General features: G+C 34.9%; 2 protein-coding genes and 1 pseudogene across 5 annotated transcripts; 2 read left to right on the forward strand and 1 right to left on the reverse strand.

The window, feature by feature from the left end:
- Positions 1-38,506: 38,506 nt before the first annotated feature.
- LOC143561197 (plant intracellular Ras-group-related LRR protein 4-like) lies at positions 38,507-41,995 on the forward strand. 4 transcript variants are annotated; one of them, XM_077049320.1, is made up of 6 exons: positions 38,507-38,626; positions 38,753-38,844; positions 38,949-39,564; positions 39,657-40,570; positions 40,671-40,810; positions 40,905-41,991. In XM_077049320.1, the coding sequence occupies exons 3-5, from the start codon at positions 38,973-38,975 to the stop codon at positions 40,803-40,805; spliced, it is 1,641 nt and encodes a 546-aa protein (XP_076905435.1). In that variant the 5' UTR covers positions 38,507-38,626; positions 38,753-38,844; positions 38,949-38,972; the 3' UTR covers positions 40,806-40,810; positions 40,905-41,991. The 4 variants fall into 4 exon arrangements, with proteins under 4 accessions (XP_076905435.1, XP_076905437.1, XP_076905436.1 ...); XM_077049322.1 differs by lacking the exon at positions 38,507-38,626 and having other exon boundaries at positions 38,705-38,844; positions 41,015-41,995; XM_077049321.1 differs by lacking the exon at positions 38,507-38,626 and having other exon boundaries at positions 38,705-38,844; positions 40,914-41,992.
- A 1,889-nt stretch (positions 41,996-43,884) lies between these two features.
- LOC143561198 (uncharacterized) lies at positions 43,885-47,828 on the forward strand. Its single transcript, XM_077049323.1, has 5 exons — positions 43,885-44,020; positions 46,085-46,145; positions 46,231-46,366; positions 46,456-46,762; positions 46,840-47,828. Exons 1-5 carry the CDS (start codon positions 43,885-43,887, stop codon positions 47,394-47,396), a joined length of 1,197 nt encoding a protein of 398 aa, XP_076905438.1. The 3' UTR covers positions 47,397-47,828.
- Positions 47,829-68,794: 20,966 nt separating this feature from the next.
- Positions 68,795-69,471, reverse strand: LOC143561193 (RING-H2 finger protein ATL80 pseudogene; annotated as a pseudogene).
- Positions 69,472-72,089: the final 2,618 nt, after the last annotated feature.

Genomic DNA, 72,089 nt, shown 5'->3' on the forward strand with positions numbered 1-72,089 from the left:
TATGACATAATGCATATATGCATTACGATATTTCCAATAATATTTCATATTCATATAAGAAATGATATAGAGTCATTGTTTGACATCCTTTAACGTGCTAAAATGATTAAATTTGTCCATGGTAAAATGTCTCAACATTTCTTAGATCTTCGATGGATTTATAACATATAATTACACATATACTCGAACTATAAGTCGAGCAATAATCACACCATGTCAAGGTCTTTGATAAATAATTTTCTCTTTAAAAGCTCATAAGTTTCTCTCGATGATGTGTACATCATCGGTGTATGTTTTTAGTAAACTTTTAGAGTGAAATTTTAATAAAAAGCATGGCTATTTATATCCAACTTATCTCTCTCTTTATCAAAATATCTCTTGATTTGTATCAAGCTCAATCTGATTAATCCATACTTAATAAGCATAAATCCATGCATTTACCAATCCATCATAGACTTCTTTTCAACTTGACAAATTATGCATACGCATTCACTTTTCCAAGATTTTTGTTGCATAAACTTGCTCATTAACACTTCATTTTGTATCACATATCAAATATCAAAAATCCATATTGTACAATTTCTTTGTTTATTGAGATATTGTACTCATCATGTACATTTTATTCTATGTGTATGCTTATTGATGCACAAGAATTCCATAGTTAAGATGCATCAATTAACCTTTCAAATATTCAACTACCTTAAAAAACTCTTCAGGAGTCCCATTTATGCTCAACATATTCAATAACCGCAACATATTCAAATATGACTCTATACACAAAAATCATTGTGTTCTCGAGAACTTACTTTACAAGATTTGTTAATTCAAATCCTTCAAAAAATTTTCTTGTAAACTTTTCAGTATCAACTGAATCACAATATTTATTGGACGCATATCAATTCTCTCTTTATATTACCAGACATTTTAGTTATCGGAAAGTCATTGCTTCCACCATTGGAAAATGTGTCTCCTCATATTTAATCATGGGTCTTTGCAAAATCCTTGTGCCATCAGTTTTGCCTTATATCACTTGATGAATTTTCATAACTCATATACAAGACCCGTTTGTATCTAACACATTTTACAACTTTAGTTGTATGGACTGTTGGTCTAACAAACTTTCCGTTTTTTAGAGAATTCAACTCTTGCTTGTTTGCGTCTTTCCACTTTGGCCAATCATTTTTTATAGGAAGATTTAGAATCTTGATCCTCATCATCATTTCAAGCGCTAATTATATATATAAATGAAAGTATAACGACGTCGACTTTATTTCGATTCCATATATCTTTATAGACATGATACAATAATTTATTGAGAGCTCTTTGTTTTCAGGTACCTAAGGTTCTTTAAGAACCATCATGTCAAATCTCATTCAAGAGACCTTTTACTGCACCTCGACTTGACCATCTTTATTACTTGCTCTAATTTTCGAGGAAATTTTACCTTTGGAACCGATTAATCTACCACGCTACAAGCGTGCATTAGAATTATTATCAATATGCGTTTGTCATTCCGGGACTTTTATTAATTGGAGCATTAGCAGTTCGTATAGGTGTCTTAGCTAGACACTCTCTTTTGGTCAGTGAATCGTCTGGTAATTGATTCATTAATCTTAATTATACATGAATTATCCTTTAAACTTTTAGTTCATAGAGGATCAATGATAATTTATTTCAACTAAATTCATTTTCCAACTGCTTTATTTCTCCCCCTAATGTTGGGAATGTTGATTCACTGAAGTGAAAACTAATGAGCTATAAACAAATTAACGGCTCTAAGTATATAATCATAGATATCGACATAAATTCCCAACTTCCTTTGTAACCTCATCTTTGTGTCTTGTGGTTACTGACCAAAAACTTGGTTACTAGATGAGAAATACTTTGTTACTGACCAAAAACCAATTACAATGGGGAGGAAGTATCATGACTTGTTGGCTTAATGTGAATTAGTATTTAAGACATGTAAAATCATATGTACTCAAATACAAACCTGAATTGTTGCTCTTATGATCACTTGCTTTGAAATTAATTCTAGACGTTCAATAATTGTCTTAACAAAGGCAACTTATGTGTGAACATAATCTATATGAAGTTCAACAATTATTCCAATAGTTATTAATAACTTGGGAATTGAATTCATTATTATAACCAATAATAAATATGTCAATCTGGAAAATGTGCTTGCTATCTTATTAGCTAAGCCATAAATCACGCAAACTTGAAGTTGCAAATTTGATAACCATTTAGACGATGCATCGATTTTCAAAACACTAAATGGTATCATGTTAGGATATGTGTATCATTTTCTCAATTCCATAACATCTAGGGTTTCTCACCCTCCTTCAGTTGGTAAATAAATAATTCCCCTTAAAAACAATATTACATGTATAATTATTAGGAAGAATCTTTTGTTCTTCAATAAATTTCACATCATTGACTTGGTATGGTCTAACCGGTCATGCCCTTAGATAATCATGATCCATAAACTTCATGTTTATGATCATATATGCATTATGCTTCTTTAATGCAAATATTTAAATATGAGAGAACATTGTATTATCATTCCAAGAGATGTGATTTCACTTTTGTATGTCCGCATTTTGTTCTCATATATGATCAATCCATTTGCCACTTGTAGTGGTTGATCTCATCATTAACATGACCATCACTGTAATTCGGATGGTCGATCTCATTGTTAATATAACCATCATTACAATTTTCAATTATGTTCATGATCGCAACGATCAATACATAGTCACATCACTTCAAGGAATGATATAAACCCAAACCATTTTCATGGTTTATTCATAATTTTCTCGAACAAGAATACAATATCACTTCAAACTTTCATTAGTGTTAATAATATAGTCACTTTAGGAGCATGTCTGAGGTTTGACAAATAAAAAATTGTCTTATTCGGTTTTTACTCATAATTAATCTTCCCTTCATATAATATCTAGAGAAGTAATTACATGAATGAGTCATGTGTGTTTTGTCATGCTAATATTTAATAACCTTCACTAATGAGGGAAGACTCAAACTTCATGTTTCATATTTAATTACATTTACACTTTTCACGATAGTGATAATAAACCACAACTTTGGTCATTCGATTGATCTCTTAAATATTATAGTCTATCTAAAATGATAGCCTACATAATACAAACTATAAAATTAATATGCAATATAGAGTGGTATAACATGTCATTATAATATAACGAATTATAATAAAACTTTATAGAATTTTTTTTCAATCACTTAATAGAAAATACATATATAGTTTCAGTAGTGAGCTAATGAACTAATGTACTTTTCTTCTTTTGTATGACTTTATAATTACTATTCAAAAGGTTCAAATTGAACATAACACAATTACATTGACGTGAATATGAAATAGTATCACGTGGATTTGCAAAACTGAGAACCTTGAAAAAATTTAGGTTCGTGTATATCAAACAATATAACTATTGATATAACATTTACAAATATATTTAATGTTTGCGCATCAGGTTCTAAATTAACTAAAAATAATTGAAGAATTTACTTAACAATACAAACTCACGCGTTTTAATGAAATCATAAATGAAACATTTAATTTGGAACATTACACTGTAATAATGCTTATAATCTTTAACTAGAGAAAGAATAATAATAGACGAATCTGGATTTTTTTTTCATAATGTTGTTCCATAGTATTAGTGGAAAATCATATTTATACCAAAGCATAAAATTATACCAAGAATTAGGTATACACAAAAACTTCCTTTTATTTATTTCCAAAATAATGATATCGCTTTAATAACTATGAAATTATGAACTACAATTTCTAGTTTATTGTCACCGTTTAATAATATAAAACTATATATGATAATTGATTTTCTTTCCTTCGATAAATAATCCTACGTCATACTACTTTTTAGGTGTATGTTTTTTGTTTTCAAAAGAACTTCTGTTAGCGTTATAATTTATAAGATTCATTAATAGTTCGCTTGTTATCGATGGAAAATAAACTATTTTTCTTTTAATGAACAACTGATAACAATAAAATAAATTATAACAAAGTTATGATCATAAAAGGAAATAATTACTCAATGAACAGAAAGTAAGAATCTTGAAAAATTTTAAGTTTTTGTTTTAGCATGTAAATCAAAAACAAAATCCATTGATTAAAAAATCTCGTTTATCATCAAGGCCTCAAGGATTTACAACTTTGCATATACACGAATCAGATGATAAAACTTTTTGATGATAAAACTTTTTGATGAAACCATATTCAAAGGACCAAATAGAGTAATATGTATAATATGTATAACTTGTTGATTTCCTTAGACATTCTTTAAATTCAAAAATCCCAATATTTTATACTTCAATAAACATTGATAAATATTAGAATAATATATATCACGTAAACATGACAAGTTAATAATCGAAAGTGAAAAACAATTTAATAAATCTTTATTTATTATTTGTAAAAGATATAGAAAATAAAAGAGAGAATGATTCAAAACAATAATAATCTTAATATCCGGTTATTAGTTACGGTATACCCTTTAAGCTATCAATGGGACTCAATAACATAGGGTTATTTCACGCAATCTCTTGAATTCTTTCTTATGGTTGAAAAATTTATTGAAAATAAAACACACAATAGAAAACCAATCCGTTTTAAAATTCTAGTAAACCAATCCATTTAGTGATTTTCTTTTTAGGAGGAGCATGGACAAAAAGAATTTACCACATCCTAAATAATTGCAAGGCACCATTAAAATTTAGAATATAATGAACTATCATGCGGCAATTAATACCAATAAAAATATTTAATTCGTTGGCAAAAAGAAATAAATTATAAGTTGCAATCACGTACCTTAAAATCAATCGAACGGGCCGAAGGTAACCAACACCATCAGAGCAGCAACCAACCATTGTAGGATACGTCGAACATACTCTGATGAAACAATTATTGTTAGCTTCGTGCTGATAACGTGTTGTGAAACAAGCCTAATAGCCAAACATGTGAGAAAGAGATGTAGGGAGAAAGATGGAGATTTCATTAATATGTTGTATCTTACATAAGATACAATGATATGTATATATAGGAAAAGTTAACTTGGAGAATAAGCCTAATCTATATTAGGTATTGATAACCATAATAATATATATTTATAACAATATTCAGGGCTTTTCTTTATTATGTTGTTTGGGCCAGTTACCAATTCAATCGAGTTTTAGTATTTTACTTATTTCTATAGCTTCTTTAAATACTATATATATATATATATATATATATATATAAGGTAAGGATTCTAAGAGAACCATTTGAAAATTGAGAACTTTGAGAACCATTTTGGACCACTAAAAACACCTTTGAAAAAAATATTTAAAAAATGATAAAACAAAAATAACAAAAATTTTAAAAAAGTAAAAAAAACTAAAATTCTTATATTTCATTCCGGTTTCATTAACAAAAATAAAAAAAAAACGTCGTATTATACACATATGTATAATTTTATTTAATCTTTAGTTACGTAATATACACATATGTACAGTGTCATTTATATTAAATTATACACATGTGTATAAAAAAATCATGTAAATGTACATATATGTATATATTATACATATGTGTATATAATTTGGCTAAACCGAGTTTTTTTATGAAACCGGGATGTTAAAATAAGAATTTTGGTTTTTTTACTTTTATCATTTTTGTGCTTTTTTTTTTATTTTATAATTTTTTTTATTTTTAGGTTTTTTGTGGTCCAAAATGGTTCTTATAGTTCTCAATTTTAAAAAAGTTCTCTCATGATCCTGATCCTATATATATATATGTATGTATGGGAGGGTTATAATAAAAAGAAGTAGTTTCCTAGGAAGACTAGGAATAAATCATAGTCATTAGAACATGTTAATCAATGGTTGAGATTTAAAATTACCAAAAACTGACATAGTTTCCTATAATTACTCTTTCACCATTATAACCGACATAGTTTCTTATAATTGTTCTTTCACCATATGTTGTAATGCCACTTGTCAGAAATCTATTGGTTCTTACCATTCTTAAGAAACTCTTTCTTTTTATTTGAACCATTTTCTATATATATATATATATATGTTTAAGTTTAAGAGAGAAATGATATTAGTGCGATAAAATAATATGAGTCACTAGTTTTATTTTAAGTTTTAAATATTTAAAAATAAATAAAAAAGTTGTAAATGCAACAATAAATACACCATCTCTCCAATTAATACAACTAATATAACCATAATAAATCTCTCTCTAATTATTATATCTAACCAATTTAACTATAATAATTAAAAAAATAAAATCACTACTTTAGTTTTATTTTTTATTTACACATTCTTCATTTTATTCAACATAAATTCAATTTATTCATATAATATTATTTCTTTATATTAAAAAAAATAATTTTCATTCAAATTATTAGCATATATCAACGTGTTTTTTAACACTAAATATCAAAACATAATATATATTTTTTTCAATTGGTATGCCTATAAAAATTATTGTCATAAATAATAATAAAAAATATCATACAAATGTGTACATCATATATATAAGTGTCCTTATCATATTCTCCGTTTGTAACGTCATTCGGGTCACTTGAAAGTCTTTGTTATTTTATATATATGTAAAACAAAAGGGGGTTTCTCCTGATACTTATTTCCTCTCTTTAGGTTAGGGATGAGCATGAGACAGTATCTGTATCCGTACTCGTACCTGTACCCGATTGTACTCGTACCAAAAATCAATTAAAACACATACCAATACTCGTACCAAATTTTTCGGTATGGTACGAGTACGGGTATTGGTACGGGTATTTCGGTACAGTACCCTTTTTTGTACCACTTGCTTTTTAATTCCAAATCTTCGACGATCTTGAAACCAGTAACGGTATGAATAACAAACAACTTGAGTTAGTCTGGGTATCGGTACTTACACATGTACAGGTACCAAATTGGTCGTTGATTTAATTATAAGATAGTATTGAGGTACCCTAATTCAGTCAGCGGCTTTAAGTGATTCGTTTGTTGGTTTGAGTCTTGGATGTTATATTATTTAATTTTGAAGAAACGTTTGGTATTTGTTCAATAATAACATGGTTAGAGATTTTAGATTATATATTAAATATGAATAATCCTAATTAAACCTTTATATACTCTAAACAGGTACAAAATACCAAATGTACCCGTACCGTACCCGTACATGTACCCGATTGTACATGTACCAAAATTCAACAAAAATGAGTACCAATACCCGTACCGAATAGGCTAAATCGGTACGGGTATAGATACGTGTACGGGTACGATACGAGTACGAGTACGGGTATTTGGGACAAAATGCTCATCCCTACTTTAGGTTATGGTTTTCCTTAATTTCGGGATAAAATTTTCAAAAGTTGTGAATCATGTAACATTCGTTACTTTTCAAACCCGAAACCCATTTATTATTATTAAATTTTTCCTTTTCGTTCTTTTGTCTCATTTTATTATTTAAACGTTCATTAATAAATAAAAATCACATTCATTTAAGTATAAGTATTTCTTTTATTTGTTTTATTATTGATAAGAACTATGAGATTTATGCAAAATCCACCCCTTAACTAAATTTTATCCACTCTTGCACCCACATCTAAAGACCAAGGACCAAATTGCAAAATCATCCAAAACCCGTTCCCTCCTTTCTCCCTTTCCCCATCATCACCGTCGCCCCCCACCCCAATTTGCTTCATGATCCATGGATTAAGGCGTAAATCACGGGATTTGGTCATACATGAACGTCAATCGTTAATTTACGCGTCCAAGCATACTCTAATTATGTTATATTACAGCCTGCAGACACTGATTTATCGCCATCACTAACCGCGGCCCAATTGATCCCGAACCCTATAAATACTTGTCTATAATGCAATTAAATTGGCACACACCGTCCTCATTCCATCGCCGTTCAAACCCCCATTGTTAATTGTGTAATCGTGACCTGCAAGACTTCCATCTGGATCCCGTTTTGGCCGTCGGCTTGTAGCCGGTTCAACCTCAATCCATCTCTGTTATAGGTGTTATGTTCGTGTATTTTGCTCGTTGTAATCAGTATTACATAAACCCTAACATTTAGTAAGCAATAACATATCAGAATAACGGATTGAATGTTTAGGGTTCTTATGAAATTTGGGGGTTTAGGGTTGATCTGTTTATAAATATTTATTCTAACACTTAAACGAAATACCATCTTAGACCAGTTGGCTGCTAGTGTGAGTTTAACTTCTTAAACCGCCCACTGGCGCAGGTTAGAGTCCCGATCGCTTGCTCCATCAAACAATTCAAGAGTGCCAACCCGCCTGAATACTTCGGTATCGACGATGCTACTATTCTCCTCCAATGGTTCGATGAAATGGAGAGCGTGTTCCTCCACTGTGAATGTCCCGAAGATAAGAGAACCACTTACGCCTCTAGCGTACTCAGGAAGAATGCCCTCAATTGGTAGAACGGTGAGAAGCGCACGCTTGGAGCCGAGGTTACCATGGCCTTACCATGGGATGACCTCAAGAAACTCATGCTCGATAAGTTTTGCCGAAACATGAGCTTCGGAAGTTGGAAGAGGAGTTTTGGAATTTGAAACAAGAAAGTGGTAATGACACCATCTGAGCCTTCTCGTCCCCCACATGGTCACTCCCCTTGAACGTTCAATCGACAAGTACATATCGGGTTTGCCTATACAAATACAAGATTATGTCCTAAGTCGTGACCCTCAAACCCTCCATGATGCCATCACCTTAGCCGGTACCCTCACCGAAAACCATGTTAAGGCTGGGACCTTGACAAGGAAAAATTCCAAAAAGCTCAATGATAAGCCCACATCCGAGCCCACCAAGGAACCCAAGCCCGAATCTTCCAAACCCTAGTCTTCTAAGCCCGAATCCTTCAATCACAACAACAACAACTCTCCCATCTACCGCAACAGTAAAAGAAAGTCCAATTTCCAAAACTATGTCTTGGATCAATCGCAAGCCCAACCCACCAAGAAGCCCTACACAGGACCCCGCCCATTATGTGATACGTGTAACTTTCACCATTCGCCTAACCTCAAGTGTCGATAATGCACCCATTGCGACCGATTTGGTTGCCTCTTTACCACATGTCGTGAACGCAACCAACTCATGATGCAACCATTTACCTCACCTCTTACCCAACCCCAAACTTTACCCTATTCTCAACCGTTTAGTCAATCACCCTCAACTATTAGAGCTTGCTACAATTTTGGAGACCCTAACCATTATCGCAATGCATGCCCAAGACTCACACACATGAACCAAATTCATTCCTACCCAACCCAAACCGCTCAATATCAAGCTTACCAAGCCCAAGTAAATCAACTTCAACCAATCCAAGCTCAACCCATCCAAGCAGTTCAAGCCCACCCCATTCAACCAATTCAAGTCAACCAAACCCCAATCAACCAATCAACCTCAAGTGACCAAGCTACTCAAGGGCAAGTGTGTTACATCAACGGTTCCCAAGTCTAAGCCTAACTCTTTATGAAGACATGCTACGCAAAAGACGTTTCTTTTATTTAGTTCTTTTCATTAAAATCTAATGTATTGACTTCATTAAATATCCAGTTCTGTTATGAATGAGAATTTTGGTTATTTATAATGGTATTCAATCTCTCAGTTATTTCTATTATGTCGTTTAGTGCACTATTTATTGTTACACAATTTATTATCTTGATTTAAGGGGTCTATGACCGGTTATTTACCGGGACTATGTGCATGGTGATGTGCATAGTTATCTAATAGTACCGTATTTGTATCATAAACTACCTATGACTGATTTCCTACAAACGTTTTGGAAATTGGGACTATGAACATGTGTTGTAGGAGTCACATGTACAAATTTTCGATATTTTAATACATGACTACCCAAACCCTCCAAACTCACCACATTCTCACGGTACTCTTACCTCATCTCATCGATTTTATAATCTTGATCTCAAACCTTATCTATTGTTATATTCATAAGTCATGTGATTCGTTTGTTGTGTGAACCTATTTATTATCGCGTGAATTTTGTCGTCATCTCAAGTATTTTCTCTACATCGTATGTGTAAGTTACTTATATAATTTAAAAGTTTTCCTCTATCTATTTATTTCATTTTGTCGTTATTACTCTCGATGGTTAACTTCAACAACTTCATCATTTTTTTAGTATTATTTTACTAGTTAATTATGTTCATCAATTTTCATTCAATTTTTAGTTCATTGCTCTTGATCAAATGATATCGATTTAAAAAGTTTTCTTTTACCCTTGTTTTCAAACCCTCACAACGGGACGAACCATGTGCATCATGCGACGATCTAAATAATTATGAGTGCATGCATAATTACCAAAGTCCTCGCATGGAACTCGTGGTGAATACGGTTGTGTGTCATAATTCGAAACCTAGGGTGATTTTGGGTAACGACACAAATATCGATGTGATAAGGGCATATTGGATACGCCGCAGCTTGTGCTCCGCAATCCTCCGCGGGACACCAGTCATATCTGTGGGCTGCCAATCGAAGATGTCCATATTCTTTGTTAATGGTTGCTTCAAAAATGTCCTTACTATCTCAAAGATAGCAGGGCCAATTGTTACTGTTTGGTCCGGAAACTTCTTGTTCAATACCCACTTCTCTGGTTCGGTTCTCTGAACTTTCTTTGATACCTTGTTACGTTTTAAAATTTACGTTGTGAAGCAGTGACGGTTAATGCAGATGATTGCTATGCCAGTGCGAGTCGGAACCCCGACTGCGCCATGAGTTGTTGAAGGATGAGCGTTGAAATCACCAATTGCCTCACACCTTAAGATGATATCATGTTTCGATGTCGCCGGTAAGTCCAAGAATTCAACGTCCTTAGTTCTTAAATGTGTTCCGTCACTAAGTGTTACTGGAAAAGATATTACTCCTCGTGGGTGCATTACTTCACCTCCAAAACCAGACACATGTGCGTGAATTGGTTTCAGCCTCACCTTGTCGTCTTCATCGAGTTGTTCATACATTATGTCCGAAGTACTTCCAGTATCAAAGAAGACATAATGTGAACGATAATGACCTATGAGAGCAGTAATTATCAATGGATTTTTATTACAAGGACCTCCTTTGACCCGTGGAAAAATTACGGGTTCATTCTTCCACTCCTCTTTCCTCCAACTTTGTGTCCGCCTTGAATCATGTGAACATTCAAGTCTTTAACTTGCTTCTTAGGCGGGCCATGGTTATCATGCATAGGGGCTTTACCATGCCTGATGTATATAAAAATAGACATCTTTTTAGCATCAAATAATCTCTAAAAACTGCAACTTCTATCGTATAATATAGTTAAAATAAGTACTTATCATGTTAAAATGTATTTTCAGGTGAATCCAAGCCTCAAACGAATAAACGAATGAAAAGCCAAAGAAAAACCAAAGAAAACAGCAAAACATGGGGCTGTGCTTCAGGAAACATGGGGTTGTGCTTCAAGAAACATGGGGCTGTGCTTTCAGGAAACATGGGCTGTGCTTTTGGAAACACGGGGTCGTGCTTTTGGAAGCATGGGGCCATGCTTACCTTTCAGACACGACAAAAAGAATTAGCACATGTCACTAAAAAGCACGGGGGCGTGCCTCAGGAAGCACGGGGTCGTGCTTACCTTCTAGAAACGACAAAAAGAATTAGCACATGTCACTAAAAAGCACGGGTCCGTGCCTCTCAACCACGGGGCCGTGGCCACGTTGTAAGGCCCCGTTACCGGTAGCCCTACTTTCGTGTTGGATTTACTCATAAACGCAGTTCTAATATCAGAGTAAATAAAAAAAACATTCGCGGAATATAAAAACTTTAATAAAACATTTCATAACAATTCAAAACTTGTCTTAAACAACCAACTTGTCTTTCGAAAACTAAGTAATTAAAACATAACACGCCCTGAGCCTTCCGATGCCAGTCTCTTATTCAACGCCACGTGTCCCCTCAAGCGAGCTGCCTCATCCTACTCACCTGCGTGCATACTAAAAGTCAGCTACGCTGAGTGAGTTCTAGTTAATCATACATTATACAATACACACAAACTTATATTCTTTCATTCATACTTTCACACTTTATTTTGTACTAACTTGCTTTCATATCTTACGTTATAAAGAGCATTACGCCCTACATTCCTCGAGTATTATTAGGGCTCGGTACCCTCCTTCCTCGAGTATTATTAGGGTTCGGTACCCTCCTTCATCGAGTATTATTAGGGCTCGGTACCCTCTTTCCTCGAATATTAGTAGGGTTCGGTTCCCTAGTTCTCGAATATTAGTAGGGTTCGATTCCCTCTTCGTTACCATACAACCATACATCATACCTCGAGTATTATTAGGGCTTGGTACCCTTTTCGTAACCATACAACCATACAACCATCCTTTCATTCTTTTATTAACTTTATCACGTTCATACACATAAGCATACATATCATACTTACCTTATACATAGTGTTACAACCTGACAGTACGTGCAATATCCGAAGACCGTTCACGTACCATCAAGCAATCATTCAGATATTTCACATTATTCACATAAGGCATACACTTATCTCTTAGGATAAGCGTATTAACAAACATATTGAGTATGCACACAGCCCCGAAAACATAACACATAAATGGGGCTAGAAACTCACCTGAACACGGTTACGTTCACCGTTAATTGTTATTCCTTTCTTGAGCTGTGCACGGCTAACTGTATAACAATACATGTATCAATCATCTATCGCTATCTATATTGTGTTTCTAGTTCAGTTATAACCCACAACGAACGGGGGTCCGGGGGCAGCGCCCCTGGCAGCGGGAATCTAGGGGCGGCAGCCCCTAGCAGGGTCCAAGGGGCAGAGCCCCTGGTTGGGGTCGAGCTGCCAGGTCAGCTTGGAAAAATTTTATTTTCATTAACTGTCTTAACGCATTTTTCACTAGGATTTTAATTCATTTCTCAGCGAACTTAACTTTTGGCGAACTTAATATTAAGCGAATTTAACATTAGCGAGCTTGTTGTTCAGCGAAGTTAACATTGGCGAACTTATACCTCAGCGAACTTAACATCCAAGCGAACTTAAGGTTGGCGAACTTGTTGCTAGGCGGACTTAACAACAAGCGAAGTTGGCCAGCGAGCTTATTGTGGCGAAGTTAACATTCAACGAGGTTAGCAGTGAGCGAACTTATATGCTTGAGCGAACATATAAGACAGGCGTACTTGCTTGGCGAACATGCTGGGCGAACTTGCTTGGCGAAGTTAGTTGCAGGCGAAGTTGCCCAGTTGCAACTACGGCTCATCCAAAACTCCCATAACCATCACCGTTTTAACGCGAAATCTTTGGATACGATATTTAACCAACTCGCGATCAACCCTATGGTCGTTTTTGAATAAGATTTGGCCCGAAAATGCATAAAGTTCGGACCTTTAAGCTCGAAACGTTCAATACTAGTTTAAGGGTTCATTTAATCGAGCCGTTTCCATTTCCGGGTTCATTACACTCATATTTACTATCAAGTTTACAACTTTATCTTTCGTTTATACTCGATCTATTCTAGGTTCAAGTTTCAAGACTAAACGTGTATAAAAATGTAAACTTTAAAGGTAAAACGGCTTACCTTTATACGTTCTTCGGTCTCAGTTAGCTTGCTTAAGGGCTCTAGATCTTGTATCTATCTTGAATCGCGTGTGCTTGCTCGGACCTCACCTCTCTTTCTCTCGGCCGAAATATGGTGTAGTGTATGTGTGTGTGTTTTGAATGTATAGAGAATAAGATGGAAATGAATGATGGTTTAGGGTTTAAGGGTGATTTAAGGAGGTATTTATACCCCTTAAGGCTCATGGACCTAAGGCCCATTACCCTTAATCCATCTTAATTAAATCCAAGTCCATGATCTTTTCCATATTAGACGTTAGTTAATATTATTAAACGCACGAAAATTTAACGCAACTTTCTTTATTTATTATTAGAATATTTAGGATGTTACACACGTCACAGAAAAGACAAAACAAATCTGGCACATGTCTTAAAAATGCATGGGGGTGTGCTTATCAAGCACGGGGACGTGCCTCACTATCTAGATTGCCTATAAATAGCGGCTCATGTTGCACTCATTTGGAGTGCCTTGAAGAGAGTTCTATCCGGTTTTCACTTATAAAAACACACACTAACACTCACATAGAAGATTTAGTGAAGAGTTTGAAGGCTTGGAGGTCATCACCATCAACCATCATAATCATCCATCATCATCATCATTAAGAAGGAAGATTCATCTACATTTGGTTAGATTGTTCCAAGTTTAATCATGTATTTGTTATTATCATTCATCTTAATGTTTATCATCATGCTCATTACGAGCTAAACTCCTTTAACCATCTAAAATCTATGAAGAAGATTTGCTTTACTTGATAATTATATAAAATATGTGGTGTAGTCTAGTAAAGTACATGGTTATATTACAATTATCTTTTGATGAGAAATGTTTCACCATCTTAAATCACTAATTCAAAGTTGGTGGTTGTCAATTCTATTGGCAATCGTTCATGATCGATTCATGTTCTTGAAAGATAGAAATACTTTGATACATTATCGAAACACGGATCCTTATATTGTACTTAGAAATGATGAGATATAAGTTATGATGTATTTCTCTAAGTCTTGGTAATCCGAAAATGGCTTTGCTTAGGATATCATGCTAGTTAAAGAAATCATATGTTAATGGAATGTGTAATTATAACCTACATAAATCAACTAAGGGGAGGTTGTGTGACTAAACTACAACCACCAGAAGTTGTTAGAATTGGTATTTGAGAAATCGAAGTCAATCCTAATCTTTCTACTTTACGAAACTACTTGCCAACTTAAATTGACATCATTGAGATGGCATGACATTAGGAAAGGGTGGACTTTAAAATGCTCATGCTATCTCCTTAGTGCCAAAGATGCTCACTTAAGGTTTAAGGAGCTATCTATCATATATTATTATGGCAAGTTTACAACATGTTCAAATATTATTTATCAGTGCTAAAATGTGGATTCTTGATCTTAGATGGTAACCTTCGCATAATTGAATAACTCGTTTAGAATCTCTTTTCTTGGTCACCTATATATTATATATATAAGTATTTATATTTTATAAGAAGTTTGAAGAAAATTAACCCCAAAATGATTAAAACATCCGATTAAAGTAAAACAACGATTCATTATTAGAAACATTTGTGTCCACGTATCGATACTTGGTTCTTACCAATACTATTCTATATATACGATAGGTACACTTGCCTATTTTGTGTGTGTTTAGTCTTTGTAGAAATCAATTTTATAAATTTAAAACACGATCTTGTGCAAAAGCAAATCATCCCATCCCTCTATCATTTAACCGCACACGCACAAGCACATCAATGCCCTTTTCTGACTAAGTGTCCTAATTTTCCAGACTTGACCGTCGCTTCAATTTCACCCTTCAAAGCTATGCACTCATCCATGTTATGACCGATGTCATCATGAAATGAGCAATGTTTCTTACGATTGAGAAATGATCATTTCGTGAGTGGCTGAGGTTTCTTGAACTTCACGTTCTCAGTGGTAAGGATTTCTGAGAGAGTTTTTGACAATGGAGTCCAATTGTTGGTAACTCGCACTGAGACCCTTGCTTTGTTTTTGTTTCCAATCAGAGATCTTGCATCAAATTGTTTTGATGTATCCGCAGAAGGCTGAAGCCTTGACCAAATTGTTCCTTTGGCTTGTCTATTTGGCCGCGGAGTTTGAAATTCCACCTTCGGAGTTTGTTTTTGGCTATCAGAACCCAAAGTCTTCTCAGTTCTTGCGAACAGCTTTGCCGCAGACATTATGTCGTCCCAAGACTAAGGCATTCCATCTCTGCCAGTTAAGGTGCGGATCAACTCATTACTCTTCACATTCTTGTGGAAAGCTCCCCTCAACATGTCTTCACTAATTCCACCGATATTTAGACTCTCGTTATTAAACCGAGTAATGAAGTCTTCGATAGACTCATTTTTTCATCTAACCACGTCTAATATCTCAGAATGACGGGTGTGCTTCCTTTGCTGACTAAAATGCTAGGAGAATTTGGCCACAAAGTCATCCCAACTCTTGATTTGCCCGTCCGGCAGCTTCTCAAACCATTCACGTGCTGCTCCAGTGAATGTCAATGCAAACATGCAAACATGGGGATCTCCTGGGACTTTCATCGTAAGCTAGAGTACGGGCATGGATTTGCTCTTCACGAACCATACGTTCGTACTCAGCTGCAACTTTTTCCTGTTGGATACGTAACCAATCCTCGGGGGAAAGGGTTCCTCCAATTCTGGTAATACGGTGGGGGGGGGGGTGTCTCGCCGACTCAGAATTATCATATCCGTCTTCCAGACCCAATTCCGTGTGAGCCCGGTGAGTTTCCTCCGTGACACGTCTTAAGTCACCTGTGGTGGGGCCTCCAGGTGCTTCGACATCTGTAGTGCGTTAAGCGGTTACAGGAGTTTTCGTCGGCCCTCCGAGAAATTGACTCATATCGTTCGATCCAACAAACAACAAAAAATTTCACAGTTCTAACACAAGCAGGATGGCGCCAATGAAGAAACACTTATCTACTCCCCTTACGGGTCCAAGATCCAATGAATCCCTAGGGTATGGGTCAAGTACAATACTACCAACGATACAAGTTCAATCTCCTAAAGTCCAATGCAGAAGCCTGCAAAACAACCACATGAGCACGTTACGGGAAGGACAAGAGGGGGTCTTCCCGTAACCACCCTCTGGCGTGAGAATAAGTACAATCTCCGGTGAAGATAAAGTACTTGAGTATTGAAAGTAGAGAGTGCAGTGTGAATGTGTTACCTCATGGAGATTGTGGGGTATTTATAGCCGAAGGATGTGGGAATATTATTGGCCCAGCTATCCCATTCTAGAATATGCCTTTGTAACCGCCTAGACACGTGTCCTCATGTAATAGGTTGAGCTGTACGTCCCATGTGCATGATTGTAACAACCTGGACACGTGTCCGTATATGATAGGACGAGATAAACCTGGCCAGGTGTCCTTCTTCTATTGGCTGAAGGGTCACGTGTTTCCCACGAGAGGATCTTGGTAAATTTTCTAGAATGAAGTTGGTTAATCACAACCGTCCTATAACGTTGCCTTCTGGTCATCCTTGCGGGTGTAAACAGTACCATGCGAATGACTTCTGAGGGCGTCTAGATCCTCTCGCACATAATCTCTAGGATAAATAAATATTCTTCCTTTGTCTTGAGTTATGCGGGTGGTTTATATGACCCGCGGGTGGTTTATGAGGGAATCCCCTCTGACCCGCAAGTGGTACTTAAGGGTATTTGGGTCTTTTTGATACCCTACCTCTATATTTCTCAAATAAGATTTATAAACATCAAACAGGTATTTTAACCCGGTATTTTATAAATGAATATTTTATATTAAAGAATTTCGCTAAAACAAACCCGCAACTCTGATATATTTACGAAACATGTACCAACTATTGATCACACGCCTAGGTCCTAAGTCGGGGTGTGACAGAAAGAATACCAGATCATCACCCATTTCATTGACAATTTTTTGTAGCTTTATCAATTGCCTTAATCAATCTCTTCACTTATTCAATAGCAACATCAAAAATCATATCATTGTATTGCAATCTTTTATAAAATATATAAAAGTTTTTTTTTAAATTTCGGACCTAACAGGGTGTCGGGCCGGGACTAGTCGACCACTTGCCCTTCTTGAGAGCCGGTCTTGCATACAGTTCAATTTAATTCGTTTACAACCCTATAAATGTAAATTTACCTATTTTTTAAATGACAAGGAGGAATTTAGACAAAAGAAAGATTACAACGAAAACAAGCTAATAGATCTTAATGCATTATGCATTCACCTAATTAGCATAAAAATTGTTTATTTACATTAAAAAATACAAACCAACAGATCTTAATGAAACATTTGAAATAATTATATAATATGGCAGGCTTGTCATAAGTTTGAACAGATTGGCGCCAGAAATAGAAACGTCTGGGTGTAGAAGTAGAACTGACAGATATAATGGTGAGCACGTATTATACAGCGCAACGTGGGACATGTGTTTCTTACGTTATGCCAATGGATCAGATTTCCCATCTTCTCTTGTTTCTTTTTTCTTTTTCTTAATTACTTACATTTAATATATGACAGAAAAAATGTATGAATATCTACTTTGTAGATATAAATGGATTTTAGCGAAACAACATACACAAAATAGGTACGTGTGTGGGATGAGTAAAAACCAAATCATAATTAAAAATCGAGTTGTTAACCAAAACTAACTTAGATGAACAAAATGAACAGTTATGGTTAAGTAAATCTGATTAACCGACCATTTAGTTATGGTTACTGTTAATGTATTTTTTTTAGCTGACTTAAACCGAAACCGAACTGAACCTTTATGTTTGTGTTTTTCCAAACTTTATACATTTATTTCCATGTTCTATAACCAGGGCCGTCCCTGAAAATACGGAAAAAACTCAGGGCCTATGACATGAAAAACAAAAGGCCCACTCACAATCTTATATAAAGAATATGATAATAATAAACTCCATTTATAGTTTCAAACATTTAAATTTATGCTGAAACTTAACATAGTTTGGAACATCATAACTGAACTTAGAACCAACATATTTCAGCTTTGAAACTTCATAATTAAACTAAGAACACCACAACCTAACCATTTTCAACTAGAACAAAGGAGAAAAATACATTGGACACTTAATCAAACTTAATGGAAATCAACAGTTAACCGATCTATGGTCAATCGATCATTCGATTATGGTTATGGCTAAGCATGGCGTAGCCACCCTATGGTCACCGGGTTCGGCCGAACCCGGTCTTTTTTCGATTTTATATTAACCTATAGTATCGAATCAATGAACGAACCCATCCTTTTCCGGCGAACGAACCCGGTGTCATTGTAAAAAAAAGTACTTGAATCCATTAATTATGAAAATTTTAGTTAAAATCTTTTTAGTAATGAATATTTTTTTATAAAATATATAAAACTTTAAAAATTGCTAACAAACATTATAGATGGGTCATAATAACCCATACATGGATTATAAACAAAGGTCCAAAATATTCATAGATTTGTCCACTAAAACCAACTCAATTAACATTTTTAAACATAATATCTAAGTGAAAATTAAATAAAAAAACAAAAACAACATATATCGCTTCAGTGACAATTAAATTATGTTTCTATCGACCAACTGACCATCGCCTTCTCCAGTTCGCCTCAAGGCTTCAACCATCGTCTTACCCGCCACATTTCAAACAGATGACAACAACGGCCGGTCAACCGACTCTTACTTTGACGAGCCTTCAATCGATCCAGGACTATATATATGATGTTTGCATTTGTTATATTAAAAATGAGTTCCTTTTTTGTCGCGATTAAATATGTTATGATATTATACAAAACATGAAAATGCGTAGGAAACAATTATAATACGTAATATCATTTTTTATTAAATATGACTTTGGGCCCGATCCATTTGGATCCGAAAAGTTTGACCACCGGAAAAAAGCCGATCACCGAAAAATACCGAACTCAAAGAAAATTTTCTAGCTCCGCCACTATGGCTAACCAACTTTGCATACCCTATCTCCAACTTACTCCGATGCTTATTTTGTCTCTTTCACCATCCCACCCATAACACCTCTAACGAGTGTGAAAGGTTAAGGTTTTTTCTCTTTTTGAACATCATATATTTTATTACAATTAGTAAGAAATTAGACAGAGTGAGACAAAATTACAAAACATTTAAAATCGAGCCTCAAATGCAAGAACAAGATTAGAAAAGAGAAAGCCACAAAAACTAAAAACGCGAAACAAAACAAAAAAGGCCAAAACCGAGCGAGATGATAATGAGCTCCCATAAACCATTCCCAAAACCCGTTGCACTAAATCACGTATTGGCCCATTTCAGTTGTCATCTCATGCGTGTCGTTGTCACTTAATTGTTAGCATATGTCACCATGCTAGGGTTCATTTAATAAAACTGATGTCCATGATAACACACATATATGCACTCCCCCCCCCCCCCCCACCTTACATTACTTTTGAAATGACAACATAACTATAGTTATAAGAAGGGAAAATATCATAAAAAACCAATATACTTTCTCTTTTTGCTTATAAAAGTCCCTTAACAAATTTTTGCGTGTTAAAGTCCCTCCACATGCTAATTTTGAACATAAATGTGATATAACTTATAATAACATGTTTTTTTGCTTATGTTGCATACACATAAAATTAAATACGTTAACATGGACGTCAAAAATTGACATGTGAGCAAATTATGTTGATAATTTTTTTTATATTGTTCCTTTTGAGTCTTTTGTAATGTGGTTATTGTTATTTTTATATTTTAATTTTTATACTTTTATAAATATAATTATATGTTTATATTAGAAGATAGTTGGGTATTATTATTGTTGGATGATCAAATAAGAAGATGTATGAGCTAGGGTAGAATAGTTATACCACATTACAAAAGACTCAAAATGAACAATATAAAAAAAATTATCAACATAAATTGCTCACATGCCAATTTTTGACACATAGGCCGTCCATGTTAACGTATTTAGTTTTATGTGTATGCAACATAAGCAAAAACAACATGTTATTATAAGTTATATCACATTTATGTTCAAAATTAGCATGTGGAGGGACTTTAACATGCAAAAATTTGTTAAGGGACTTTTATAAGCAAAAAAGAGAAAGTATGTTGGTTTTTTATGACATTTTCCCTTATAAGAATCACAACTATAACAATCATCACATTTTACCAGAATTTGGATCGTTACGTGGATAATGTATTTGTTCGATTTTTGTCTTCCTGTTATGTTTTATCTCTTGTGTTTTTATCTTTTTCATGTGTTTTAATAGTGTCTTTATGCAAGATTAATCGGTTTTACTATTGGTTTTTATGAATATTATATTAGGTTTGTGGTTCAGGGTCGTTTCATATGTTTTGGGGTGTCGCGTGTTTTTTCTTTGTAATATTCACTAGTTTTTTTACTAGTCAGGGACTTAGGGTTTCGTTTAAATAATAATTTAGCGTTTAAAAAAAGAAAGAAAACCACTTTTACCTTAATTGAAAATCGTAAACATCTTATTGACCACCATTTTTTTAACAATTAGTATTAAATACACATATATTTTATTAGGAGCAAACTCTCTATTTTATGAGAAGAAAATGTTTGCTCTCGTATCACCTATATGGAACCTCCTCTCTCTTGTGTGGTTGTAAAATATGGTTAACTAAAAAGGATTTTAAAATTGTACAAAATTATACCAAATTATCTTTTGATATAATATATCAGTGTTGTAAAACTCGTTAGATGGTCCCTAGGAGGTTGACCCGTTTTTAGGAAGTACTCGGACATGATAAATATAACATAAAATAATTATTGGATATTATATATGTTAAGCAAACATAATTCAGTCAAAATAAGCATAACTCATATAAAAAAAATAATTCAAAAATTCATGTTTTGTTGTTAATTTTATTTTTTATTAAAAAAATAAATAAAATTTGGTGGCCGATTTGACCTTGGAGGCCGAGAAAACCTGAGTACTCTGACTTTTGACCAAGTTGGACCTTGGCGAGTAATGGTGGCCGAGTTGAGAAAGACGGCAACGTTGATGTCCGAGGACCTTGGAATCACCAATTCCAAGGCCTTGGAATCCAGCTTTACAACATGAATATATCTATACATACTATTAAAGCAAGGAGAAATTTCCAAATGTCATCATTCTAGGGTGTCCACTAGGATGCCACATCATTGTCATGTCACCCATTACCTTTTTTAAGCATTCAAACTCATCCACTAACCTTATATTTAAACCATAACATTTCTTAAATTTTTTACCATATTCAACATTTTCTCTCTTTCACCTATTAATATATTCCGGCGAATATCATTCAACATTTGTATCAATTTTTCGGTAAGTTTGTATTTTATAATAAACTTCCTACTGTTAATCTATTTTTTCCGGCAACCTTTTTTTCCGGTTATTGTTTCTGCTAACCTTTTTATGTTTATTCTCATTGTTAACTGATTTTATTAAAATTAGTTTAGGTTGTAAATCATAAACGACCATGAAAGTGATATGTGGATGTTTTACATTTTTCCGGTAAGTATTTCCGGCAAGATTTTCCGTTAAATTTTTTCCGGCTATGTTTTATACCAATAACAATGGTTGTTTTACATTATCTCAGGTTATTTACCCGTTTAATTTGCTGAGGATTTCATTTTAGTTTGTTAATCAAAATCTTATATTCCATTGTTACGTTTTTCCGGTAAGTTTTTTCGGTAACATTTTCCGTATATCAATATTAATATTCTTTTTTAATATTTCAGGTAACATTTTCCGGTGAGTGTCACAGCTTATACAATCTTTTTTCCGGTAACATCTTTAAATTTCGTTTTTTCCGTTAACACTTTTAAAATTTTCCTATTATTAGTTATAATTAAAATAATCCATAATATCAATATTAATATTCTTTTTTATTATTTCAGGTAATTGCCGACTCATATAATTTAATTTCACGGAATGATTATGAGTTTATAGTATGTATAGATTTTAATTTTAATGTTGATGTATATTTTATTTTGTTAATTTTTTTAATATTCATGTATATTCATCTTATTGTATTTACAAAAAATAAAATACCATTGTATATCGGAGATCCGAGATAAGTTTGATCTATATTTTTTTCCGACGTGTTGTAATCTATTCGATATGAATTATCTCATTAATACCATTTATTTTGTTTGACTTTCCTTATTGTTTTAAATAACTTCATTAACATAAATATTGTAATTTAATTATTCCATTAAAACATTTTATATTTTTTGACTTTCCTTAATTTATAAACAAACCGATTTTAAAGTTAATTTGAATTATTTCAAATTAATTATTTTATAGTCAACATGAATATTAATTAATTATTTTTATAATAACAATAAATTAATTAAAATGATTTATTGTTAGTTCAAATATTATATGAATTATCTCATTAATATCATTTATTTTGTTTGACTTTCCTTATTGTTTTAAATAACTTCATTAACATAAATATTGTAATTTAATTATCCCATTAAAACATTTTATATTCTTTGACTTGCATTAATTTATAAACAAACCGATTTTAAAGTATATTTGAATTATTTCAAATTAAATATTTATAGTCAACGTGAATATTAATTAATTATTTTTATAATAAAAATAAATTAATTAAAATGTTATATTGTTAGTTCAAATATTAAAGTTTAAACGTTAATATTAAAGAATAATTAAATAAGAAAATATGTAAATCATTATACGAATTAAGGTAATTCGTTTGAATATTAAATTTAAATACATTAAATTAATTACTTCTTGGTAATTAAGGTAATCCATATATTTTGAATAATAAATTTAAATTCGTTTGAATTAAGGTAATCCATATATTTTTGGTATATAACCATACTTCTTAGTACAAATTACAAATTACAAATTAATTACTTTATAGTCAAAGTGAATATTAATTAATTATTTTTATAATAACAATAAATTTTTTGGTATATAACCATACTTCGTGGTACAAATTACCAATTTCAAGTTGATTACTTTATACTTAACGTTAATATTAATTAATTATTTTTATTATAAAAATAATTTTTTTGGTATATAATCATACTTCGTGGTACAAATTATGTGACAACTGCCCATCCGACCCGACCCAGGTACCCGTTTTCGAATCCGATTCTTTTTATGATTTAAAATTTGATTATTAATCTTTGCAAATTTAACATTAAATAAATTATATATATTTTTATATTACTTACTAATAATAATAATTTCTTTTCGCCGTCCCGCCTCTTTCTCTCTTTCGTCGCCGTCCCGCCTCCTTCTCTTTCTTGTCGCCGTCCCGCCCCTCTGCTTAACCCTTTAGCCTGAACTCCCTTTTCTCTTGACTCTTTGCTTGTCCTTTGGTTCTTCCCGCCTAAGGATGTCTGCGCGGCTCCACGCGCCAGACTCTTTTCAAGGAAGCCTGCGTGAAGACCGGCTGTTCCTGCGATACGCGAGACGAACTCTTCTCGCAGCGCGCTAAGAATTTTAGTTCTTCTAGCAGCACGCTAAGAATTGTAGTTCTTCCCGCGACGCGCTAAGAATTGTAGTTCTTCTCGCAGCGCGCTAAGAATTGTAGTTCTTCCCGCGACGCGCTAAGAATTTTAGTTCTTCTCGCAGCGCGCTAGGAATTGTAGTTCTTCCCGCGACGCACTAAGAATGGTAGTTCTTCCCGCGACGCGCTAAGGTTTGTTCTGTCTGCCTCCGCCCTCGCGCGTGCGCTCGAATTTTCTCGCGCTAGACCTTAAGCCTTTCTTCTGTTTAGGTCAGCCTGTATGCTTTTGAGATATCTTATCTTTTGTTTGAGCACTTTAGGTCAGTTCCGACATCTGTCCGAAAAGCCACTTTCGGCGCAGCATGCGCACCAATCCTATTGGTTGACAGAAAAAGTGACTGACATAATCTTTTGAAATCTTCTTTTGCATGTCTTGAACAGTGTTTTCCCTGTCACCTCCCATGCTTTGACCTGTAACCTGTCAGCTTTTCCCCATCCCTTGCAGTTGCCGGCATATCTTTTTAATATCTTTTGCTTTTGGATTCTTGTACTTTTTATATCTTTTGCTTGATTTGATAAGATCTTTTCCTCCTTTTAAGGGATTGTGTTCCTTAGGGTTTTCCTATAAATAAAACTATTTTCTTGTAACACTACACACACTACACTTAAAATCTCCCTAAATCTCTCTCCCTTTGCTCTCTGCCGAAGATCCTCAGCTCCTCTCTTTGCCTCCGTCTTCCCTTCTGTTCTGCCCAGAATCTCGGTAAATATAAATATATATATATATATTTTGTTTAACTAACAGGAATCGATACTTAAGACATAAAAACCAATCGTTAAACCAATAACCTCTTATTTATAGGTTAACTTGTGCTTGTTTAAAAGTTGGTTCTTGCATTATCTTTCATCGCACCGTTTACAAGTGAGTAATCTCGTACTTAATCCCCTTTTATTTTTAACGTTTTGGGATGTTCATGTGTTCGTACAACTTGAGTCTTAAACTTGTTTATGAACTTTATGTGCGCAAAACCCCATGTGTTATGGACGTTTACTTGGCTGTTTATTTGTATGTGTGACTCATTAACCGCTTTGACGGCCTATTCCGAAGTTTTCATGGATCCATTAGATGAACACGGGAGACCTATCGTTTACGGTTTTCTTGTTTTATTACACATGCACGAATGTTTTCTTGTTTTTGTGCTCAATCGGGAGCACGGATTGAACTATGAGCTATGATCTAAGGCTTGATCACAATCTGATTACACCCTATGTTAAACCCCAGTTAAGCACATGTTGCGCGCAGTGTTTGTAATATCTATTTATATCTATTAAACTTGATTTCTCACCGACACGCAAGTGTTGACGTTTTATTTTAACACATGTTCAGGTTTGCTGTAGCTGCTTTTGGGAATCTCTTGGACGCGTAGGATGTTTTCTTTTTGTTTGGACCTAGATTTAAAATGTAACAAGACAAGTTTTGTTATTTGAATATTTTAAGTTATGATATGATTTATGTTACTTTATGTCGTGTTCTGCGCGTGTGCGCAATGAAATGTATTTATTAAATATTGACACCCAAATAGTGTCACGAGTAATGAAACAATACGTGGCGCCCCGATGTATAATCCGCCATCGGTCGGGGTGCTACAGATTGGTATCAGAGCTCCGTGACTTTAGGATAGGTGGTTAGACGTAACAACCTAGAATACCTAAGAGTCCCTTCTCGCGCATGAGAAATATCTCATGTTTGCGCGCTAATTGTTAATTACTCGATATTTATAAAATATGCTTGCGCATACGCAGCACATGATTTCGTGTTTTATCCGCAATCTTTCGATTTTATTGTTAAATTTCAATTTATCTCTTTACTTACATATTCGTTTGTTGTGGGGATTGAAAATCCGAGAAGTCATGGTGGTACATGAATAGTTGATTTTCAATTACCATTAACTTTACGTTTTAAATTGAAGATTTGAAAAGTCATGGTCATACATGAATTGTCAATCTCCAATATTCATTTACTCGATATTTTAAATTGAAGATTTGAAAAGTCATGGTGATACATGAATTGTCAATCTCCAATATTCATTTACTCGATATTTTAAATTGAGAATTCGGAAAGTCATGGTGATGCATAAATTATCGATTTTCAATTCGAATTTATTACCTGTATTAAGTTTGCATTTAAATTCATATTTTACTTCAAAATTTGATAGCATTTAACTCCGCGAAACAAGCTTTATGACGATATACTTTGCGCTAAAACGATTTCCCATACCAAGATACTAACAAAAAAATTAAAACTTTTATAGAATGCCTCCGCTATCTCGCCGTCATCAGAGGAGAGAAGCCTCGCGCAGACGTAGGCAGCAACGTTCCCAGGAAATGGCCGCCGCGATAGCTCAAGCCTTAAACCAAAACAATCCCAACCCCTCCGGATACAATATTAAATCCTTTAATGCGGGTAACCCTCCGAAATTCACAGGGCTTGAAGGAGCCACCGTAATGCTCCAATGGCTCGAGAAAATCGAGAACACTTTCCTCCATACCCAATGCCCTCCAGACCGACGAACCTTATACGCCTCAAGTGTCCTAGAATCAAGGGCGCTTACTTGGTGGAATGGAGTAGCTCACGCGCGTGGCGCAGAAGCTGCTTCTAGCATGCTCTGGGAGGAATTCAAGGAACTTCTGACTAGAGAATTCTGCCCTCCCAACGAAATAAAGCGCCTTGAGGAGGAATTTTGGAACTTGAAACAGTACAGTGGCGAAGCGCGCGAGTACGCCATGCGCTTCCACGAACTTAGTTTGCTTGTCCCGCACCTAGTTACCCCTTCCCGCCGAGCCATCGAGAAGTTTCTTGGGGGTCTTCCCATGGAAATTCAAGATTCTGTATGGGCCAGGAACCCAGCAACCCTCTCTGACGCCATCGAGTTGGCCGCTGTGCTCAGCGACAACCATGTCAGGGCAGGAACCCTGTTCCTGCGGGGAGCCGAAAAGACCAAACTCACCAAGACTGTCCCAGAACCAACAGAAACCAAGCCAGAACCCTCAAACCGTAACAACCTCAAGCGTAAGCGCAGACCCAATCATCAAACCTACGCGCTTACCAACCCGCTCATTGTCCAGCAACCCGCCTACCAACCTCTAGTACACGCTCCTAACCCACTGCCAACTTACCCAACACCCCCTGTAGTCCATAACTATGCCTTAACCAATCCCGCACTCCCTGCCCCATCAACTAAGAAACCTTACACAGGAAACCAACCCTTTTGCCCAACCTGTAGACTTCACCATCCAACTCAAGTCCCGTGCCGACAATGTAACCGATGTGGCCGTACTGGTCACACTGCTGAGAACTGTAGAGTCCTTCCCGCCAACCCAATCGCGCAAACACCACCAACTTACCCGCTAAACCCACAACCAGCATACCCTAATCCACGACCCAGGTCGTGCTATAACTGCGGTGACCCTAGTCATTTCCGGAACGCATGCCCGAGACTGCAAGTACAAATTACGCAAGCTAATCCGGTTAACCAAATTTCAAACCAAGTGTCGCGTGGCCGAGCTTTTAATATAACCGCGCACCAAGCGCAAGCGAATAATGACGTGGTTAATGGTACATTTTTACTTAACGGACGATATGCATCTATACTTTTTGATACTGGCGCCGATAGAAGTTTTATTTCTCGCGCCTTTGAACAAAAACTCGCGCGACCGCGAGTAAACTTAAACGAAAACTTTTCAGTTGAATTGGCTAATGGTGAAACTATTTTAATAAACTCCGTGATCAAAGATTGCACGCTTAACCTTAATGAACATGATTTTCTAATCGACCTCATTCCCATGCCTCTTGGAAGTTTTGATGTGATTATTGGAATGGACTGGCTCTCGCAAAATCGCGCCGAAGTAATCTGCGCCAAGAAATTGATTCGCATTCCTCGGGAAAATGGTGAAAATCTTCATATCTATGGCGAGAAACCATCTAACGGTCTTAAACTTATGTCATGCTCTGAAGCCCGAAGACTTTTGCGGAAGAAATGTGTCGCATTCTTAGCCCATGTGGTCAAACCCGATGAAGGAAAAAAGAAACTTTCTGAAATCCCCATCGTGCGTGACTTCCCTGAAGTCTTTCCCGATGATCTTTCTGGTTTACCTCCCGCTCGGGAAGTCGAGTTTCGTGTTGATCTTGTCCCTGGTGCTTCCCCCGTAGCCAAATCTCCTTATCGTCTTGCACCCGCTGAAATGCAAGAATTGGCAAGTCAACTTCAAGAGTTGACCGATAAAGGATTCATTCGCCCTAGCTCTTCGCCATGGGGTGCTCCGGTGTTGTTCGTTAAAAAGAAAGACGGTTCGTTTCGCATGTGTATCGATTACCGCGAGCTGAACAAGCTCACCATTAAGAACCGGTATCCCTTACCGCGTATTGATGACCTCTTTGACCAACTCCAATGTGCCTCTTGTTTCTCCAAAATCGATCTCCGTTCGGGCTATCACCAGTTGCGTATCCGCGAAGAGGATATTCCCAAGACTGCTGTTCGAACCCGCTACGGTCATTTTGAATTCTTGGTCATGCCCTTCGGTTTAACCAACGCACCCGCTGTTTTCATGGATCTAATGAACCGGGTGTGTAGGCCTTTCTTGGACCGATTCGTGATCGTGTTTATCGATGACGTTCTGGTATATTCCAAAACCAAGGCCGAGCATGAACAACATCTTCAGTTGGTGTTGCAAAAGCTTCGAACCGAACAACTCTATGCCAAACTCTCCAAGTGTGAGTTTTGGTCGGATGAAGTACAGTTTCTTGGTCATGTTGTAAACAAGATGGGTATTCATGTCGACCCGTCCAAAATTGAAGCAATCAAGAACTGGATTACACCATCCACTCCTACCGAAATCCGTTCCTTTTTGGGCTTAGCTGGTCACTACCGGCGATTCATTGCGAACTTCTCGAAAATCGCCTTGCCTTTAACAGCATTAACGCACAAAGGCAAACCGTATATTTGGGGCTCTAAGCAAGAAGAAGCTTTTCAAACGCTCAAGCAATTGTTGTGCGAAGCTCCTGTTCTAGCGTTACCTGAGGGTACTGACGATTTTGTCGTTTATTGTGATGCCTCCAACCAAGGTCTCGGTTGTGTACTTATGCAACGAGGCAAGGTTATCGCTTATGCGTCAAGGCAACTTAAAATTCATGAAAAGAATTATACGACTCACGACCTCGAACTTGGTGCAGTTGTATTTGCCTTAAAAATCTGGAGACACTACCTCTATGGGACTAAGTGTATCATTTACACCGACCATAAAAGCCTTCAGCACATTTTTGATCAAAAGGAACTTAACATGAGACAACGCCGATGGAACGAACTCATCAGCGATTACGATTGTGAGATCCGATATCACCCTGGAAAGGCTAATGTGGTAGCCGATGCGCTCAGCCGGAAACCCAGCCAACTTAATTGTATCTTGCCGCGCACGCATCTTCACTTCGCGACGATCCAAAGCGATCTTGAATCGCGCATTCGCGACGCGCAGCGCGCATCGATCAGCAAAGGCAACCTACGCGCCGAGCTAGCGTGTGGTGCAGAAGTACATCTAGCCCCTAACCTGAATGGAATCCTCTGTTATCTCAATCGCATCTGGATCCCCAATGATGAGAATCTTCGCTCTGTCATACTGAGTGAAGCGCACAAAACTCGGTATTCTGTTCATCCTGGTGCTGACAAAATGTACAAAGATTTGCGCCTCTCTTATTGGTGGCCTGGTATGAAAAAGGATATTGCTGTGTTCGTAGCTAAATGCCTAACTTGTTCTAAGGTAAAAGCTGAACATCAACGCCCATCTGGTTTGCTCGAACAACCTGAAATTCCTATGTGGAAATGGGAAAGTATAGCAATGGACTTTATCACCAAGTTACCCTTGACCGCAAGCAAACATGATAGCATTTGGGTAATAGTGGATCGATTGACCAAGTCTTCCCACTTTCTACCCATTCGTGAAACCTACCGTGTTGTACAACTTGCGCATCTATATGTCAAGGAAATTGTCTGCCGTCATGGTACTCCTTTGAGCATCATATCCGATCGCGATTGCCGTTTTATATCTCGCTTTTGGAAATCTCTCCAATCTGCGTTAGGAACTCGTTTGGACATGAGTACTGCATATCATCCTCAGACTGACGGACAGTCTGAGCGAACCATCCAAACCCTTGAGGATATGCTTCGATCTTGTGTTCTTGATTTTGGAGGTAATTGGGATTCACACCTACCTCTGATCGAGTTCTCTTATAATAACAGCTATCATTCCAGTATCGGTATGGCCCCATTTGAAGCAATTTACGGTCGAAAGTGCCGTTCACCGATTTGTTGGAACGAAGTGGGTGAAGTTCAAATCACAGGACCCGAACTAGTTCAAGAGACAACCGATAAAATCGCCAAGATCCGTGATCATCTGCTGACTGCCAAAAGCCGACAGAAGAGTTACGCAGATCGCAGGCGGAAGCCTCTCGAATTTCTATTTGGTGATCTTGTTCTCCTCAAAGTGTCGCCCTGGAAGGGTGTTGTCCGCTTTGGGAAGAAAGGTAAGCTTGCACCTCGTTATGTTGGTCCGTTCAAGATTCTTGCGAGGGTGGGAAAAGTTGCCTACAAACTGGACCTGCCGCCCGCGCTCAGCAATGTGCATCCAACTTTCCATGTATCCAATCTCAAGAAATGTTTAGCTGACGAGAACCTCCACATACCACTTGATGAAGTTCAAGTTGATGAGTCTATGCATTTCGTTGAGAAGCCTGTTGAGATTATGGATCGCGAGGTAAAGCAAACCAAGCGCAGTCGCATCCCTATTGTTAAAGTTCGTTGGCAGTCCAAGCGCGGAGCCGAGTTCACTTGGGAAAGGGAAGATCAGTTGAAGATCAAGTACCCGCACCTTTTCTCTGCGCAACCTACTTCGAGATAAATTTCGGGACGAAATTTCTTAAAGTAGGGGAGACTGTGACAACTGCCCATCCGACCCGACCCAGGTACCCGTTTTCGAATCCGATTCTTTTTATGATTTAAAATTTGATTATTAATCTTTGCAAATTTAACATTAAATAAATTATATATATTTTTATATTACTTACTAATAATAATAATTTCTTTTCGCCGTCCCGCCTCTTTCTCTCTTTCGTCGCCGTCCCGCCTCCTTCTCTTTCTTGTCGCCGTCCCGCCCCTCTGCTTAACCCTTTAGCCTGAACTCCCTTTTCTCTTGACTCTTTGCTTGTCCTTTGGTTCTTCCCGCCTAAGGATGTCTGCGCGGCTCCACGCGCCAGACTCTTTTCAAGGAAGCCTGCGTGAAGACCGGCTGTTCCTGCGATACGCGAGACGAACTCTTCTCGCAGCGCGCTAAGAATTTTAGTTCTTCTCGCAGCACGCTAAGAATTGTAGTTCTTCCCGCGACGCGCTAAGAATTGTAGTTCTTCTCGCAGCGCGCTAAGAATTGTAGTTCTTCCCGCAATGCGCTAAGAATTTTAGTTCTTCTCGCAGCGCTCTAGGAATTGTAGTTCTTCCCGCGACGCGCTAAGAATGGTAGTTCTTCCCGCGACGCGCTAAGGTTTGTTCTGTCTGCCTCCGCCCTCGCGCGTGCGCTCGAATTTTCTCGCGCTAGACCTTAAGCCTTTCTTCTGTTTAGGTCAGCCTGTATGCTTTTGAGATATCTTATCTTTTGTTTGAGCACTTTAGGTCAGTTCCGACATCTGTCCGAAAAGCCACTTTCGGCGCAGCATGCGCACCAATCCTATTGGTTGACAGAAAAAGTGACTGACATAATCTTTTGAAATCTTCTTTTGCATGTCTTGAACAGTGTTTTCCCTGTCACCTCCCATGCTTTGACCTGTAACCTGTCAGCTTTTCCCCATCCCTTGCAGTTGCCGGCATATCTTTTTAATATCTTTTGCTTTTGGATTCTTGTACTTTTTATATCTTTTGCTTGATTTGATAAGATCTTTTCCTCCTTTTAAGGGATTGTGTTCCCTAGGGTTTTCCTATAAATAAAACTATTTTCTTGTAACACTACACACACTACACTTAAAATCTCCCTAAATCTCTCTCCCTTTGCTCTCTGCCGAAGATCCTCAGCTCCTCTCTTTGCCTCCGTCTTCCCTTCTGTTCTGCCCAGAATCTCGGTAAATATAAATATATATATATATATATATATTTTGTTTAACTAACAGGAATCGATACTTAAGACATAAAAACCAATCGTTAAACCAATAACCTCTTATTTATAGGTTAACTTGTGCTTGTTTAAAAGTTGGTTCTTGCATTATCTTTCATCGCACCGTTTACAAGTGAGTAATCTCGTACTTAATCCCCTTTTATTTTTAACGTTTTGGGATGTTCATGTGTTCGTACAACTTGAGTCTTAAACTTGTTTATGAACTTTATGTGCGCAAAACCCCATGTGTTATGGACGTTTACTTGGCTGTTTATTTGTATGTGTGACTCATTAACCGCTTTGACGGCCTATTCCGAAGTTTTCATGGATCCATTAGATGAACACGGGAGACCTATCGTTTACGGTTTTCTTGTTTTATTACACATGCACGAATGTTTTCTTGTTTTTGTGCTCAATCGGGAGCACGGATTGAACTATGAGCTATGATCTAAGGCTTGATCACAATCTGATTACACCCTATGTTAAACCCCAGTTAAGCACATGTTGCGCGCAGTGTTTGTATTATCCATTTATATCTATTAAACTTGATTTCTCACCGACACGCAAGTGTTGACGTTTTATTTTAACACATGTTCAGGTTTGCTGTAGCTGCTTTTGGGAATCTCTTGGACGCGTAGGATGTTTTCTTTTTGTTTGGACCTAGATTTAAAATGTAACAAGACAAGTTTTGTTATTTGAATATTTTAAGTTATGATATGATTTATGTTACTTTATGTCGTGTTCTGCGCGTGCGCAATGAAATGTATTTATTAAATATTGACACCCAAATAGTGTCACGAGTAATGAAACAATACATGGCGCCCCGATGTATAATCCGCCATCGGTCGGGGTGTTACATGTTATACCGTTACTTCAAATATAAATTTTAAAACGTTATTATTAAAGTAAATCAGTAAATTTAGATAAGTCGTTTGAAAATAAGTAAATATGTAAATAATTAGTCGAATTATGGTAAGTTGTTTGAAAATATTAAATTTAATTCGAAAAATAAGTATCCATATATTTTTGTTATATGTTGAATAAAATAATTTAAAAACTATTATTCTTATATTTATTTTTGGTATAAGTTAATTTGAAAATTTTTATCATAAATTTAGATAATAATAAATATATAAAAAATTACTTAAAAATATTAATATTAATATTAACGAAAGGTTTCACTTGTCGAGTCCCATTAACACATTTTATATACTTTGACTTTCCATAATTTATAAACAAACCGATTTTAAAGTTAATTTGAATTATTTGAAATTAATTACTTGATAGTCAATGTGAATATCTTAATTCGGTATTCGTAAATTTAAAATTAAACGAGATTGAAGAGTGTTAATTTGGTATTTGAAAATTTTCCTATTTTCAAATTAAACTTAATTTGAATGTTTTTTTTACCATCAAGTAAATAAGTTAATTTTGTATATTTTTTGTACAAGTTATTTTGAAAATAAGTATCCATATTTTACATAATAGGAAACTATATGATTTGTATTTATATTACAATTTTACAATTACAATATATTATAATTTACGGATTTATTTATCATTTCTATTTATATTATAGTTTACATAAATGAGTTATACACTGTTTGAGGCCCGTGTATTACACGGGTAATTGATCAAAATTTTGTACTTTAATCATTATTGTAATACACGGGCCTCAAACAGGTTAACAATTACCCGTGTAATACATTTTGTTAAATATATGATCATTTTGTTTAACTATATTTTACTTAATGATTAAAACAATAAATCCCTAAATATATATTTATTCCTAAATGAGAATAATAAAAACTATTTATTTAAACCATTTTAAAATACGAATTTTTTACCACTTATATTAAATATACAAAAATAGGTTATACAGTTGGACTTTGACTAAACTTTCATAAACCAAATTTTAATAGGTTAACAACTTGAATATTTTTATTAATATGACTTGACTCTAGTTTTGGTAAATGTGTACGTTATTATAATTTTAATAATAATAATTAATAATAATTTAATTTCAAATAATGCACTTACTGTTTAATTAATATTCATGATTTAATACCTTATAATTCATCTAAAATAATCCGTTCTTATAAATATAACATTTACAATTCATTTAAATTCAGAACAAATATGTATATTTTACGTTTTCTATAATTCCCTTTCATGTATTACACGGGTCACTCTTTAATTCAAAAGTGGATTTTTTTAAGATGAAAATTTACTAACTATATATATATATATATATATATATATATATATATATATATATATATATATATATATATATTTTCCAGTCTGACATTTGTTAGAAATAATTCAAATTTGCAGCAACCCAGGCAAGTCTAAAAGACTTACAATACACAGTTGATAATTTATTTCAAATTTCATAGATAGTCATCAACCATTTCAAATCACATTATCTCTAAATGTGTAAAAAAAAATATAGCTACAAAGGAAACAGATTAAATGGACACATATTGAAAGAAACATAAAGCTAAAGAGCACAATCTATTAAAACAATATAAGATTATTATTATATGTATTCAGTGATTATTTAACACAATTTATCTACAAAATAGTTATAAAGAATTGAATGAGAAAGCTTTTTTGTATTTCATGAATGATATATATTAGGAATCAACTATATGCTAACTACACTTAAATGAAACTTAATATATTATTGAATATTGATTAAGACTTCATTTTAAAAATCAATTAATTATTGTATTATGAAAAACTAAATTTAGATTTTTGATTGTCATAACAATTTTTTTTGTAATATAATTTTATAATATACATATAAAAAGAAATGTCTTAAATATTATTAATCTTTTAACCCATTTTACATTGATGTGTAATAAATGTTTTAAATTGATGTGTAAATAAACACGGGTACTATTTTAGAGTAATAAACATTACGGTTATTGGTGTGTAATAAATGTCTTACAGAGAGTTCATTTTTTGAATCAACATTGAGATAGTAGTTTTGTTGAATCGACATTGTAAAATTGTTTTATTGATTTGGAGACTAATTTCCTTTTTTTTTGCTTATTATTGTACTAATGGTATAAGTTATAAAATAATTTAACTTTTATTATCTTTGTTATTCTTTATATGTTTTTATACATGATTCAATAAGTTATAATATCTTATAATTCATGTAAAATTATCATTTGTTTACAAGTACAACATTGAGATAGTAGTTTTGTTGAATCGACATTGTAAAATTGTTTTATTGATTTGGAGACTAATTTCCTTTTTTTTTGCTTATTATTGTACTAATGGTATAAGTTATAAAATAATTTAACTTTTATTATCTTTGTTATTCTTTATATGTTTTTATACATGATTCAATAAGTTATAATATCTTATAATTCATGTAAAATTATCATTTGTTTACAAGTACAACATTTATATTTAATTAAATTTATATGATGTTACATATATATTATGATTTTAAATATGTTCCACCATGTGTAACACGGGTACTAATTCTAGAATTAGCATAACAAATTAACAATTTATAATGAAGTTCTTAAAACTGTTAAGACAAACTTGTATAAAAGAATTATAAAAACTTGTTATAAAAGTTAAATTTTTAGCATAAAATTGTATTACAAAAACTGATCTAATTTTTTTTAATAAAAGACATCCTCAAGTGATGGTGTTCAAGTATTGTGGAATTGTGGTTGATGAAAGGTATAAATTTAAAAGTTGAATTAGAGATTGTGTGACTTGGTCGTTCAAAAAAATAACTACACCCGAAGTAAATACAAGTTTAAGTTGTGGCTATTAACACATAAAAAACAAAGAATATTTACCTATATTATTTAAATAATACGCATTACTAGGAATGAAACCAATATATAATGAGAAAATCGTTAAACTAATCATCTATCTTGTTATATATCTCTGTCATATTAGAAAACAATCACACCTATAGTTATGAAATACGGTAACTACTAACTAATCCTTGGTCGTGTATACATGTTCACTCACGTATCATGCTTTAACCCATCCATACAAGCTAAAATTGTTGACATTTACATACCAACTTATCACTTACACATCACTAACAATCGTATCTTTGTAACAAAACTCATACACACATGAAGTAAATTCACACAGTATGTGTTTTCTTTGCATTTATAATGTGGAACATGTAACATATGTGATACTTGGGTTCGCTGTTTAAGAATTGAAGGTTAGACAAGTATCCATGATTCATAAATTCTCTAAACAAATAAAAAGAGAGACATGTATCAATTTTTTTAAATTTGGTTACAATGATCCAAATATATTGGGTGTATATTCTAGAGATGTTTTGTAGGATCAACCATACAAGTGGTGTTGTACACGATTCTTAACTTATCTAAGCACTTAGAGCAGATATATGCATTTCTATCCACAAAAGGTATAATATGTGAGTGAAACTAATAAATGACAAGAGATTCACGTAAGACAGAGAATGTTAGTCACATATGATGCAAAGAATGTAATCACTTATAACATGCACATACATTATACGAGATTAAATGTTTACACATGATATCATGAATCCATGTATCACATTAAGTATAGACGTGAATTAGTGTAACATGACCATAGAGGCCAGGCCTTACGGACAACTACTCTTAAGCTATCACTACTTTCTCAATTTTATTTGATGTTATTAGCTATCACTGCTTTTTAAAGTTTATTAACATGACAAATATACTAATAGACGGTCGGCAAGAATTATCTGTAACACAAATGTAATGACTCTTCTCTTTTTTAATGGTAAAAAGGTAGAAAAAAAAAATTTAGATTACAATTTGTGGGCATTTTTAATTCCATAATATATATTATATTTATAGTTTGTGAATAAAAAAAGTGTAAACACCCAAAGAGGCTAAGGTATTTCAAATTTTAATGGGCAATTCTAAAGGTTATCTGATATTGAATAGCATAAAAAAAATAATAACTAGTTATAATAAAAACAAAAAAAATAGAGATAATGCAATGGATGGTTTTATATGTCCCACAAGTCCACAACGTAATTATCAGACAATCAATTATTCAAGTATTTTTTTTATAAATATAACAATGTCATAAAATGACAAAAAAAATTGAGAAAGAAAATAAGAAAATTAGTGAGTACAATATATATATATATATATATATAATGGAATTTATTTTACCGCTACAATGACAGAATTTGTTAATACTTAATAGTTGATGGCAACTGATTTTTTAACATGTTAACCTTACAATAACAACAAACACATTATGTTCTTAAAACTATCAAATCTAAAATCATATAACTAAACAATCCACTCTAAAAGTTAAAAGTATTCCAAACACCCCCTAAATCCTAGAGTAACATGAGACCCGAAGGAGAGGAGAGAGAGAATCGAATTTCCAACGTCTTTTGTTATCGACACTTGTTAAATATAAAAGTTGGTTATTAACTTATTATTACATAAGTTTAACATGACTTTTGTTTTTAGAAAAGTGTGAATTTTAATGAATAAAAACATAATTTTTGTGAAAAAGTATACTAATAAAGAGGCCCAAGGTTGATTAAGCTTAAGCCCAGTTTATTTTAACTTACGAGAGTTAGAGTGACAACTCGGCTTGTTTCGAGTTCTTTTCGAAATCAAAAGCTTGACTTGTTTTTTTATTTAAACTAGTTCAAGATGTGACATTAATAGATAGAAGTGTGAAAAAGTTAAAACTTAAAAATATACTAGGCTTGTTATAGCTAGATAAGCATAAACGATCTTCCTATAGAAGGCACGAGGTTAGACTCGATAACTAAACGAGCTTATTTTAAGCTTTTTGTGAATCCTAGCTCGAATAATAATAATGATATTAATAATATTTTAATTTTTACCATCTAATGTTTTAAAACCCATCCAATCCGAACAACCTGGATTGTCGGTCATATATCCTCCGATGTTAAGTTAATATGTGTAATGTTTGTTTAGTTTACTAATCCGAAACAACCTGGATACCGGTCTCTGTTTCTCTCTCTCACTCACTCACCCACCCAGCCGCCGCCTTCAAACCCACGAATAAAATAAATTCATTTTCATTCTTTATCCATCCATCCACTCACTCATCCTATTTATTCAAATCCACCCCTTCTTAATATCATTTCCTTAATCCATTTTCTTTTCTTTTTTAATAAAGCCATAAAAAAGATATTCAGGATCTGTGGGCTGCGCCGGTAGATTATTATTATTAATCCACCCTTTTTCCGTAAATCATTCTCTTGTCTTCTTACCATTTCTTCTACCTTCTTACATTCAAATGCAATTAATATTACTATAATTATAATGTGTTTGTTTTGTAGACGCCAAATTTTGAATTTGTCAACGCCGATGCTTCTAGAACCCAACACCCGCCGCCGGAGATTTCAACTTTGACAACGTTATTGTTTTTTGTGTAAACCCTTCTCCATTTTATTTAAATTGGATATATATATATTTTTTTTGGGTTTTAATTAATTAGTTGAATTTTGGTTCATTTTGATGACTTTTTGATTTTAGGGTTTTGTGAGTAATTAAGAAGAAATGGAATTGGGTGGTAAATCAGTGGATGAAGTGTTGGAGGATATAATGAGGATTCACAGGTCACTTCCTCCACGCCCTGCAATTGATGACGTCGAAGGTGCCAGGATATTAATTCGGAACTTGGAGGCCGAAGAACAAGCGAAAATCGAAGCGATTGTTCGACAAAAGAAGCGGAAGGATGTCCCCGATGAGCTGTTTAATGTGTTGGTGGAGATGCAGAAGTGTTTTGTGAGGTTTCAGAGTGAAGAGCAGAAGAGGGAAGCTGTTAAGTTGTTGGATCTTGAACACACCCATCAAGTGTTTGATGAAATGATTCTGAGAGCTTCGAGTTTTTGCGGGGACAGGAATGGCCAGTCGGGTGGTTCAGGTTCAGGTTTGGCTTCAGCGAGTGTTTCTAGTTATGCTTCCCCAAGCACGGTGAGTGTGGTTTCGAAGCCGGTTTCGAGTTTGTATTTTGAGAAAGAGGCGGTGAAAGCGTCTGAGTTGGTTACTAGAGATGATAGCTATGTGAGCAAGTCGAAATCGGTGTTCAATGGTGATGTTTTAAAGCCCAAAATTGTTGATTCCACATTGAAACCTGTAATAACTTCCGGTGAGTTTCGAATTGGATTCGCTTATTGTCTTGTTATAATTATAATGACTATTATATTGAAGTTTTACTGAATTGATTGTTATAATTTGTAGGTCAAGATGGTTCAAAATTGAATTTTATGAAGCTTGCGAGTTTGATTGAAGTGTCATCGAAGAAAGGAACTAAAGATCTGAATCTTCGGTCCAAATTGATGGACCAGATTGAATGGCTTCCCGATTCAATCGGGAAGTTATCAACTTTAATCACACTAGATCTATCGGAAAACCGACTTGTCACATTACCATCTTCCATTTCAGGCCTTTCATCATTGACAAAACTCGATTTGCATTCCAACAAAATCGTTGAACTCCCGGAGTCTATAGGCGATCTTCTCAGTTTAATCTATCTTGATCTTCGCGCGAACCAGTTGTCAACACTTCCTGCTGGTATAAGCAGATTGGTCCGTCTTCAAGAGCTTGATTTGAGCTCAAACAACCTCTCGGTTCTTCCAGAATCAATCGGTTCACTTGTGAATCTACAAAAACTCAACATTGAAACCAATAATATTGAAGAAATCCCACATATTATTGGTCATTGTGTATCACTGAAAGAGCTTCTTGCAGACTACAACAAACTTAAAGCTTTACCAGAAGCTATTGGAAAACTTGAGTTGCTAGAAACGTTATCGGTTCGGTACAATAACATTAGCAGGCTTCCAACCACCATTTCATCACTGACAAACATAAAGGAACTTGATTTAAGTTTCAATGAACTTGAATCAATGCCTGAAAGCTTATGTTTTGCCACCACTCTTGTCAAAATCAACATCAGCAACAACTTTGCTGACCTTAGATCCCTACCAAGATCCATTGGGAATCTTGAGAATCTTGAAGAACTTGATATGAGCAACAATCAAATACGAGTTCTTCCGGATTCATTCAGAATGTTGTCGAAGTTACAAGTTTTAAAAACCGAAGGGAACCTTTTGGAAATACCTCCTAGAGATGTTCTTGATCAAGGCGCTCGGGTGAGTTCATTTTTATTATTTTGTACAATATGATTAAAAACTTTGTTCCTTAGTATTCAAGCTATAACTAATTTAACTGATTTATGGTTTTCTTTCTCAGGCGGTTGTATTGTTTATGAATGAACTTCACCAAAAGAAGGACGAGAAGGTTCAACCGGTCAAAAAGAAGAAATCTTGGACTCATATTTTCTTTTCCATGTCGAATAAACGCAAGCGGATCACCATGACTAATTGAACAAGGTTCGTTGTCAGTCTTTATCGCGTAAAAAATGAATCTTGGATCTACCCTTTTATTAAATAATAATAATGAGTTATATTAATAATGCTGTGACAGTTATAAAAGATATAGACAGGAAAAGGGATGGAAGGTGATGAATGATGAACATGTGGGATTGTGAACAATTTTAGGCTGTATCTTAAATAACTACTTTGGAACTACTGCAGAAGGATACTGTCATCACATGCTATTGCTTTTACCTAAATTCAGGAGATGCTGAGCTGTCATGGGCTGGAACAGACACCAACTCTTTCTTCAAGTATGCTTCTTCTCATTCCCCTTATAGTCATACTTTAATACCCTATATATTGTTGTTATTATAATAATCATTATCATCTTTATTTATTTATTTATTTATTTTGTATTTCGTGTAACCGGGACTGAAAGTGTATGTTTGGTAAATACCGAAAGTAGATGATAGTTACAATCAATAAGATGAAAATTATGTGTGATTTACACGTTTAAAATGAAAATTCTGTTAGGGGACATATGAAATTAGTTTCTTCAACTTTTGTTGGGTATTGAGTTGCATAGCCATGTGTTGATCACGATGGGTTGGCCCATGTCTGTGTGTTCTCGTGATAACTATCGAACGGGAGGTTATAGATGTTGCCATGTCAACATTATCGGGTTGCTGTAAGCATCAAAACAGTGTCATGTTTAATGAATATGTCCAAAGGAATAATAAAATGACATCTAGATTCAATGCTTCATTGTAAAAGATCATCTTTGTCACTATGATAATATATTAATATGATAGCATCCAATATTCTTGGTACATGGCAAGTTGCTATCCAAAGTTGAATGAGCCAAAAGAACCATTATGGTTTGAGCATCAATGGTTAAAGTCAGACGGGTGTTTGAATGTGCGTTTTGAAAGTAAATATGTAATGCTAAATAATGAAAGCTAGATGATCTTATTTAGCAATAGTCTTGAGTCATGTTGATGCGTAATCAAGGTGAATTTTTTGTTAATCTTGTATCCATTATGCAAGATGATGCACCACAATCGTTGAGAGATTTTAAGGGTGTCACTAGCTACACTAGCTTATAGACGAACACAAGACGAAGAACAAGTTCGAATTTGTGAATTTTCTATTTCTCAAAACCTTTTTCTAAATATAATGAAGACCCTATTTAATTATTTATACTAAAAGAAACACTAATTCAAGGACTAGGAAATTACTTTTAAGATAAAAAATAATGTAATTAAGAAACCAACTACAATCTTATTATTTGCTATTCAAGCTTAAAGATTCTTGAAGGAGTCTTTAGACTTGGAAGTAGTTAATTTGTAATTAAGATTTTGCAACTCTTTTGACAATAAAAACACTTCTCTTTTTAGTTGCTACCGAACAGCTCTTGAATCAAAAGCTTAGATGCGAAAGATAAATTATAAGGTAATGGTTAAATTAATGTCTTCCTTCAATCTTAAAGGTTGAAGGTTCAAATCCTAGAAAATGTATGTATATTTGTTTAATATGGGTAAATTAGGGGGCCGTCAAAAATTGTTAAAGAGAAAAAAAAAAGACTTCATTTAGTTACATGTTTGACTTCGTGGTTTTGAGTGTCAGCTAATACAATCTAATAATACTAAAATGTGAAAACTTCTAATATAATTGCACAAAATTTTCAATTATATTAAAGTCAAATGAAAAGCCTTCACAAATTGATATAACCGCTTCTTAATAAGCTAGAAGCCAGAAGGCTATAATTACCATAGGATAAACAATATGGATACAAATTTGCCAAGGGAAAAATTCAACGGATACAAATTGCAAAGGCACAAACTCTACTGAAGACTTTATCTTTTATATATAGCATTTTCAATTATATTAAAGTTAAATGAAGAAGGCTATAATTAGCACATGATAAACAATATGGATACAAATTGTCAAGGCGTAAATTCAATGGATACAAATTGCCAAGGCACAAAGTCTACTGTAGACTTTAGTTTATCTTTTATATATAGTATAATGATACTTTATTAATAACGAATAAAAAACGTGTAAATTAAATTATTCTCTTTATACAAACATGTGTAAATATAGAACATAATTTGGTCAATAGTGGTTCCAATATATTTTTTCATGAGGGTTAAAAATTTTTGATCGGTTGACTATTGCTATATAACAACTCTTTCCGGTCATTTTGAATTAGGTCGGGTCATATAAGAAAAAGATAATCAAACTAAATTTTATATAATCAAAAGGGTACACTAAAAGTTATTACAAATACATAATTTAAAAACAATATAAGTAAAGTTGTTCTTTACTTGTCGTGCGCCATGCTAGGGTGACGATAAAATTATGCTTGTAGGGGAGGTTTTACAATTACCGATCACGCGTATCACCCATCAGAATACCTGTGATTTTCTATGTTTCCAGCTTCTTTCTTTCTTTGTCATAGTCTAAAAATAAATATGGTCTTTTTTTAATGTACACTGTGACTGGACAATGGACATTAGGCCCAAGTCCTTAAAAGTTAAAATAATGAATATGGGCTTAGGTGTTAAAAGTTTGACAGAAATCGCATTGGGCTTAATTGATGTGTTTAATTGAAATTACTTAATTATATAAAACTTATAGAAAATTATAAATTTCTAATATGTTTTAATAAAAGGGTAGGCCTTAAAATTTTATAAATTTCAAAATTAATATGTTATTTTACGAATACTCTCGGCATATAAAATGAAAGCGTTAGATTTGATTATTCAAAATATGATTCATTAACCGGTAATAATCCATGCTAGCTCATAACTTTTACTTAAATTGCTAAAACCAATCTCAATATCCTAATAAATGTAGATTTGCACACGTTTTAGACTTAACTAGTCGATTGCGGTTTTAGTTTCATCATGTGTGTGAAATTAAGTAAAAATCAGGTGTACATCTTTAATAATTATGTTACGAGTGTCGGAGCAAATTATTATCAACTTAATAGTTAATAGTCTGAATTATTAAAATACGTAAAATTATCAAAACCTTACCCAATTATAATTATTAATATTATGATAATAATAATAATAACAACTAGAATGCCTATTCGCCAATTGAAAGCAGAAAACCCTAGTTTTGGAGTGGGAGATTGGATGGGGATGGATTCGTTGGCCAAGAGACCTGGTGTACTCATCCTCGGTTCCTCCGGCGTCGGCAAACGGACACTCCTCTCTCGTAAGCAATCCATCTTATTCGATGCTTCTTTAATTACACTCATTATTTCATAACCAATTAGGTTAACACTTCAATTTGATTGCTTGCTTGCTTAATTGGTGATTATTTCATTTCAATCTACATGACACTCCATAAGGAATTAATTAGTCATGCCTACCTCATGAGAAGTGCATATTTGGAGAATGGGATATTTAGATCCAGTATATATATATATATATATATATCAATCAGTATTATTTAGGAATTTCAATATTATACAGACTGCTTTCAGAGGCTAACAGGTTCGTTTTTCTCCAAGACGCCTATAGGAAATGATAAACAATATAGAAGATGACCGCCAAAATGAGCGTCATTGTTAAGATTGTATTTGCTCTACTTTTCGTATCGGTAGAAAAGTTCTTACATTAAAAATGTAGGGATTGAGTTATACCCGTAAGGGTTTATATTCTTAGAATCTTATTTGTATAAACTTGTATGATCTACTCTGTTTTAGTGTCTTATCTAATCAATATAGTTAGTTACTTGCATGTTGCGGGAGTGAATTATATATCCTTAAGGGCTATGCAGTCAATACTGGTGGTTAGGGGTGCTCAACAAATCAAATATTCGAATATATTCAAATCGAATTATTCGAATTTTGAAATTTTGAGGCTAGATTAGAATTTGATTCAAATTCGAAATAGTTTTGACAAATTCGATTCGATAATGAAATTCGAATCGATTCGAATTCGGTTAAAAAAATCTATGTTAGTTTCAAAACCAACACAAATTTGAGTTTTTTTGACAACAAACAATATACGCACATAAACTAAATAAATCATTTAGAGTTATCACATCCTAAATATTCAAAATGGTAATGTCCAATTACATTCATTACCTACCAAAGTGATGAACTTTTAATAGTTAATCTCTATAACTCAAAAGATTTATGTTGTTTTTCTTTTTATAAGTATGTGTATATATATAACAAGAATAAAATATATAATTTGAATTCGAATTTCGAATCGAATTTAAAATCATAAATTCGATATCTAAAATCGAATTCGAACCTTAAATATCGAATACGAGTTGAATCGAATTTCAAGTTATTCGAGTCCGATTCAAATACTGAACACCCCTACTGGTGGGATATTGGTTATCAGTATCCATGTGAAATATCGTTCAGTATATCACCGACTACCGATATTATCGGCGATATAGACCGATGTTTGACCAATATATCCCCAGTTTTCTTAAGCTCGGTACCTTTCTTCTTAGCTCTTCCATTCGTGTTTCTTCTTATTGTTGCCATTAGTGTTTTAAGTCTTAGGGGGTGTTTGGGATTCCTTATTTTTACCTTCTTATAACTTATTTAAGTTATGAGTTATAGCTACAATATTGTAACTCATCAACTTATTCCCTCACATATCAAACAATCCCAAACATCTTTTCTAACTTTTCAATAAGTTATAAGTCATAAGTTGGCTAAAATAAGCAATCCCATTCACCCCCTTAATTGTGAATTGTTAGTGTTTAATGTTAGTGTTTTAAGTCTTAATCAGTTTCTACTTGCTACTTTTGTTTTTACAAAAGGTTAATTTATTAATGGTAGGAGAGTATACTGAATTGTTAGTGTTAAATTGCTATATGTATATAAATTCTGCATGTTATTAAAATTACCTATCCCACCGTGATAACCTATATCTCGAATATCAGTCCTTGACTGATATCCTATTTTTTACCATGTTAGCTGCATAGCTTAAAAGCATATATTTTTCTTTGAAAAAAATTGTTTGATTTGCTGTCTCTAGTGCCGGTTAGTATCAATATTGCTACTTTCATGTCATGGCCTATAGGAGTGTGCTCCAGCTCTATGCTTACAAGTTACAAGTTCATATTCTTGTTTTGAATAAATATGTATGGTTTGCTCTGTTTCATTGCGGTATTTAATTGATAGTGCTACTTTCGTGCTGTAAGAGTTAGTTTTATCGTTTCATTTTTAAATATATTTTTTTTGAATAAATGTGTGTGATTTACTCTTTTTTTTAGTTTTTTCTAACTAATTTAGCCATTTGCATGTTGAAGGATTGCTATCTGTAGAATTTGAAGATGAAGCTGACTTGTCTACAGATGTTCTTTCTTATGGGTAACATGATTAATTTCATGTGCGAATGTTTGTTCATATTGAATTTTTTTTTGTTACCAATGTTTGCTTTCATGTTTACTTTCAGGTGGACAATTAACACAAAGTATTACACAGCTGATATCTCCATGTGGATGGCTCACTTATCTGATGAATTTTCCATCACAAGGGCACCAATGCTTGATAAAGTAGCTGCTTTAGTGATGGTTTTTGACTTAAATAATGTTAGCATTGCCTCCTTCTCTACATATAATTTAATATTGAATCTTTAATCATAATCTTAATAATAATATAAACTTATTATTGTATGCAGCTATCATCGTTTTCTGAACTAAAGAAATGGGTCTCATGCAATAATATTGAAAACTTTGACATCTTGTTATGCATCGGGAACAAAGCAGATCTCATGCCAGGTCATTCAGCCCATGTTGAGTACAGAAGGCATCTATTAAACCTTGACGAGTCAGCAGAAATTGGTATTTCTGAAACTGATGGCAGTCATTTACTTGGAGATGAAGACTCATCATCTGATGAGATTAAAAGGTCTTGTATGGAATGGTGTCTGGAGCATAACATAGAGTATGTTGAAGCCTGTGCATCAAATCCTCGGTTTGACAAATGTAAAATTTCTTCAAATTACTATTTCATTCAAGCTTTAATCATTTTGGTTTGACAAATTTGTTAAATTTCGTTGCAGGTTTGTCGGTTGATGGTGATTCACAGGGTGTTGAACGTGTTCTCGGGGCTCTATCTGCTCATATGTGGCCCGGGATGGTGTTGAAATCTGGTGAAGCTGTAAATCAACCTTCATTACCTGAACAAGAATCATCAGATGAAGAAGAACCTAACTATGAATTTGAGTATGAAATATTATCTGGTGGATCTGTAGAGCAATGGGATGATACAGATGTAACATGGGTTTCTGCAACCAACGATAAAACAGAACCAGATATGCAACCATCAACATCACAATCACAAGAAGTGATTGAAGTTGAAGGAGAAAGATCAATACCTGAAGCACACAAAGAACGTGATGAAGGTAAGGATGATGCGGATGAGGATGAGGGTGAGAGTGGTGTGCATTTTGAACTGGAGGATATGGAACAGTTGATGTCTGAGATTGGAAGTATGCGTGACAGTTTGAGATTGATGCCTGATTTTCAAAGAAGGGAAATGGCTGCAAATCTGGCCATGAAAATGGCGGCAATGTTTGGAGATGCTAGTGGCGATGATGAGGAAGAAACAGAACAGTAAATGTTGCAACAGATTGGATGTACTTTTTGTTCATTTTTTATTATGTCAGATGGCCATTACTCATTAGAGAAACTAAGAGAGTTGTAAACTAAATTAAACTCCCTACATGTTGTGCACTGTCACTGCAGCCACCATCGCCACCACTATTTTGTACTAGAGACCGGACTCCAGGAGTTCTATGGTTTTTTTAAGGGTTTTATTTAATATACATGTAAGGGTGATTCAAATAAAATTGTCATGATTAGGGCTGTAAAAGAGCATAGCCGAGTTTAAGCTAGAGCTTGCTCATTTAACTTAAATGACCTGGAGTTCCGTTCGTGAGTAGTTTTTATGGCTCAAGCTTGTTTAAAGATTGATTCGATTCGAACTTTTAGTGAACTTATCTTAACTGGCTTCGCTTGTTACACAGTCATAATTGATGAGAAAGGTAACAAAAAAATCTGGACTATTGTTCATGTTAAATAGGGTTAAGATGAAGAGGTGACAACTTCATAATTAACTTAGTTCTGTTATGCTAAAGAGGAGAAAAAAGAAAGAAAGAAATGATATTAGCCATAATTGTGGAATTTTTATATAGTTTAATATTTTTTAATGTATAACACTTTTCAGTATAAAGTATTTACTTAATTACTTAACTTTAATTTGAATATAATATTGTTATAATTTTTGTAATAATTCTTATTTTAGAAAGTGTTGATTGTACAATTTATACAACGGTACATTTAACTTGTGTTGGTAACATATACATTGGTGTGTTGGCCCAATGTGTATACGATGCCAGAATTTTATGGACATATTTATGTCTAGCATGTCTTCATGATCTCTTACACTTAATATTATAATCCTTTTTAGTTACGTTGTGAGCATGTATAAGCAATAAAACACTAGTTTGGATTGAATTGTTTTATTTTATACAGATTAATCATATATATGAACCAATAACCAAAACCATCGTTATCAATTTTGATATAAAGTGCAAAAAATAATGCTTTTAAAAGTAAAAAGTATATCATAATCCTTGGATTCGGGTAATGATATTTTTCTTGGCTTTTCCCCAAGCAAAGTTGGTTAAAAGTTTGATAATAAAAATAGCTCCTTTTCTGTGGGCATGCTGCATGTTAAAAGGCATTGTTAACATTAAAGTGAAAGCATGTGCCATGTGTTTGTGACCTTATCAAATATTCTAGTGATCACCCAAAGTTCCTTAAAAACAATTTAATGGCAGTCATTTTCATGTAAATATCATCCATCCCACTTGCTTCTCAAGTATGGGACCATAACATTTAATGTCTATGTTAATTGAACCTAATTCTTTGTCGATTCGTTATGACTTATGAGGGGAGGTTTTAAAGATAATTGTTAAGAAACTAAAGACGTATGAAAAGAAAACAACGAATCTTTAAAAAGTAAAATGAATGAACGATAAAATATTAGAAGGTTCATTGATACTTTACTTTACTAATACGAGGACTAAAAGCACATTGTCATAGATGAAATACTATCAAGGTTGAGTTCGACTTGTGAGATTCGAAATTTTTTATTATTATTATTATTATTGTTGTTGTTGTTGTTTTTGGTTTTAACTGAGTTAATAATATGTTCCACAAACAGTTGATCATGTATAAAAACTTGAATGATAGTATGCAGTATTTAACTTGTTTACTTAAAAACCAGTTGACTTGAATTATACTTCATCACCATTGTGTCAAAAAGTAATATTTAACTAACGGTGGAACAAGTCACAATGGTTAAATAAGTTAAAACTTCATAAAGTATTTTTATATTTGCATGCCTTTATACCTTTTATTTAAAAAAAAAACTATTTTGTTATCTTAGTAGTGTTACTTTTGTCATACATTAGTTATTTATATCTTTAATGAAAAAAAACTTATGATAATTAATCTGATCCCACCCATAGTAATCTTTATTATAGAAGACATAATAGCGTTGTTATTTTATGATGTGGTAATTTAATGAGTGTTACACAAAACAGTTCCATAACAACACATCACATGACACCTTCCCTTTTTTTTTTAACAATAATTGAGGTTAATTAGTCACTAAGTTTCGTTATACCTAAGTTTATCATTTATGGCATGCATTATATATTGTTTTGGTAAACAAATTGTTTGATTAGCTCCTAGCGTAAAAGGGTGAAACCCATGCCCACTAATTGGCACATCTCTTGTTAGGTTGCTATCAAATCTTTCAAATATTGAAAGAACTTTAAATGATACACGACTAAGAAATAACTTTTTGTGAGTAAAATATAACCGTTAATGTATGCAATAATAGCAAATACATAAAGCATAAATCATGCATGTAAGAAAAATACTTATCTCTTTATATAAAACTATCCACGAAGAAGGTTAATAAGATTTCAACCCCGAAGCTTTCATTACTTTTTTCGATTTAACGTTTTAATTCTTTTTTGATAGTGTTTTTATTATTAACTTTAGGTTGATTATAAAACTATTAACTTGTTGCAAGTAGGCCGGATTTTATTTACTAGCACATGTTATATAAATTATAAGTAGTAGTAACTTTTATATGTAATTTCTCTAAATATATAATCAAGTCTAAAATATATACATATTCTTGAACCATCCGTATAACTACTAAACTTATCACAAACAGATAAATAAACCGTTTCTTTCTACGCAACCTCTTCCTTTCCTCATATTCATCCGTCACTTCATTGTTGTCTTCTTTTGTCTCTTCTCTCCCCATGACACCGAGTTGCCACACAATCTCTCTCCACTAATATAAACCAACATTGTAAACCATGTTATTTTTATATTTCGTCTCTCAACATCATCGATGGAGTAGAGCAAAACGTAGTGGTGATTGATCGGAGTTGATGGTGGTGGTTACTTCGTAGGAGTGAACAAATAGGAAAAATGATAATGGGGTAGTTTGACTGGAGACCGGCTGATAACTTGACTTTCTGGTAGTGACAATAACTATTAACTATAACACTATCAATAAGAAAAAATAATAAAAGAAAAGTGACCTTATTGACCTGCCAAATCGATTAGCGGTCAAAAGGGGGTCAAAGCCATTACAAGAAAACATATTTAAGTTTTTAATGATTAAAATACCAAGGACTGAGTCTTTAACGATAATAATAATAATAATAATAATAATAATAATAATAAAATGGATAATTCTTCATAGTATATTACTCACAAGGAATATAACTCGAAATCTATTACAACACTCCTACATAACTCTAGACTTGATTATGTATTTTTTATGATAACTTAAACATAGCTAACAGAAAATCTAAATAACCCTAATTTGGTCATTTCTAGACCAGAGGTGGACATAAAACCCGGTTTGACGGTTTCGTATCCGACCCGGAGAAAACCCGATAATAATAACTCTACAAAACCGGTCAAAACTCGATCAAAAACATTATCATACGTGGAACTGGTTCCTATCGTAAGAACCGATACCAATAATTAAAAAAAAAAAAAAAAAAGCGGTTTACCCACCTCTATCCTAGACCTACTAAACATAAACACCCCCTAACTCATGAATTGAACTACTTGACTTTTCGCCTCTAACTCATGAATTGAACTTTTTTCTCGGGCAATAACAATTGTGCCGACGTGGCATATGAAAACAAATTTAGGAATAAAAAAAGCAGCTAAATACAATAACCCTTTTTACTATATATAATACAGTTTTATAATTTTACAAAAAGTAATAATGTGTTTCTAATTAAAAAGATGGAATATAGTATGTTCAAAACGTGACTAACACAAACAAATAATTGAAGTGGAAATGGACAAATTTAAGGAAAACTGAGAATCTAATCTTTTTAGGTTCAAGTTTAAAAGAGATTGCCAGCCAATTTTAAAAAGCTTGCAGTATTATGCATTATATATACTTGAGAATATTAACTTTTTACGAGTGGGTCCATAGCCTTGTCATCTATATGGAAATAAAATCCCTATGAAAATGAATTATGAGATTGTGCACATGTAGGTAAAGACGTTACATGGATTGTGGCCTTTTTGAATTATGATAAACTTTTAGCCTAAGTTTCACTCGATATGTTTCAATTTAAAGAATAATATTATATTATTTTATGAGATATTCATTACGCATATTGATTGTGTATCGTCTTTAGTATTCAAAATCATCATAAATTAGTCAAATTAATCAGACATGGTAGATTGAGAGGTGTTGAGATGGAAGGTGATGGAGATTGGAGGGTCAATGACAAAAATAGCTATTGAAAAACAAAAAAGAAAATTGATTACCTTACGATGTGAGTTGTTAACGTATACATAAAGACTTGTCTGGATCTGGTTCTAATATACCATTTACGAAAAAAAAAATGCATTGTAAACAACCATTTACCTTTGTGTAATCTAAAGTTAAAAAAAGTGGTGGTATTTGAATTATGATACCAAAACCTCCTTGTCAACTATTAGAAGGGTTCTTTTTTAATTCAAAATTAGTTAAGGGATAAAGAAAAAAGAAAATACAAAATATGTAGGAATTTTATTTATAGCATCTATACTAGATATAATATAAGAGCATTCTCATCCAACCTCTCATATTATGTAAGGAAGTGTTTTTATAATATAAAGAGTGATTTAAGGTGTCATAAGTGAATAGTTTTTATATTTTAGAAAACATAGTGATTTTTATGTATATTTGAAAAGCTACTGTTCACCCCCTATATTTTCGTAATATATTTTGAAAGTGGCTGCGAGTGAAAAAAAGATAAATGGTAGTTATAAGGGTATAAAAAAAGTATTATTTAATTGAAAAAGGGAGATAAAATGTAGTGTGTTTTAGTGTAATTTAGAATTTAAGAATAGTGGATTAGATGAGAATGTTCTAATGCATGAGATAAGGGCAAATTAGAACAATTGATTCTAAGAATTTTGTATAGCTTAATGCCTAAGATATATGTACAAAAGATGATAAACTTGTTTTTTACACACAAATATTTACAATTTTTCACCCACAAATTTAACCAACCTATGTTAAAATAAATAATATTTACAAATATATCCCCTCAACTTTAACATATTATATTTTTAATTTTAAATACTATATGGTTATCCGTTATCCACATCTCTATTGTAATTGAATCTTTTTATTTAATATATGAGGAAGCAGAATTGCATATTAATTTTAAATCAACTTCCCCGCGATTTTTAAGCGGATATAACTTTTTAATACGTTAATATTTTGCAAACAAGTTGCACTATAAAAACGAGAATTTTATTTTATTTAACTTAAGTATGGTATTAATATAGTTTTTAAACTAAAAAGAATAATATGTTGCGTATGGGTATTCACAGTCAATTTTAACGGTTTTTATGTTAAACTGGTGAGCTCAACCATTAGTAACAATTAGTAACAATTTTTTGATATCAAAACCAAAACTGAACTGTTGAAAAAAAACCGAATTGTTACTAAAAGTCTGGTTCCGGTTGGGTTTAATACGTTTCAATGTTTTAGACCGACCCATAAATACCCATAATTATTATGTGATTACCAGGGTCTACGTTTAGATGCCCGCTGCATCGCGCGAACACACGTTTAATTCTAACCATATGCATTTTAGGAAGAGTTCTACACTTCTACAGTTGTAAACAAGCATCGATGGGTTTGGATGGTGGTGCCACATGTCACATTATTAGTGGATTGTTAGTTTTTCTTAACTGCATCAAAATAATTTTTTTATTCGAATTGAGGTTGAGGTGCACAAACCGAATTCAAAATTAGTTTGGTTTGGTCAACATTAGTCAAAACCGGTTTATGATCGTTTCCGGTTCGGGTTGAAACGGTTTCTTGATCAGGTTATGACCGGTCTCGCTTCTGCTTTTATCGGTTTCGGTTCGGGTTTTGATCAATTTCGGTTCGGTTAACCGGACGAGAACCGGTTTTGATGGAGAAAACTACAAACCGGTTCTAAACCTACGATTTTAATCGTTTTCAAACCGGTTTCTATGTAATCAGTTTCAAACCGGTTCTAATTTTAGATGATATTGACACATTTTACGCAACTCTAACATACAATAAACTAAACAATTATAGTGAGTTTTATATTTGTGTGTTGAAAGTAAACACAAAAAAAATGTAAAGAAAACATGTTCCGAACCAAAGTAATATTTTTCTTAAAAGAGCCGGTTTTGACCATATGTATCGAAAAAATTGGTTCTTATGCATTGCGCCGATTAACACGACCCGTCCATTTTTTCCATAGAACACAAGTAGCAAATTTTACCCGTTTACTTAAGGGGTCGAATACAAGTTGAACTTGCCTGAAATGTTCAAAGTCATACTAAAAATTGGCATGTTTCAAGTGGAACTTGTTGTGACTCATTACGTAAATTAGAGTAAAAAGACTGTTGGAAATGTTTTATTTACAACAAATAAGTATCTCACTGAAAAACAAACTATCATTCCTCCCATATATCAAACATTTTGAGATTCTTGTATAGAAGATAGAACACAAATAAATCATAATAATAAACAACCAACTTAAAAGAAACAAATTAATACCTTAAACACCCAGCTCATGATCTTACTTCTTACAATGATTTTGTATAAAATTGGTTTAGAACACCCATAATTACAACCATTTTCCTATCATCTATAATAGTCAAGTATACTTTATGGTTTTAACTTACATGATTTATATATAAAAAAAGAGTGTTATGCCTATAATTGACAACACAATGTCTGGCTTCATGAAAACAAATGGATATAAACATATCATCAAGGAAACAAAACTCACCATGAACATTTTTGGCTACCGCAAATTCCAACATTAATTGCAGAAATGGTACTGTTGATATGGCATTCGGTAACCGTAAGCTGAGAATTAATGTTTTCACACGAGGAGATAATTCTCTGGTCGATGACGAGTGCTTCATGGCCGATGTCATTGACGAGTGCGTCCCGCTATACGACTCTGTCTTTAGTTCGGATGACAGCGGAGACGTGTTTTTTGTTCGACGGGTTACTGGTGAAAACAGACAAGTTGCTGGAAGAGGAAGAAAAACCAATGGAGATCGCAGCTGTGCGAGGAGACCGTCCACCATGGTCAGTTCAGGTGGAACCGCTTCCCGAAAAGATTGATACCGGGTTGAAACCTTCACTGCTGGAAGCACCAAAAGTCGAGCTGAAAGATCTCCCAAAGCATTTAAAATATGCTTTTCTTGGTAAGAATAATACATTGCCTGTTATTATAGCTTATAACTTATCGGTTGAACAGGAAAATGCTTTGATGGCGGTGCTGGTTGCGAATAAAGACTCTATTTTAGGGATCAAAACAACTCATTTTTATATCAACTTGCCCCGAAACTCTAGTTGATGCAAGTTTGTGACACTGAATAAGCACAATGAATTTCAGTATTAGTTAACATGTGACAAAAAAATAATACACAATGAATAAGCACAATGAATTTTGTTGGGTGCGGATTTTTATCCTCGAAATTGAGCCTCATTTAGGGATAACGACTTAATCTGCTATTCTGAGGAAGGTACGTTGACTAATTCAATTGTCCTATATTATTCTTGTTTGTTTTGCAGATAAGAACACGTGGTAAATGTGATTATAAGAACATGGACTGCAACGGATATTATCTGGACTTCGTCAAATTCGAACCTGGGCAACTAACGGATTATAGAAGAATTAGTCTAGGGTTTCCGGTTATTTCGGGATAACAGTTGTAGTCTTTTCTTATATAAATGAGCTGATAATATCATTAGAACACACACTCTCACGACTTAGCTAACTAGCAACCACTGTAACACTTAGCTCTCGATATTCTATCAGCTCCACATTTTGTAACCACCATTTTATCATTAATAAGAGCTGACGGTGATAATTTTCACCGTCCGGGGGTTTTTTGTGCCGGATATTATCATAATCACATACTAATCCGACCAAAGATTACGTTCTTAATCTTTGACTGAAGTGATTCGACCAAATATTACGTAGTTAATTTTTGACCGAAGTAAGATTATCATAGTCAAGGGTTTTTTCCCTCGTAATCACATCATTGTGTTCAATCATTTTCCATTAAGCACCCCACCTCACGCACTAATCTGATCAAAAGTTAGTTTGCTAATTTTTTACCGAAACAATTTGGCGCCCACCGTGGGGCAAACGATGCTTTGATCATTATCAACTCTTAAACTAAACCCTACTCTCAATATCCACAACATGTCTACCCAACCGAAAATTGTTTCTTCTTCTGCCGTGGCTTCGGATTTCTCTGTGAGGCCTTCTATGCCTCCTCCTCCTGCTGGTGGTATCCCGAAGAAATCTGACAACATTCAGAAGAGAGCTGCTACTCCAGTGTTTTCGGGATCGAGACCGTCTCCCCAGGATCCCGTTATGGTATCTAATAATGAACTTTTGTCTATTTATTAGCGGTTACATGAACAAATGGATCGCTAGAACAAGACCAACCAGATGCTAGTGAATGAACAGGAAGATATCAAAAAAGCCAAGAAGCCGGCGGAAGAATTCACACCATTTATCCCGAGATCTCTGGATTTCACTCCTCCAGGATCCTCAGGATTGGTGCGTCCAGAGTCAACCACGGCGTACAACCCCGGATCATCACTCTTCCAGCACTCTGGGTCTGCAGGACTGTACTCATCCGGATCCCAAGGATACTTGCATGCATCCTTTGCTGGGCCGTTTCAACATACAGGATCCTCAAGATTGTCGCAGCAGGGAGGATTCTCAGGTCCTTATCAACAGGCGTTATCCTCGGGATTGTCGCAGCAGGGAGGATCCTCAGGTCCTTATCAGCAGGCGTTATCCTCAGGATTGTCGCAACAGGGAGGATTCTCAGGTCCTTATCGGCAGGCGTTATCCTCAGGATTGTCGCAGCAGGGAGGATCCTCAGGTCTTTATCAGCTGGCGTTATCCTTAGGATTGTCACAGCAGGGAAGATCCTCAGCTCCTTATCAGCAGGCGTTATCCTCAGGATTGTCGCAGCAGGGAGGATCCTCAGGTCCTTATTAGCAGGCGTTATCCTCAAGATTTTCGCAGCAGGTAGGATCCTCAGGTCCTTATCAGCAGGTGGTATCCTCAGGATTTCCACAAAAGGCAGGATTCTCAGGAGTGCCTCCATCAGGATCCTTCAACCCTCAACAGCCATTTGCTCAGACTCAGCAATTTGCAGGGTCCTCTGAGATGCACCAAGGAGACTTCATCCCGATGCAGGCTAACACTTCGGCCACTCCATTTCTCACTCCAAGAAATACTATGTTCGGGAATACCAGCTACAACACCCAAACTGTTCCTCAGAATATCAATCAGGGTAACGCTTTCAATACAATTCCTTTTAATGCTAATCAAGGATTTTTGCAGGATGCAGGCATAAGTTCAAGTTTAACCCGAGAATTACAGAAGCTTAAGGACATGATATCAAATGTTCCTGGTGTTACCCGTCCCATAGCTGAAGTTCCCACTGATAGTCACAGAATATCCCGATTTGTGCCATCAATTGGTGACGTACAAATCCCAAAACGGTTTCAAACCCCAAATATGAAACTGTACGATGGTTCAACAGATCCCGAGGAACACGTCGCATAGTATATAGAGCGTATGGAGATCAACCCAATCCCTATGGAAATCAAGGAAGCATGTCTTTGCAAGGGATTTGGGTCTACCTTGACCGGAGCAGCCATGAAATGGCTACTAAGTATTCCTCCTAATACTATCACTTCTTTTTCTCATTTAATTAACTTGTTCAATAACCAGTTTTCTTGAAGTAGAACATTTGAGAAAATGACAGGTGATCTTTACAGGATTACCCAAAATCCTGGGGAATCACTGAGAGATATTATTACCAGGTTTAGCAAGGAGTCACTGAAAATTCCAAATCTAAACCCGGCTTCGGCAGTGAAAGCTCTTAAGTTGGGGTTAGAAAAAGGCTCCTCTTTCTATGATGATCTTGTTATGACTCCATGCAGATCATTAGACGAAGCAAGAAGCAGAGCTCTGAGGTATATCAGGCTAGAAGATGATAAGAAAAACTATAAGATCGGTATCCCGAAGTACGATCAGACGAACCGGAAGGCCAAATCCCCAGGAAAATCATATCAGTCAAAGCCTTACTACAAGCCTGATAACCCCAGGATCAATGCAGTAGATGATGAGGATGATGAAGAATATCCTAAAGTTTCTTAATACTGTTTTTCCGTTGATATTGGTGGATTAATGTGTGCCATGCAGGATTTAGGTGAAAAAGCCAGGTGGCCAAAGAAGACGGAAAGACAAGGAGCCTACAAAGACAAATCGAAGTGGCGTGCCTTCCACCAAGACTTTGGGCACTTGACTGATGATTGCATCGCACTCAGAAGGGAGATTAGCTATCTTCTCAGCAAAGGCCACTTGAAAGAGCTACTTGGCCGGAAGAAGGGAAATGAACAAAATCCTGAGAATATTCCTGAAAAGCCTAATCCTCCACCAACGGATGCAAAAACAATCATGTTCATATCCGGAAGAAACGACATCTGCGGAACCTCTTATTCTGCTGCAAAAAGAAATGCTGATCAGAGGAAGTTAGAAGTGGCTGATAGACCAACAAAGACATTCGTTCTCACTCAAACAAAGACCATGACCTTCGATGAAAGTGATAGAGTCAACATTCAGGATCCTCACCATGATAGTTTGCTAATAACATTATATGTAGCTAACCATTATGTGCGCAGGATCCTCGTAGATGGTGGAAGCTCTGTCAACATTATTCAATTAGATGTGCTTAGACAGATGAATATTCCTGAGGATGAAATTGTTCCCAGTTCCTCAATATTGGTTGGATTCAGCGGAGAGACTAAGAGCACTATTGGGGAAATAAAACTCCCAGTATATGTCGAAGGGGTAAATAAAATACAAAAATTTTGTGTTATTGACTGTTTGTCTTGTTGCAATATTATATTAGGCAGGCCCTGGATATACGACATGAAAGCAGTCCCCTCCACCTATCACCAATATGTGAAACTCCCAAGTCCGTGGGGAGTTATCAAAATCATCAGCGATCAACAAGATGCAAAGAATTTCTACACCTCTTCTATGAAATGTACTGCCAAACCCCAGCTGGCGTAGCAATTACAGAAGCTAGCACGAGACATAATGGAGGCCAGGGAACAAGAAATTAAAGAAGCACTGCCTTATCCAGAGGATCCTGAAGTCAAAGTGCTGATGGGAACAAGCATTCTTGAGGATATTGAGTCAAAATTGCTCGATTTCCTCAAGTAGAGACTATCAACATTTGCATGGAAACATGAAGATATGACAAGTATTTCAAAAGATATTATAACACATAAACTTGGAATTGATAATTCTTTCAGGCCATTCCATCAAAAGAGAATAAAGTTTGCACCTGAGAGAAACACAATTATCCAGGAAGAAGTTGAAAGACTTTTGAAGGAAAATATGATTATGGAAGTCCAATATCCCCGATGGTTAGGAAATGTAGTAGTTGTGCAGAAAAAGAATGGAAAATGGAGAGTTTGTGTGGATTTCACAGACTTGAATAAGGCTTGTCCTAAAGATCCATTCCCTCTGCCACACATAGATTCAATGGTAGACGCTACAGCCGGCCACGAAATGCTGACATTTATGGATGCGTCCTCAGGATTTCAGCAAATCCAAATGGAGCCCTCAGATCAAGAAGACACAGCCTTCATGACTCCCACAGGTATTTATTGTTATATTACTATGCCCTTTGGACTTAGAAATGCAGGTGCAACCTATCAGAGGTTAGTTAACATGATGTTCAGAGAGCAACTGGTGGACACGATGGAGGTCTATATTGATGATATGGTGGTGAAGTCCAAGAAAGCTGAGGATCACCTCCAGGATCTCAAGACTGCATTTGATATTCTCGAAAAATATAACATGAAGCTGAATCCTGCAAAGTGTCATTTCGGAGTGAAAGCTGGCAAATTCTTGGGATATATGGTCACCAAAAGGGGAATAGAGGCGAGTCCAGAGCAGATACAAGCTATCCTGAATCTGAAATCCCCAGCATCAGTCAAAGATGTTCAAAGGCTAACTGGCAGAATAGCGGCACTCAACAGATTCATATCCAAATCCTCAAAAAAGTGCAAAGAATTTTATGATATCCTGACGAAAAACAAAAGGTTCGAGTGGACCAGTAAGCATGAGGAAGCTTTAATGTCCTTAAAAGCTTATCTTTCCTCTGCTCTTTTGCTGGTAAAACACGAAGAATGTGAACCTCTATCTCTATATTTAGTTGTATCAAATAATGCTGTAAGTGCAGTTTTAGCCAAGGATCTCGAAGGTCAACAGCATCCCATCTATTATGTAAGTAAGAGTTTATTGGATGCTGAAACCAGGTATTCTTATCTTGAGAAAATAATATTAGCACTTATTATGGCATCTACCAAACTTAGACATTATTTTGAAACTCATCCTATTCTTGTTAAAACTAATTACCCTATTAAGTCTGTTTTGAGGAAACCAGAAATGCCAGGTAGGATGGCAAAATGGGCTGTAAAACTGAGTGCATATGATATAGCATATGAACCCAGGACTGCTATCAAATCCCATGCATTAGCAGACTTTGTGGCTGATTTCACTAGTGAACTTAAAGAAGAAGCGGACTTGGAAGTCCAACAACTGGAAGAACCAAATATAAGTGGACTATATACATTGATGGTGCTTCAAATGTTAGAGGAACAGGTCTCGGGATCCTGCAGAAATCGCCACAGGGGGACATTCTACCTCAATCCATATCCTGCGGATTCCAAGCCACAAAAAATGAGCCAGAATATGAAGCTTTGATAGCAGGATTAAAACTAGCAATCGACATGAAAATTAGGTTTATTTAAGTACATGTTGATTCATTATTATTAACTAATCATTTTAATGGTTCATATACTGTTAAAGGAGAAAAACAAATGAAATATTTAGAGCTAGTAAAAAAACTAGCAAAATGTTTCGAATTGTTTGATATTTCACAGGTACCTAGAGAAGAGAATGTTGAAGCAGATTCCCTAGCATACTTAGCTTCATCCTTCAGAATACCGGAAGGTGTCAAGATTCCCATCATACACATCCTGAGCCCGGCAATAGAAGAACAAGGTGTCAATGAAATATCAGAGGACAGTGAAGATATGAGGTTCGAGAACCCTGAGGATAATGAAAATTCTTGTATTATCCCAATTAGGAGATATATTCAGGATGGAGTTATCCCCAAGGATGAAAACCCAAGAGCTTTTCGCACAAAGGTAATCCCATATACTATAATGAATAATATATTATACCGAAAATCTCTTACAGTACCATATCTTAGGTGCTTGGAGAAGGCAGAAGCTCAAGAAGTTCGTCAAGATATCCATGAAGGAGACTGTGGGAATAACACTGGGGGCAGAGCACTATTCTCCAAAATCCAGAGAACAGGATACTTCTGGCCAACGATGAAGAGGGATGCTATGAATTATTCTCAGAAATGTGATGCATGCCAGAGACATAGCAACATTCTCCACCAGCCAGCCGAACCATTGTATCCTATTATATCCCCTTGGCCTTTCATGAAGTGGGGTATGGATATCGTGGGAAAGCTACCAAGAGCTCCGGGAGGAAAAGTCTTTATGCTGGCAATGACATACTATTTCTCGAAGTGGATCGAGGCTGAATCTTTTGTTCAAGTCAGAGAGAAAGAAGTTATCTCATTCATCAAGCGCAATATTCTGACAAAATTTAGAATCCCGGCAGAGATAGTGTGTGACAATGGCTCGCAGTTCATCGGCAAGAGAACCACCAACTTCTGTGCCAGTTGGGGAATCAAAATTATCACTTCAACACCTGTTCATCCTCAGGCTAACGGACAGGCCGAATCAAGCAACAAAATCATTATCAATAACCTGAAGAAAAAGTTGGGGTCTAAGAAAGGAAAGTGGGCCGAGGAACTACCTTTTGTTCTTTGGGCATATAGGACCACTTCAAAGAATGCTACTGGTCAGACTCCTTTCTCATTGGTATTTGGAGCTGAAGCAGTTATCCCGAAAGAGATGGTTATCCCTACAGCTAGAAGCAGTCATCAAAATCCCAAAGATAACACTCAAAGTCTACTTGAAGTTCTAGATGCAGTAGAAGAACTCAGGGATTTAGCAAAGATCAGAATGACCTCTTATCAGCAAAAAATAGCTAAGTCCTACAACAAGAATATCAGGGTTCGTAGATTTCAAGAAGGGGATTTGGTTCTCCGAAAAGCCTTTCAGAATACTACAAATCCTGCAGATGGAAAGCTCGCACCAAAATGGGAAGGTCCTTACTTGATTGAGTCAAAAGCAGGAAATGGGACATATAGATTGTCTACTTTGGATGGTGACTCACTGCCAAGGGCTTAGAACGCTATCCACCTCAAAAAATATTTTATGTAAGACTTCTATCCCAAAGATAATTGTTATCCTGAGGTATGTAACAGTAATGTTAAACAACTAAGGTACGTATTCGAATTTACATTTTTATTCATTTTTCAATTTTATTATTTTTTTATCATGGTACTGACTTAAGCATCGGAGGGGTGTTAGCAAGGCTAACACCCACCCCTCCCTTAGAGTTGACTGTTTTGTAGCCTGAAGACATGTGGTATCCCCACATGGGATGAAGTATATGTGGGCCTTGTCGTCAGTCTTCTTGGGCCTTGTCACCAGTTTCTTCGGCCTTTGTCGCCAGTTAAGGTATTATTTAATGCCTTCTAAGGTTTAAGGGGTTTTCACCTCTTCTTAAGATCGCCTATAGCGCACGTTTATTCGGCCGTAGTTTGAGAAACGTGGACAGCACATGAAATATAGTGACTTGTTACCTCGTTATCCTCAGCTATTGGTTTGAATCTCAAGTTTATGGTAGACGTACCATTTCCTAAGGTTTAAGGGGTTTTCACCTCTTCTTAAGGGCCTTGTCGCCAGTTTATTCCTAAGGTTTAAGGGGTTTTCACCTCTTATTAAGGGCCTTGTCGCCAGTTTATTCCTAAGGTTTAAGGGGTTTTCACCTCTTCTTAAGGGCCTTGTCGCCAGTTTACTTACGCCTTATCGCCAGATTACTGAGGCCTTTTCGCCAGAATTTATAAAATTATTTTCAGGATAATGTTGATATTGCAATTTCATCGCTATATCCCCAGGATTAGAGGAGCATCCTAAATAATGGTCTTATTGCGAAAATAAGATGGTCTAGACATTATCCAGGTTAATTGATATGCAATTCTGGTATGATTTCCTATTTGTGAATATTCTATCTTTCGTATTATTTACAAGATAAAGTTTATGACTTGGTATTGGTTTGTTGAATAAAACTTAAGCTATTACTAAGAAAATTTTCATTTCTAACAAACTTAAATTTTTCTCTAAACGGAAAAAGGGAAAGGATACCAATAGGTCATAAAAAGTTATACTAATATTATAATGCAGGAAAAGATAGTCCGGGTTTCACTCAAAACAGAGCCCATCCACCCGAACTATCATAATTGTTCTAAAGCAGGAAATAAAAGACGATTTGGGCTTCGTCCTGAACCAGGATCCCTCCACCCAAACCATTATCCTAAGCATACTACATTATCCTTACATAACCAGAATAAAAATTGTCCAAACAACCATCAAAAGCACATAAAAAACCACTTGAAAACCAGGCCTAAACCTTATCACCTTCAACCTGGTCGCCTTCATTCTTCTCCGCATCCGCCACCTCGTTAGCACCCGTCTCCTTCATCGCCCTTGAAGTACCTGCATCCTCAACTTCCTCAACCTTCTTACCTCTCATCATCTTCAATCTTTTTGCCCAAGCAACAGGGTTCCAAGAATCCATCACATAACCCTTCGCCTTTACCTCCTCTGACATCTTGAGCATTGACTCCGGGATGCTTGTGACTGCAGACTTCTTGGCATCGTCAATAAGCTCGGCTTTCTCCAGTTCAAAAGAAGCTTTAAGATCCACAATTTCTTTTTCCTTCTTTTTATGAAGCTTGATCCCTGTGTCTACCGCATGTTGGAGTTCTGCAATCCTGCCTTCAGCTTCCTTTATAGACAATTCAGTATCATCTTCGAGCTTTTGTTGGTAATTCTCGATCCCCTGTTATCCCCAGGTTAACATAAACTTTTGCAGGATATTATTTTCGGGATATGCAAAAAACTTACTGTTCCAAGAAGATTGGCAAGAGATTGCAATTTCTCCCCAATTTCGGCAGCAGTCATTCCAGTAAAGGGTTCGGTCTCGGCTGAAGTACTGGCCTTTCTTTTCTTTTGAGCGGCGCTCTTTTGGCGAGTGGTAGGAATCCTCGGTTTTGTGAAAGGAGTCTTGGATTGCTCTTGCTTCACCACGGTCTTGTCTTCAATGAAGTCATCCAAATCGATCAAACTGAAGGAAGATTTTGGTTTCGGCATTTCTGTGCAAATAATTTATCAAGTTACTTTCAAGAAAGCAAAATCCTGAGAAAATCGTAAAATACCCAAAATACTTACCAGAAGACATACTTTCAACAGATTCCTCAGCAGTCACACTTGTTTCCCCTATTTCTTCTTCTAACCAGAATTCCCTATCCTCCGCCGGAATTTTAAACAATGCCTTGAGCCTTCTATTCGTATCCTTCCTAAACTTTATCAAATCCTCAAACACAACCGCCAAAAAATAAATCGTATTAAGATAAATCGTTTGCGAAAAGCAATAATATCCTAAAGATTTCCTACCCTTATGAACCCATTTGATAGGCAAGTTCATTCCATTGGGAAGAGTCTCAGCGGACGAAAAATAAATGTTTCTTCCAATCGGGGTCGCTACTGGACACCTTGAGAATCATATAACGACGGCTAGATTTAGATTGAAGACAGTAGCGAAAACATCCATGAGTACGAAGGTTATAAGTCGCGGCTATCTCGGGCACGCCTATGGACAACCTATGGGTTTTGTTCAGTCGATCTTCCGTAGCCAAAATCCTCCACACCATCGGCATGACTTGCGAGTACGAGAACTCGGTGACGTCAAAAAACTCCTTGATAAGCGGGGAAAAAGGGTATGAAAGGCCGATTGAAAAAGGGTAATAGAAAAAGCACACCCAGGTTTTGGAGGAGAATTCAGCCTTGGCTTTAGAATCGTAGGGTCTGATAATGGCCTCGGCAGGTAACATGCCTGAATCTTTTAGAAATCTAATGTCAAGATCTCTAAAGAGACACTGGTCTTCATCGGTGACCGGAATAAGAGCCTGGTCAACAAAATCGTCCGAGGTTGTGAAAGAGAATGGATTGGGCGCTCGAGGGGTTCTCTTCCTCATTATTGTTTGAATCGGAAGAAAATTTTCAAGAAATTAAGAAGACAAGAGATAAGAACTAACCTGATTATGAACCGGTGGAAGAGTATTATGATTTGGAAAAGTGGGAATGGTTTAATTATAACCTAAAGAAATGGTTATAGAGTCTCCTTGATCCACGTGCACGTCCTTTCAAATCGCAGAGATATTATTAATTTTAAAATTCAAAATTTTTTCAGCTGTCACACGGTAAAAATTGGGGGCAATTGTTGGGTGCGGATTTTTATCCTCGGAATTGAGCCTAATTTAGGGATAACGACTTAATCTGCTATTCTGAGGAAGGTACGTTGACTAATTCAATTGTCCTATATTATTCTTGTTTGTTTTGCAGATAAGAACACGTGGTAAATGTGATTATAAGAACTTGGACTGCAACGGATATTATCTGGACTTCGTCAAATTCGAACCTGGGCAACTAACGGGTTATAGAAGAATTAGTCTAGGGTTTCCGGTTATTTCGGGATAACAGTTGTAGTCTTTTCTTATATAAATGAGCTGATAATATCATTAGAACACACACTCTCACGACTTAGCTAACTAGCAACCACTGTAACACTTAGCTCTCGATATTCTATCAGCTCCACCTTTTGTAACCACCATTTTATCATTAATAAGAGTTGACGGTGATAATTTTCACCGTCCGGGGGTTTTTTGTGCCGGAGATTATCATAATCACATACTAATCCGACCAAAGATTACGTTCTTAATCTTTGACCGAAGTGATTCGACCAAAGATTACGTAGTTAATATTTGACCGAAGTAAGATTATCATAGTCAAGGGTTTTTTCCTTCGTAATCACATCATTGTGTTCAATCATTTTACCATTAAGCAGCCCACCTCACGCACTAATTTGATCAAAAGTTAATTTGCTAATTTTTGACCGAAACAAATTTCATTATTAGATTTGAAAGAAAGAGTAGAAAGAGTACTTATATCTACCATCATCAATCTAATATTCTCCGTGAGTGCTAAATTATGTCACTTTAACAAAAGTTATCAATACATATAAAAAAGTTTATTATATATAACTAATAGTAAAAAATAATCAAATAAAATGAACCATTTTTGTATTGCTCAGAGTAAAGACGAATTGTGACACCTTCTGAACCGGTCACTATTAAACTAAAACATACAACACAAGTTTACACACACTAAAATGAGTTTCAGAAGTTCTATATACGTTCTTTTATTTCTAATTTTTTTTACTTTATTTAGTTTACTACTAAAAAGTTCTAGATTATTATTAATATTTAATGTATAAAATATTTATTAGTTGTTTTAGTTAAATAGTTATGACTTTCAAGTTGAACAATAATGATGTCACTTGGCAAAATATGAGACAATTAGGTCATATGGTACAACAATGATTTTTGTTTATTATAGATATATTTTTTTCACAGGTATTCATTTTATACTTTTTTATCACCCTCCCCCCTCCCTCTCACACACACACATATTCTTTCTCTTATCTTAAATATTGTTCTAGCATGCAACAACTATATATACCTTTTTTTTGTTTAATGTTCAAGAATGTGTAGGGGAGATTTAGAAGGCCCAAATCTAGTACTGTAATAAGCTTGAATGACTTAACTAAAGTCTCAAACTTCGAGTTAAACATTAAGAGGTGTTTACGTGAAAATGTTTCATAAGTTACAAGGATGTGACTTATGACTTATGGATAGCTTATAAGGAGGTAAAAATAAGGATTCCCAAACACCCAATGGTTCAAGGTTTTTCCACTCAAAATTGGTTCTTTTATTATCGTTTTCGGTTAAATTAATTTAATTTTCTTAAAGTTACAATGTTGTCACGAAACACGGGTTCTAATACTACTTATAAACACATACAAGGATGTAACTAACAATTCTTTGAACTGTTGTAGGCTTGTAGCTACTTTTCTTTCAATTCCGTTGTTTTATATTGTCTCATGGACAGCAGCACCAAATAGCCAATACGATATTAATTGAACATTCATTACCAACAACCATTTTGTGTCACATAATGGGCTAATCTTCACGAGTCAATGTACACGAAACGCTAAAAGCTGCTATAGAGTTACCGACAATGTTTTGTATATATATGGTTGTGCAAAGGACACCCCATACACCCTTTGGGGCGTATAGTGCAATACGCCTCATATTAAGGGGGATGTTGCCGTGTATTGTGCCATACGCGGCATATAGGGTACGATATGACAACATATGACTGTCAAATGAAGAGTTCTCCACATTTTTTTTGAGTTTCCTCTTGAACCTGATATATATATATATTTATATTTAAGTTACGCATGTGTAGGTAATTTTATACAAAAAAATATATATGAACAAATTAGTATGATGGTTTTTCGTTTTCAAGATGTCTTCCGTGTTGACTGTGTTCTTATTAATTGTATTTTTCATTTTTAACGTATAGAAAAAATAATCACCGTATAAAATGACCTTGAACTTTTATTGATTATGTTTTTCATGTTCATCATGTTTTTCTTTTTCATAGTATTAAAGAAGAATTTATTAGAACGGTTTGAAGTCATGTTCTTCGTTTGATTGAACTATTGTTTGATGACATGAGACGAAGTCACCTGCTTCATGATTTTTAAATATGCTGAAGTCAATTCAATCAATTTCGATTGAAAAGAAAGTCAGAGGTTGAGACAATCGATAAATTGACTTAAAAAAATATCGGAAGTTATGAGATGAAATTATGAAAATAATCTATAAACAAAGTATTTATTAATCAAATGATTGGTGGAATTATTTTCAAAAATAAAATATGATGGTTTTCTCATTATCATCAAACTTGTTAATACTATGTTTAACCGGTAAAAAAAGTGCCGTTTAAAAAAAAACAGTCAATAAAATTAACATTAATGTACTTACCCAAAACATTTAAAAGTCCGTGTACACATTTTTCTAATAGCTCAAAACCATTATTAATTTACACTACCATGTGGTGGGTTTGAACCCTAACATCTTTCTTAGGAACATGCGTAGTTAACTATTTCCATACTTAGTATTATGCGACACATTGTGGTTTAGTTAACATTGGAGAGTTTTGTAAAAAGTGGTGTAGTGATTAAAAAAAGCTCATAACTCAAAACCCGTTACTTTGAGGGGTGCAATGTAGGGAAGAGTTTTTAGCATAACTTTACATATAACTCTCCAGCTACACATGGTCTAAATGACAACAATCTCAATACCCAGTAATAGGTACCACACACTAAGAGACAAATCTCTATCAAGTGAGTTATCTCGTTCTTTTATACATATTCTAATTTTATTATGTACAACTACATATTTTAAACTTTTCTTTTTGAGCATAACTTTACTTATAACTCTCTCGCTACATATGGTCTAAATGACAACAATCTCAATACCCGGTTATAAGTACCTCACACTAAGAGACAGATCTCTATCAAGTGAGTTATCTCGTTCTTTTATACATATTCTAATTTTATTTTATACAACTACATATTTTAAACTTTTCTTTTTGTCACACTTTAAACTCTCATGATCCAAATTCTTTGGAATAATTTGTCATAAATATGAAAATAAAAATGAGGAAAATATACAATGTTTTAGATAATTATTATTTAAGGCCCTGAATGGGCCATTACTAAGAGTTTAACTTCGTTTTCATTTTACGATTTTAGCTTACTACATCATGAAAAATCTTTTGTCATAACCGATTATTAATTGATTAACTGGTCTCGTGATATGACACTTTCTTTACAAATGCGAGGTTATATATTCAAATCGTCACATATACAAAAGAAAGACACAGTTTTGTGATAAATAATAAACTATAAAAAAAAAAGAAAACGGAACCATAAATTGGCAAATTGATTATGATAAAGAAATCAGAGAATATATCCCGTGAAATAAAAAAAGAAAAGAAAAATAGTAGCCTATCTATCTATCTATCTATCTATCTATCTATCTATCTCGAAATTCTATACCACCACATATTTTTGAGCTAGCGGTAACACGTATCACGGATCGCTTCACAACTTATCCAATTGATAAGCATCACGTACTCTATAATATATCCATTCCCAATTTTATAACAACCATCCATCACGGTAAATAATCGCTCGGACACGAACTATTATTATTAATATTGTCATGTTTACGTTCTGTCTCCGACGAACTTTTTCCGGCAGACCCACCGGCAAACTCACCGCACTTCCGGCATCTAGTCATCACCAGAATCTGCCTACACGACGGACAAGAAGAATGCGATCCTAACCACACATCAATACACCCCACATGAAACCCATGTCCACACTGCGGCAGAACCCTAATCTCATCACCATCGGAATACTCCGCCAAACAAATAGCACACTCGCCGGAAGTCAACTCCACTTCCAAACCCTTACCGGAGTCATAAACAAACTTGGGTATGGACTCAACCACCTTCTTCTTCATTCCTTTGTTGGCTGCCGCCGGTGGTTGGCCAGGGTTCCGGCGAGTGTCTGAGGTGGTGCCGCGGCGGAGCCAGGCGCAGCGGGCGACGGCGATGAGGCCCAAGACGCAGATGAGAGCGCAGAGGAGTGCGGCGAGGATGATGACGAAGTCGGACTCCACGGCGACGGCTTCCGGTGGCTCGGCTGCCGTCTGGTTGAAGGAAGAAGATGTGTTGGTGTTGGAGGAAAGGAATCGGTGGGGTCGAGTCATGATTAATGTATATATTTGTTTGTGAATTAATAAAGAGAGAGAGAGTGTGTGTGTGGATAGATTTTGTGAGGAGTGTGTGTGTATTTATATAGGGAAATAAAGTTATGTTGGAGCTAAAATATTTTCTAGTTATTGAGTTTTATATATTTTTTTATGCTAGTATAAGTCTAAAGTGCACTCGTCAACTCACCAAGTTTGGTTAAAAGCTTCACCCAATCACAATTCAACACACATCCTTGTGTTTACAACATTTTTTTTCTGTTTATTAATGTATTCTTAATTTCTATTATCCTATTTGTTGTAGGGTTTGTTGTGAGCATAAAAGAGCCGCGAACAGATGAATTTAGCCACCTGGCTCGTGCACACCATAACGCCCGCGCTTCAGCAGTCGCCGCGAATGAATGAATACAGCCGGCTAGCGCGAACGAATGGAGAAAAAGGTTTGGTTTGCGTGAATGGCTAGCAAACCACAACGGGGGTGAAGCAAACAACGAGTGAAGGGTTAGGACCAGTCAGCGTCTTGTGGCGCAATATGATACGATGAATTCATCCGTTCGCGGCTCTGTTGAATGCCCACAACACACAGCTTAATGTTGTGGGATGACTTGTAAAAGCTAGTCATTATGTTACGAAACTGTCACGTAGAATAACTAGTTTTTCGTTAATTTAGGTGTTGGAGTAACTAGTTTCTACCCCATTAGTGGGGTCGTGCGGATTTTTCTAATTAGTCAAACAACGGGAAGGGGTGTCACCCATTGGCGCTCCTTGGATTTGGCGGTGTGGTTTAACGAGCAAACATTTGTTGAGGTGGCCATATAACGTCTATGGCGTCTTGACAAAATGGGTAGCCTTTTTGAAGTTTTTTGAACTTACACAACTCTTAATTTATTATTTATTTACAAATGTTACTTAATAACTCTCTTTTTTATACAACTATAAAAAGTAATTGAACCATCATGTCACGTCGGGTATGATAATGAGTTAGATGTTTAAAAGGTACCATGAATTGAGGCAAGAAGTCGGTAGGTATCGTTTTGATTTGTTACGTTAAAAGTTTTGCAGTAAAAGTTTCATTATCATAGTAGAAGGGCCAAGAAATGTAAAAATTTAGCAATGGCCAAAAAATCGCAAAACATAACACAATGCTGAGTAAGATATAACACAATATTAAGAAAAAACACTATGTTAATAAAAAATGACACAATCAATGAAGGGAAAAAATGTTAAATAAAAAGATACTATGATCTTTTTATTATATATATATATATATATTGAGAAAGAGGAAAATGGTGGAAACATTTTAGTTTTTTTATTTATTTTTTGATTTTGTTTTTGAGTTATAATCTTTTTATTAATTTATTATTAACTTTGTTAGGGTTTTTTTTTCATAAATCCATTTCATCCTTTTAAATTGTGTCTTCCTTTGTGTAATAATTTAACCCAATTTAATGATGATGTTTCTAATATAGAATAAAACAATAGTATATCTAGGGCTGTGCAACGGTTCAGAACCACGAGAACTGAACCGGAACCGAAACTGAAAATGAGTGAAAAATAGAACCGGAACCAGAACCTATTATAGTAAACCGGTTCGGTTTCAGAACGGCTAAAGCCGGTTCTCGCTAATCGGTTCTGGATAGAACCGGTTCGATCATTTATTTATTAAATGAGTTATGCAAACTTTGCAAATTGCAAAACAAGTTTATACAATTGTATGTCTTCTTTCACGGTAAAATTAATTTAGTTTACAACATGAACATTCGTTATATTTTTTATTAAAACCTATGTGTGTAAGTTAAATAAATCATTAGCAACGATAGATTAATGGTAGATCATATCATTTTATATTAAATTACATTGATAGCTTAAATCAAAATTGATCATGGTTGCTAGTTCTTGAACGTAAAGAAAGAAGATTTAAATTAAAAACTGATTGAATGGATGCCGGTTAATAAGTTACTCTATAAAAAATGGGGATTGGTAAATTTATTTATAACGTTTTGAATATTCCGGTTCTTCGGCTCCAAGTCTGGAACCGCCGGTTTTACCCGGAACCGAACCAGGAACCGTTTAATGCAAATTCTGAGAACCGATAACCGAGCCAGTACACACATTAGCTTTTCTGAGGCACCGGTTCGATTCCGGTTTCTCGGTTCTAACGGTTCCGAACCGTTTTTTGCTCACCCCTAAGTATATCTATGTAAATCATAGTCTAAGTTAAGCTCAACGAATATAGTTAAAGTCCACATGTGGAGATTAAGCTCAAACTCTTTTATCTTGTTTTGTGGAGATTAAGCTCAAACTCTTTTATCTTGTTTTTTGAACGGTGACTTTCATAGTGGTTGATTAATCAGCCACAGCTCTCGGAGAGAGCCCCAACCGCCCCACTCGGGCCAAGACTATGATGTCTTAACCAGGCCCACGCTTAGCATCCGAGTTTGGCTAGGCGTTCCACGAGAAAATTTCTAGCCCCCTGCCACTTGACAGGAGTTGTCCGCCTATAAGAGCAAGCTCTCTGGAAAGAGACACTCTAATAGAAAACTCGTGTCGCCATCAAGATTCGAACTTGAGAGGCCAGCCGGAATTAAACTCTTACCCATCATTTGGCTGGCCACTTGAGCTAGCCCAAGTGGTTTCAAACTCTTTTATCTAATAAGCTCAGTTTCAGCCTCGAGATAATTTTTAACTATTTTGC

Source organism: Bidens hawaiensis, unplaced genomic scaffold (genome assembly GCF_021521415.1).
Source record: "Bidens hawaiensis isolate Kalapana, Puna unplaced genomic scaffold, B.hawaiensis_p1.1 tig00020612_1, whole genome shotgun sequence".
Taxonomy (NCBI): domain Eukaryota; kingdom Viridiplantae; phylum Streptophyta; class Magnoliopsida; order Asterales; family Asteraceae; genus Bidens; species Bidens hawaiensis.

Bases quoted from the DNA above. Each gene is read 5' to 3' on its own strand.
- LOC143561197 (XM_077049320.1), top strand. From the start codon at position 38,973: ATGGAATTGGGTGGTAAATCAGTGGATGAAGTGTTGGAGGATATAATG. The intron at 39,565-39,656 runs GTGAGTTTCGAA...TATAATTTGTAG, and splicing joins GAAACCTGTAATAACTTCCG to GTCAAGATGGTTCAAAATTG. The intron at 40,571-40,670 runs GTGAGTTCATTT...TTTCTTTCTCAG, and splicing joins TTCTTGATCAAGGCGCTCGG to GCGGTTGTATTGTTTATGAA.
- LOC143561198 (XM_077049323.1), top strand. From the start codon at position 43,885: ATGCCTATTCGCCAATTGAAAGCAGAAAACCCTAGTTTTGGAGTGGGA. The intron at 44,021-46,084 runs GTAAGCAATCCA...TGCATGTTGAAG, and splicing joins CAAACGGACACTCCTCTCTC to GATTGCTATCTGTAGAATTT. The intron at 46,146-46,230 runs GTAACATGATTA...GTTTACTTTCAG, and splicing joins ACAGATGTTCTTTCTTATGG to GTGGACAATTAACACAAAGT.